Source organism: Malus domestica, chromosome 15, assembly GCF_042453785.1.
Source record: "Malus domestica chromosome 15, GDT2T_hap1".
NCBI classification, from domain to species: domain Eukaryota; kingdom Viridiplantae; phylum Streptophyta; class Magnoliopsida; order Rosales; family Rosaceae; genus Malus; species Malus domestica.
In genome coordinates, this window is record NC_091675.1 from 12,074,776 (window position 1) to 12,146,864 (window position 72,089).

Sequence of the window (72,089 nt, forward strand, 5' to 3'; positions counted from 1 at the left end):
CCTTTAAATTTCAAAGTTCTGATTTTGCAGGAGCGGCGGTCGACCGCCGAGGAAGGTCAAAGCTCCGGCGTTGACCTCGAGCTGCTAGCCTGCCCAGTATGCTACGAGCCGCTCATCCGGAAAGGCCCGCCGGGTCTCAACCTGTGAGTAAAAATACGACACAAAGCCTCAGTCTTTTGCTTGAAATCGGTGTCGTAAATGTTTCAATTTTGTTTTGTGGTTTGCAAATTGTGCAGGCGAGCAATTTACAGGTCGGGGTTCAAGTGCAGGAAATGCGATAAGTCGTATTCGAGCAAAGACATTTACTTGGACCTTACTGTTACTGCTGGGTTGAAGGAGTACGTTGAGGTAAAACCGGCCGGGACCGAGTTGTTCCGGAGCCCTATTGTTTCCTTCTTGTATGAAAGGGGTTGGCGCCAGAATTTTAACCGCAGGGGATTTCCAGGTCCCGATGAAGAGGTCAATCAGTAAATGTGGTTTCTTTTTCTGCGCGGTTTTTGGTGAATTGGGTTTGTTTTCTTGCTTAATTTTGAGTTTTGGATTGCTTAGCAAGTTTAGATTCTTATGTGGTTTGCAGTTTAAGATGGCTCAGGACTACTTTAAATCCGCCGAAGGCGGTGTTTTGGTGGATGTGAGCTGTGGGAGCGGCTTGTTTTCGAGGAAGTTTGCGAAATCCGGGACATATTCTGGAGTTGTTGCACTTGATTTTTCGGAGAACATGCTTCGGCAGAGTTATGAATTTTTTAAGAGAGATCCTACTCTTTTAGATACGTAAGTTTGTGTCTGTTCTTCTGAGTGATCAATGTTTATAAGTAAAATGAGATGTTTATCCTTACGGTTCACTGGAATAAGTGCAGTAATCTTGCCCTTGTGAGGGCGGATGTTGCTAGGCTTCCGTTCCCTTCGGGTTCAGTTGATGCTGTCCATGCTGGCGCAGCATTACATTGTTGGCCTTCTCCTTCCAATGCTGTGAGTTCTGTTTCCTGTGTTTTTCTTCTCCTTCAAGTTACCAAGCGCTTAGGATTGTATGTCTATTAAGAGTGGTTGGGTTTGGATGGTTTAAGACCAGCAAGATTAGGATTGTATCTCTTCCATTAATTTTGACTTTCCCTGCTGTTTCCAGATTCCCCAAAACAATTTTGTTTTGTGCGTCAAAACAAATGTGTTGGCTACGTACATTTTATGGTATTGGAGGTGCTAGTATGTGAAGTCAGAGGATGAACTGCGTAGTGTCTAACGCAAGTCGCCTGCTATTTTGGTAACTTGTGAGAATTTCACGGTGAAAGGCACCATATGGGGAATTAATCTTTGAACCATTGAAATCTGGATTGATTGGTAATTAGGAATATGAGATGAAATGTGAAATAGCGAGTAAAACTTAGAGGTGAGTAAAAACCATGGCTCCTTACAAGTGACCAAAAGAAGTAGGCATCTTATGGTGCCATGGTGTGTGAGAAATAGATGGATGATACCTTTTGAGAATTCCAGCTTGTTATAAAATAGACCCTGATAAGTTTCTTCTGTTCTTTCCGAAAATTGCTCACGTCAGACCCGAGGGTGTTGTCTTAGTAGCTCTTCAACTTGGGTTTGGACACCAATTTTGAATGCTAATGCAAAACCCTTTATTATTGCGTGGAGTGTTTTGGATGGGGGACTATGCTTGCTAGGAGATTAGCTGAGTAATCTAACAGGCTAGTGGCAGTACATACCTGGTCAGCAAGGAAGAGAGAGCAGGTAGTGATTAACGAACCTAACAATCTTAGTTATACTGTATGTGGGTCAATTGGAATCAGAAATCTAACCTTTAGGTAAAAGATTTCAGCTTTTGTGGAATTACAAACTTTCTATTAATGCACATGCCATAGTGTGTGCCCCATTGCAGAGTTAGTTCACATGGAACACACTGCAGTTTTCGATAGAAGAAAGATGGTACTCCACAAATTCTGGTGTTCTCGTCTTTGGCTCCCATATTAGATACATCTTTTCGGGTGTAATTAATGAAATTAGCTCTCGGGTGGTTTACTTATAGCACCTGTTCTCTGGTAGACCTCTATTTGTTGCATCTGAAAGTCATACACTGTCGAATCTTGTAAAATTTTCTTTGTTTTACTCCATGCAGATGTGTTTGGATGCAACAAAGCTTCTATTAATTTTGAACTCATATCTCATTTAATTTTCAGATTGCTGAAATAACTCGCATATTACGAAGTGGTGCTGTCTTTGTCGGAACCACTTTTCTGCGGTATACTCCATCTACTTCCTGGATACCCCGGCAACTCAGAGAGGTAATACTTAATCAATGATTACCAAATGTGATCAATGCTAGATTTGGGTCAGACCTGTCAATTTTCTCTGTATATGCTAGTCATAGAATGTGTGTTCAAAACAACAATTGAGTAATATCCACATTTCTTTTCTAGTTCCATATAAATTGTGTGAATGAAGGAAACCTAATCGTTACTGTGGTCCAAATAGTTGAATTTTCGTGAGAGACGACTCACTAGCAGTAGCCAGCTAGGATCTGTTTAAGGGTGATTATAAACTTAAACAAGTGTTAATATGAAGGTGTTAATATGGCAGAGGGCTCGTCAGAGCTATAACTATTTAACGGAGGAGGAGATTGCAGACTTGTGTACATCATGCGGTCTCACCAACTACACGAGCAACGTTCAACAATCCTTCATCATGTTTTCTGCTCAGAAACCTTAAGAGTTGAGACTAGGTTTGAGCCATTCGAATATCATTTCTCCGTGCATGTATTTACCATATTTCTTGATGATTTGTTGTATAGTGTATTTATATGTAAGTACATATAAACTTTTGAAAAGAAGAATACAAAAACCTGAAAAGGTGGATAATCTGGGGAAGATGTAAAGTATTCATTGTTAATGATAAGTATTTAATTAACTGTATAAAGAATGATAGCAGTGCCTAACATTATCAATAACTCTATTAATTAGTGGTTTCTGATTAGTAATGACAGATTAACGGCCATTTTAATCTTAATTAGGCTGTGTTGATTATGGCATAAAGGTGTCTCGCACAGTTAATAAACAACTCCCTCATAAGCAGACTGTACCAGTATATGGTTTTACTCGTACAGCTGCTATTACCTAGGCTACCACTATATCACTGTATCACATAACAAGAACAATAAAATATGCACGAAGAAGAAGAATATAAACATTACTCCATTTGATAATTACCAGAAGACTTGAACCCAATTTACTTGAGCATTTGTGTTTATGACAAGATTCGAGCTATAAATTTGAATTTTTCTAAAGCCGATGAAAATGTTACTTTTTACTTTCACAGAACTAGAACATGAAAATCTTCGATCAAGCTGCTGACAACGTGTCTTGTCCAACCAACCACACAAACAAATACAATCCCCTTCATTTTAGTTTCATCTGGCTCCACACTGATCATGTCCCTATGCGAGAGTTGCTCTATGCAAAAGCCCTACTCAAAATTTCTCCTCGAATAAAACTAGTAGTGTAGTACATCATGGTGTATTGTAGCTAGGGCTGGCCCTGAGGGTAGCCGAGGTAGGCGGTCGCCTAGGGCCCCCAAGTTCGGGGGAGGGGGGGCAAATTTTTTTATACATCCTGTATATAAAATATAAACAAAGAAAACGTAAGAACATCACAGTTATTTCATTGGTGCAGTGGAAACGGTTCCACTCCGTTTTCATTGGGGTGGGAAGTTCAAAACACCTTGTAAACAATAGTTTTTGCTTTTTTCAAATCTATGAAATTAAAGATAAATTGCTCTTTAAAATTTTTAAAATTACAAGAATAAAAAAGAGTTAAAATAATTCAACAATTAATTTTGAATGAATTTAAAATTTTCAACTTGAGAAAAAAAAATAACAAAACCTCTGGGTGGTTTTTGTTTAAATTCTTATTTATTTTAAAAAATATTTTAAATTTAAATTGTATAAATAGAAAAAACTTGAGTTTCTTAAATAAAAAATATACAAAGGCCAATGTCACATAGAGGCTAGTGAAATTAATGGCCTCAATCTGTCCAAATGCATTTTTTTTTTCTTTTGCTTTTGAAAATAACCTAAAAATTAACAAAAATCAAAATAATCATAACTTTGTAATCATTTTTCTTTCAACTTCCCAGTCTTTCTATCACTTGGTCCTGAAGATTGTAATTTGAGGTAACCATAACTTTGAATTAAATTTTTTTTTTCAATAATTTATTGTTAAACTAGGTTATTCTAAAATTTGATTCGCTAGTGTGTGTTGATTTTAGAAAGAACACAAGAGAACCACTTGGCATTGTCGAATTATTATATTTGTCAATCAAGTTTAATTGTTTTTTACTCTCTTGATCATCAAGTTGTATTGCTCTTCACTCTCAATCTGGTTTGGTATTGCTGTGCTTTGAAAAAAAAAAAACCGTTTTTGTTGTGCTATGAGAATAAGTTCATTTTTGCTGCTTCACGTTTTCAGCTTATTTTCACCAAAAACTATGAAAATAAGTTGTTTTAAGTGTTTACCAAACACTTTTTTGAACACAGTTTTTTTTTTCACTACAACAAAACATTATATTTACCACAACAATTTTATCACGAGTTTTAGGGGCTCATGGTAGAAAGGAATCGATTATCACGGTCAAAGTCGGCCCATGGTAGATATGATTAATTCACCACGGTCATATTAGCGCCCATTGTTGAAATTAAAAATCACCACGTGTAGTGCTTGTGGTCATTAACTAAAACCACTACACCGCCTTTCTAAATTTCCCCACGTCTCTTGACCGAGGTTGATATTTTTAATGATTTTTTATTTCTTTTTTTTTTTGTTAGCGCCTTGATAATATTTGGGGATATCTACAACCAACTGAAAATAGAAGACAAGAGTTAGCAAGGGTATTACTGTAAACAAATATAAAACAACGACTATCAAAATCAGAATAAAAATCGAACGTGAAGAACCCACTGTAGAGGAAAAGAAACTACTCGTACTCCACGTTCTGCTGTAAAACTACCAACCACCCTCATCTTATATAATTGAAAAATTAGTGCGTGGTTTTTCATTCCACACCATGGATACAAGTGAATCACAACAAAATCTAAAAGGATGGTGAAGACGAGGCAGAGTCTTGCATGGGTCTTTTGTCACCATTTTCAGAGGTATATTAGGGGTGGTTTGGGAGTGAGGTGCTTAAAAAAAAGCTGTGAGGGTTTTAGGTGTTTGGTAAACTAAAAAAAAAAGGCTTATTTTGGAAGCTGCTGTGAGAATAAGCTGAAATCAAAGGAAAAAACTGAAGCAGCTATTTGCAGCTTTGTAAAACTGGCTTTTTTTCAAAGCACACGGAGCTACAGTGCTCCTTTAATGAAAAGACCCACTATCAGACTGCTTTTTTTTCCAAAAGCACTTTTACAAAAAAGTTTACCAAACACTCTACTGATTTATTTCACAGCCACTTATTCTCACAGCAGCTTTTTTTCAAAGCACAGCAATACCAAACCAGCCTTTACTCTCTTTCTTTTCTCCTTCTCACACTTACACTTTCTGATATATTTTCCTCCTATTAAAATTAGTGCCTTTTTCACCTTTCATTGAATACTTTATGATGAAGTTACATTGGTCATTTCTTAATTGCTTCAATTAAACTGGTATTAGTTATTTTGTGCTCGTGGGGTTTGTGCTAGGGGAGGTTGGCCGAGGCAGAGCAAGTTGGGTTGTATCGTGTAACTGTGAGGGGATGGAGAGGTTGGCCATGAGACGAGGGTTTTATAGTGTGAAAAAGGCGCGAGAGAGAGAGAGAGAGAGAGAGAGAGAGAGAGAGAGAGTCAATGATTGTCAATGATTGTTTAGGAGAAATTAATCTATAAATTAAAGAGTTAATGACTGGAACATTTGAATGGACCTTGAATATCTATACTTTTGGCTCATCATTCTATTTTTTCCAATTTCTTTCTCGCCTAATGAGTAGCCTATTTGATTGTATTAACTCTTATGAGTAGCCTATTTGATTGTATTAGCTCTTACTTTGACATTTTTTATTTGTCATTGCTGATAATTTATATAACATGGTTTATCTTCCTAACATTGTCTCAAGGTCCTTTGTTTGAAGGTGTTCAAAGAAATGTGAAGTCTTCAAAGTGATAATGTCCTTGTTTGTTGGAGGTCTTTGGATAGTTTGGTATTTCTTTGTATATTTCATCGTTTTTTTGTTAGCTTTAGTTTAGTGTACAACTGTAATGTTTGAATCTATGATTTTTTTATTGTTATTTTGTAGTAAATGTGTAATTTTGTTTCTAAATATTATATAATACATTTATTAAACAATATTTTATTATTGTTTTATTTTTGGATTTTTTTTTATAATGGGCATTAGCCGTGACCAATTTGTAATCCACAACGGTTATAGTGCATGTGGTGTTAGATCATAATCTATAACGGGCACAATCTATGGTAATATTACAATTGACAACGGGCATGACCCGTGGTAGAATCTATGACTTTCTATCACATCCATATTACTAACGGGCACAGTGTCCGTGGTGGATTGCAATCTACCACAGACATCGACCGTGATAGATGAGCTTTTTTCTACTAGTGTTTATACCCACTTTTTATAAAAACACCTCAGTACCAAAACAGTACTTGGACTCTTGATTGCAAACACTTAGTGCATTTGTGTCTAAAGATATGTGACATGTAATATTAAGTAATGTTAGTATATCTTTTTTATTTTGATATTAATTTTTAATAATATTCGATGAAGAAATAGATTTTTTATGTAATTAATGAATTCTTTTTACTACATACCAATATGCAAAGAGTCAGAGGTACGAGAACATTAGGGCTTCACTTTGAAGACTTGTCTAGGGCCCTAAATTCTCAAAATCGGCCCTGATTGTAGCCTTGGACTCACAAGATCTTGACTCTTGAGGGTTTATTGTTTGGGAAAAAGGCTCCCCATGTGAGATGTATACCTTAAAAATAAGGGCATGAATATATAATAGGGTATGGTGAAGTGGCCGGGCTAATAAATAAAGAAAACCCTTTTCAAACAAAGCAAATGGAACTAACTCAGACCACACACAGGGCAGAGAGGCAGGAAGATCCCCTCGTGCGGCTCATCCGCTGACCCTGCAACTCTATTTGTTCTTCTAAATAGCCCGTTCACTTTGGATCTTTGACCCTTGACCACCATCAACTGAGATTTTTCGCATTCTTTATACAATCACTTGCTGTTATTATTTTTACTTAAATTATAATATTATTTTTTTTTTTTTTGGTTTTTTTGTTAATATACTTTAAAAATGAGACATATCAACTTAGTCGGTCACCTGTATTATAATACGTAACATAATACATCAACAGACAATTATTTTGGAAACATTTCTCGTTTAGGTTTTGAATGATAAAAGGAGGAATAATTGGTTGGTCAGTCTGAGTGAACAGTCCCAGTCACACTTAAGCTTTTGGACGCTGCAAATTTAAATTTGTTTAGGGTTTATATTTTGAAAGCCAGGCGTTTCCTTTGGATCCCTTGCACGTGACCTTCTTTGCTTACTATAATACCTTTCTGCTTTTCATGGCACGTGGGGTTGGCCATGGCCATCCTCTTCTGTCTTCTCTATTTCTTTGATTCTGTTTGTTCTGTGACTGTGATGAGCTTGCTTTTCTTCTTTTTGTTTTGGCAGTAACTGCTAGGGTTTTGCTAGTCGTGTCGTTTCATCAGGCATGCACGTGCATGGTAATATTCATTCATGGTAGACATTTGGGGTAAGCTGCATGAATGATTTTGTTTTCGGTTAAGAAAACATAATATGAACTTTGTGCTTGATTGGGTGGCTATTTTCATCGGAATTTATTTTCATTTGAGAATCATTTCGTTTTTATGTTTAGTTTTTAATTTTTGTGTTTGATGTATGAAAAAATGTATACTTTTGATGCGGTCTCTAATCTTTAACACTCTTTGATTAAAATCTTAATGATATTTAAAGTTTGATCAAAGTCCCTTGACTTTGTACACCTCATTATATTACTATTAATATTTATATTTTTATAGTTTTGACATTAATTGTTTGCTATTTTATGAGATTTCTAATCTTATAAATTTAAAATACCTCATTATAATACTATTAGAAACGGCTACAATAAAAAAATTCAAACATTTTAATTGAATATAATGGATAAAAACTATGTCACAATAAGAAATAATAAATGGCAAAAGAATGTATCCATAGTGTGGTACATTTCACATATAATAAAGTGGTACATTAATAAAGAAAAATGGGTACATTATAAATAAATTAGTGTACAAATAAAAGATTGAAAAATTATGAGTACAAATGGAATTTTAAAAAATATGGGCGCAAAAGAAATTAATACATGGGTACAAATTAAAACTAAAAATAAAATACTACAAATTAAAAAAAAAAGGTTGCAAATTAAAAGTGGGTACAAACTAAAAATATAAATATATGATACAAAGTTTAGCCATAAAACATAAATATACCATATGTAATTTTTCTATCATTGATTAATTAGACAATGTCACGTGATGGCAAACACATTGGCACAAATACAAATAAAACTTTAAAAAATATGGGCACAAAAAGAAATTAATATATGGGTACAAATTAAAACTGAAAAGAAAATTGGTACAAATTAAAAAAGGTTTGCAAATTAAAAATATAAATATACTAATTGTAACATTTTTAATACTAAATGAATCATTTTAGGTAAAAATATTTTATTATTGAAATAATTAATAATATTATTAATACCCAATGATCTTGATTAAAAATTGAAAAGAAATAAGATTTTAATCAATGGAATAGCAAAATGAGGGATGAGAACCTAATTTCTCAATGAAAAAAAGTGTACAAGAGAAAAGCAATAAAGAAGGGTGATGAGAGCTAAACCCTAACACCAAAGACATATTTAAGAGAAATTCTCATTTTTTTGTTAAACTAGCAAGTAATCATTGTCAAAAAATTATTTCATCTCAAACAACACTATTTATTCTAGCAAACTTTGAATATTTTATTATTAACAATTCAAACTCAACCCACTTATTTCTAAAATATTCTTCTCTCTCCTCCTTTTCTTCTTGCTCAAGGAATATTTTAATATTTAGCTAATGAACAGTTGTTCTATAAATTTAAAGAGTGACAGTCTGTTTTGTTATAGAAGAAACTTTTTTTTATAGTCTGTTGGATATGTGTTTTTTAAGATTTGGCTCCTTAAAACAGAGTTTTGGTTGTTTTACAGCATCTCCTGGAGATGCCCTGTGTAGTTTTTGTTTTCATACAAATTTTTTCTACATCTCACATCTATATCAATACCATTCCTTGATTCTCATATTCCGTATTTCTTTCATGTGTTTTCCTTGTATTCAAAATAAAAACTAGGAACTAAGATAAAATGGTTATTAAACAAACCTGTAAATTATTCTTTGAGATTAATCTTTAGAAAGTTTTCTCATCACATTAGTAGTGAATGGGAGCAGTAGATTAACACTTCATTTTACCATTCCGGAAGCTTCAAGCCTCCAAGATACCTTCAAATCCTTGCTTAAGAAAAGGGGAAAAGGAGAAAAGAGAAGGACAAACTGAACTGCCACAAAATAATTATTTTTCTTGTTTTAAAAAGGTAAAAGAATAAATAACATGCATTTGAGCCTAGGTGAAAATAGGGTAGGGCTTTGGACTAGACTCCAAAATTATAATATTGGAAAATCTTTTGACAACATGTTTAGGGGGCGTTTGTTTGACCGGATTAGAGGGGACCGGACTATACTAGATTGTAGTCCTGTGTTTGTTTCACGCCGGGACTACGTTTAATGGGACTCGCCTAGACTAAGTCGGACTAAAAGCTTCGTTGAAGGGTCTTCGCGAGGCCCCCCGAAATTGGCCGGACTGCTAAGCCAAATCTGATGGATTCACCCCTCCCTGTTTCGTTCATCCCACCTGCTTCTATCTCGTGTCCCACAACCCTTTTCAAATCCAGATTTCGCAAAATTCAAAAAAAAAAATACAAAAAATTTGCAGCGGGATGATCATGGTTGTTTCAATCACACATGCACCCAGAAAAATTCGAACCCAGATAACCCAAAAAATCCCAAAATTCGAACTTAGAAAACTCAGAAACCCAGGAAATCCAGAAAAAAAAAATGCAGTGGGATGATCATGGTTGTTTCAATCACACATGCACCCAGAAAAAACAAACCAGATCCAACCCTTATCCTCCACGTTTGAGCCAATCACACATGTAGCCCACCTCCTTCAATCTCTTTCTTGCTCTATTTTTTTATTTTAAGATTTGCAAGTGATTTTGTGAGAGGAAGTGAAGAGGCAGGAGGAAGAGGTGAAGTGCAGAGGATGCGAAGAAGATGAAGTGAAGAGGTAGAGGATTTGCAATAAAAAAAGGAGGAACAAAACTGGGAGAAAAGGGGAATGGGGAGGGAGAGGCGGAGAGAAAAAATGATGCACAGAGATGGTTCTAGAAAATAGGGAAGAAGATATAGTAATGAAAAAATATTAATTGATATATTAAATTAAAAATAAAATATTAATAAATATATATTAAATAATATAATATTATAATCCTGCTTCTTAGTCCGACACTGCACCAAACGCTTCACTAAGTCAGTCCAGCTTAGTCTAGTCTAAGCCAGTCCAGCTTAATCCTTGAAGCTAGTCCAGTCCGAGACAGTCCGGTGCAACAAACGCACCCTTATAGGTTTGGTTATGCCAGCTTTGGACTAGACTCCAAAATTATAATATTGGAAAATCTTTTGACAACATGTTTATAGGTTTGGTTATGCCAAATCCTCTTATGCTACACACACACACACACACGTCCCGCAGCTCCAGCGTCCAGCTCCAAGAGCAAAACTCTTCAGAGAAGATTAGTGGCAGATAAGAACTTTGCTCGAGATAATTGTCTGTGTATACATGAATGATTATCAACCGTTAATTTATATGATAAAAATCTATAATATGGTATGCTCTTATTAACAATCTTGGAACAACGTAAATCTGAACGTGAATCTGCAAGAAATGTAAATGACACAAGATGTATCGTGGTTCACCCCAAGGTTTGGGCTACATCCACACTGATTGTATTTCTCTGAGAGTATTTGTGAGGGAGAGAGTGTGAGAGCTTTGTTCTAGATAGGAGAGGCTTCGGGTTTGTGAGGGTAAGGAGACCCTTTTATAGAATAAGGGCTCCTCCCCTAATTACATATTTGCCTATTCTTTTATTACATAATTATATTTAAGTCTCCTGAGTATTTATACGAGGTCTAAATACGGAGGCCCTAAATATGGTATAAACAGTAGTCCTCCAAGTCTTTAGTCAAGAGAGTCTTGACTGGAGACTTAAAATTCAGTCCATGTGTGGGCCGAAGTAACTAGATGTTGTCTTGAACTGATGCTCGATATAAGGCAGTGCTCAATCTGAAATGATGCTCAACTAGAAGTAGCACACGCTGCGAGGCTACTCGGCTCGTGGCTTATGTTGCCTTGGTTGGCTTGGCTTTGTGGCGTTGAAGGTGAGGGAGTCACTTTTATAGAATAAGGGCTCGCTCCTCAATACATAAGTGATGGGTTAGGAGTGATGCTCACGGCGAAGCAGTTGCTCAGTTGGCGGCGATGCTCTCTAATGAAAGTGAGGGAGTCTCTTTTATAAAATAAGGGCTCGTTCCTCAATACATAAACGATGGGCTAGAGTTAATGCACTCTAATGAAAGTGAGGGAGTCCATTTTATATAATAAGGGCTCGCTACTCAATACATAAGTGATGGGTGCTTTATAATGAAAGTGAGGGAATCCCCTTTATAGAATAAGGGCTCGCTCCTCAGTACATAAATAATGGGCTAAGTCGCCCAAGTATTTTTCATGAGGCCCAGTTGAGGCGTAATATATGGTACATAATGTAGTCCCACAAGTTTTCGGTCAATAGAGTATGTTGGCTGGAAACTTCAAATTAAATCCATGTATGGACCGAAGTGACGGTTGTTCGGAGGCGATATTTGTATACCTTGCACTGAAGCTTTGTAGGTGAAGCTTTGCAAGTGAAGCTTTGAAGCTAGAACTCTGTAAATGAAGATTTTGAAGCTGGAGCTTTTGTAAATAAAGCTTTTGAAGCTAGAGCTCTATAAATGAAGATGTTGACCCTAAAAACTACCAAGCCTACGTGGCACAGGCCGAGTAATTAGTAAGCTAACTACGTCTTTCGATTGTGTGCGGGGCGTGCCAACTCGTCGGCCGAGCTCGGCCGATGAGTAAAATTTGTTGATGTTGCGTTGGGTGCGTTACTGAGTTCTGAATCTCGCGACTGCGGCCGAGGAAGGAACACTCTCGGCCTTCGGGTTCTAGAGCCTGAAGACAAGGCTGCTAATTCTTTGAAGTTCAATATCAAATTCAGCTTTCAATGTGCCGAATGTAATAACTTGTAACACCTCACTTCGCCGAGAAGGCTAATGAGATGACCTCGACCAATAAGGATTCAGAAATTCTTCTCGACCGAGACTTGGATAGATAACCAACCGTCCTCGCCGTAGTGCTGTTGATGCCAACGGAAGATGCTGCGAGATCGGCTGATTCTACGATGACAGAGCTATCTATGTCGACTGAAGATTTCACCGGTTGCTTTCACAATGATGTTGATGCCAACGGAAGATGTGTCAGCGAAAAGAGAAAATAAAAAATCTCAAAGTTGTTGGGAGAGTTTGCGCAGGGCAATTGTGTGTTGAATTGGAGGTCTCTTTTTAGTTGTCTGCCGCTTGGTATTTATAGAAATGTGAGTGCCTAAGTCGCAGAAACCAATCCTAATTACACCGTGAATCTGAGTCTTTATTTGTTGCTAACCCTACACCTTATCACATCAATCAAAACCCGCTGTAATCTTGAAAACCTGACCTTCCACCAAATTCGGCTTTCAAAGATTTATTTGACGCAATCTTGCTTTGGCTAGATTATTGGCAACATTCAATGCACATTGTTGTTTTGACCATGTAGGAAAACAAAAGAATATTATTTTATTCTTTACCATCTCTTATCTTTCACATGCCCCAAGAGACCATATCCATTTCAAATTATATCTCATTTCAGACGGCACTTATCACTTTTCGATGGTAATTATCACTAACTTTTTGCTTGGTCAAGTTCCAACTTGATCCATTCTCATCCATGCAGAACATGCTAATCCTTTTACATATCTTTGTGCTGATCACTCCACGCATACACAAATTGCATGGAAAATCCCTCACCCACACGCATATGCATCACGCATGGAAGAAAATCTGTAACACTCAACGGCTTTGATCACTCGAGCTGATTGTGTAATTTTAGGCCCAAACAGAAGCTTTTAAAGCTGATTAACATAAGTGATGCTCATGAATGTTTATGTTGATTGACATGAGTGATACTCATGGATGTTGTCATAATTGATGCTCATAAATGTTAACATGAGTGATGCTCATAAATGTTGACATGAATGATGGTCATGAATGTTTATGTATGATTGTCATGAGTGATGCTCATGAATGTTTATGTATGAATGACATGAGTAATGCTCATGTATAATTTGGAGTACTAGGCGTACTTTTGATCACCTGGTTAGTGGCATGAAGGAGAGTACGGGTTGTACCTTTCATCACCTGGTTGGTGGCATGAATGGCTAGTTGCCAAATGATATTAGAGTACCGGTTGTACATTTCATCACCTGGTTGGTGGTAATAGTAGTGGGTTGCCGAATAATTGTGGAGTACTGGGCATACTTTTGATCACCTGGTTGGTGGTAATAATGGCGGGTTGCCGAATAATTGTGGAGTACTGAGCGTACTTTTGATGACCTGGTTGGTGATATTTTGGGCTTATAAGCCTTCGCCCTCTATACAACATTCCAACCCATTTATTTTGGGCTTTGCCATTTTTTTTTTAATTACCCTCTGATGGGGTATACATATTACCCTCTGATGGGGTTTATACAGATGTCTTCGAAAGATAAAAATGAATTACATCATTCTGGTGGGGTGTTTATTCCTTGCTTTTGCTTTCTCTTTTGCTTTCTGCTTTTGCTTTCTCTTTTCCCTTTTGGCAGATGGCAGACAACGCTTCCGTATTGGTTGAGGAAGTGCGCAGACAATTATCAGCTATCACAGCTGGGTTTCTTGGGTCATCCTCGGGAATATTTCTTTCAACCTTGCCGACAAGATCTGCACTGACATAAGCACATTTGGTATATATGCCTCCTCCTTTTTTCTTTAGCAAGCTATTTGAACATAAGCTAGTGTACTCCAGCTGTAAAACCCTATCAAAGTGCTTTTCTTTCTTTCCATTTTACCTTTATTCCACTTTTGCTTTCTCTTAAAAAAAAAATGATTTCACATGGCCCTGTAAAGAAGATGCAGGGACCCGGCTTTGGCCTCTCTCACTCAATCTGGAAATCGAGAAGGTTGCGGCGGGTGAGCTTCTCCTCCTCCGGTGCCATACGCATCACCTGACTGCTCCAATGCCGGCGAGGATTAAACCACAGGGCGGAGGAAGGAGACGGCGATGGAGGAGGCCATGGATGCTCTTACAGTTGCTCCATATTCCATGAGTAAAGAGACGAAGTAGATCGATGTATACAACATATCCCGTTCCTTGAAGCTCGAACACATTGGAGACAGCTAAAAGGAGACGAGACTTTGAAGAAGATTACGAAGCCGCGTGGAAAACACCCTGGCAGTGGAAAGTGGGCCGAAGTCAGCCCACCAAAATCTGGGTTGTTTCTATGTTCTCAAAGAGGGTTTTCAATGGAGGTAGAGCAGAAGCAAGCCCAGGTGATCGAGCACTTCGTGAAGCAAGCCTCTAGTCTCCAGGGGTCCTCTCTCGTCAACCTTATAGTTCACCTCACCTCTCATTCTTTTCTCTTCGCTTTCTCTAAGATTTTGGCTGTCCCCAATGTGCTCGAGCTTCAAGGAACGAGATATGTTGTATAAATCGATCTACTTCGTCTCTTTACTCATGGAACATGGAACGACTGTAAGAGCATCCATGGCCTCCTCCATAATCGTCTCCTTCCTCCGCCATGTGGTTCGATCCTCGCCGGCATCGGAGGAGTCAGGTGATGCGTATGGCACCGGAGGAGGAGAAGCTCACCCGCCGCAACCCTCTCGATTTCCCGATTGAGTGGGAGAGGCCAAAACCGGGTCTCTGCATCTTCTTTACAGGGACATGTGAAATCTTTTTTTTTTTTGAAGAGAAAACAAAAGTGGAATAAAGGTAAAATGGAAAGAAAGAAAAACGCTTTGATGGGGTTTTACAGCTGGAGTACACTAGCTTATGTTCAAACATCTTGTTAAAGAAAAAATGAGGAGGCATATATACCAAATCTGCTTATGTCGGTGCAGATCTTGTCGGCAAGGTTGAAAGAAATATTCCCGATGATGACCCAAGAAACCCAGCTGTGATAGTTGATAATTGTCTGCGCACTTCCTCAACCAATACGAAAGCGTTGTCTGCCATCTGCCAAAAAGGAAAAGAGAAAGCAAAAGCAGAAAGCAAAAGAGAAAGCAAAAGCAAGGAATAAACACCCCACCAGAATGATGTAATTCATTTTTATCTTTCAAAGACATCTGTATAAACCTCATCAGAGGGTAATTAAAAAAAAACGGCAAAGCCCAAAATAAATGGGTTGGAATGTTGTATAGAGGGCGAAGGCCCATAAGCCCAAAATAGCACCAACCAGGTCATCAAAAGTACGCCCAGTACTCCACAATTATTCAGCAACCCGCCGTTATTACCACCAACCAGGTGATCAAAAGTACGCCCAGTACTCCAAATTATACATGAGCATACTCATGTCATTCATACATAAACATTCATGAGCATCACTCATGACAATCATACATAAACATTCATGACCATCATTCATTTCAACATTCATGAGCATCACTCATGTTAACATTCATGAGCATCACTCATGACAACATCCATGAACATCACTCATGTCAATCAACGTAAACATTCATAAGCATCACTCATGTCAATCAGCTTCAAAAGCTTCATTTACAGAGCTCTAGCTTCAAAAGCTTCATTTACAAAAGCTCCAGCTTTGAAAGCTTCATTTACAGAGCTTTAGCTTCAAAGCTTCACTTGCAAAGCTTCACCTGCAAAGCTTCAGTGCAAGGTATACAAATACCGCCTTCGAACAATCGCCACTTCGGCCCATACATGGATTCAATTTGAAGTCTCCAGCCAACAGACTCTATTGACCGAAGACTTAGGGGACTACATTATGTAGCATATATTGGGCCTCAACTGGGCCTCATGAAAAATACTTGGGCGACTTAGTCCATTATTTATGTACTGAGGAGCGAGCCTTTATTCTATAAAAGGGACTTCCTCACTTTCATTAGAAAACACCCATCACTTATGTATTGAGGAGCGATCCCTTATCATATAAAATGGACTCCCTCACCATCATTAGAGAGCATCAACTCTAACCCATCGTTTATGTATTGAGGAGCGAGCCCTTATTTTATAAAAGGGACTCCCTCACTTTCATTAGAGAGCATCGCCGCCAGCTGAGCAACCGCTTCACCGCGAGCATCACTCCTAACCCATCACTTATGTATTGAGGAGCAAACCCTTATTCTATAAAAGGGACTCCTTCACCTTCAACACTACAAAGCCGAGCCAACCAAGGCAACATAAGCCACGAGCCAAGCAGCCTCGCAGCGTGTGTTACTTCTAGTTGAGCATCATTTCAGATTGAGCACTGCCTTATATCGAGCATCAGTTCAAGACAACATCTAGTTACTTCGGCCCACACATTGACTGAATTACAAGTCTCCAGCCAAAAAACTCTCTTGACTGAAAACTTGGGGGATTACTGTTTATACCGTACTTAGGGCCTCCATATTTAGACCTCGTATAAATACTCGGGGGACTCAAATATAATTATGTAATAAAGGAAGGGGTAAATATGTAATTAAGGGAGGATCCCTTATTCTATAAAAGGGTCTCCTCACCCTCACAAACCCGAAGCCTCTCCTATCTAGAGCAAAGCTCTCACACTCTCTCCCTCACAAATACTCTCAGAGAAATACAATTAGTGTGGACGTAACCCAAACCTTGAGGTGAACCATGATACATCTTGTGTCATTTACATTTCTTACAGATTCACGGTCGGATTTATGTTGTTCCAAAACCTTCGATTTTGTGCATCAAAAAACAATATTACGACGTGGAATTTCGAAACTGAAAGGTAGGCATGAAGGGTATAAAGGGAAAAAATGATACAAGATTTGTACCAAACCCAAGATGACTCTTGGTTGGAGCTGAGAGGCACAAGAAGCAAGGTCTTCCTCAAAAATAGCACACCGGGGAGCCTCTAATTAATTAGGTCGGTAGTTTTCCTGACTAGTGCTCAATGAGTTGTGCTTGTCTGTCAGTTTGCAAAAAAAGAGCACACATTATTATTGAAGCAAGCTGCAGGACTTGCGATTAGTGGAGCTGTTGATTGATTGTTGACATGTTTCGTTCCCTAAAAACCGGGTTTTTTTCTCGTACATGTCTTGCTTGGACTCTGTTATCAGCATATTAGGCGTGCTGCCATACAATTGTATTGACCAGATGCAAAGGATATGCCACTAAAAGACAGTGTTCTAAACCACACTAAAATTTAATTTGGGAGATGCTATCAACTTTCTTAGTTAGATTGTTTTATTTATTTTGTTTGTTTTTTAGGGAATTGTTATTAGTATTTCAAAAATATCATTCTTCACTCCTTATAAATGTATTTTTCTTTCTAATTATAAAAAATTTGGAGTGCCAAAAAAGATTTTTGGAGTGCTGATAACAATTCTCTTTTTTCAATATTACATTGTGCATTATGATTTGAATCGTTTACTTTCTAGTTTACCTTTGCTGATTCCTTTAAATTGTTTCTTATTAAAATTCTTTTTTTTTTCTTCTTTTAAGTCACAAAATCAATCTTTTCTAAATTTTATTTTAAATAATTAATTAAAATTTGATTTTAACATAACTTGTTTGAAATAATTCCAATAAAAAGACATTATTAGAGTCAACTATACTACGATAATTTTGTTTCTCTTGCGAGATAAATGACTGATTCTCATGCAACATTATAAAGAAAGTCGAGAAGGTTGTTAACAATCCTCTAATTCCTTTACGAATTACCTTTTTCTGTTTGGAGGTGGATTGTCTGCCTTCCCATTTCCATACTATTCTCATCCCTTCCTGTTTGTGTGGTCACGGTTAAGCCACTTCAACATTTTATATTGATTTTTTTTTATAAAAATAATAAAACAAAAGATAATAAAAATATAAAATGTTGACGTGGCTTAACCGTGACTACATAAAATAGGAAGAGATGAGAAAACTATGGAAATGGAAAGGCATACAATCCACCTCCTTTCTGTTTAATTCCTCATAGGTTGTACCAAGTTACCGATTCAACCAATTGTACCACTTGAGTCACATGAGTCACAGTTGAGGTACCAAAAGCCAACGAGTAGACAGCTGCACGTACTTTGACATGCTATTATTTCCAAACCCAAATTCTAATCTTTCAAATTTTATTTATTTTTTCTCCTTTCTCCCTCAGCAATTTACTAGGGCCTTGGAAGATGAATAAGAAAAGCACCTCGACCTACATTATACACGTAGACACTTACGAGAGAGATAATAGTATGTTGGAAGTATACTAGCCAACACAAATACCACTTTTATATCATTATAACATATCAAGAAATTAAACGCATGATAATCAAATAATGCTCGATTAATTTTAAATATGAACACACTATCATTCTTATATATAGCTAAGTCCCTCCCCAACACAAATACTGAGACATGATATCTTAAATTGGTTGCATGGGTAGCAAAATGAAACATTCAGATGATTAGACTAAGTTACAACTGTAAAAATCATTCCTTTTGTAGGCCTAATTACTTATCTTTTCAAGTGATGTGAGTTACAGAAATGACATCAAAAAGCAACAGGCAAGAAAGGGATGCCTAATTTCTGCTCTGCTGCACTTCCTCCACTTGTTTTTTATTTTATAAAAAGAAGACAAACTTATTAGCCGACTTTTGGCATATGATGAATTTTCAATTTTGAAAATTCCAGAGCTAAAGTTTATTTTGAATGACAGCAACAAAGTGGAACGCAAAGAATGGACTGATGGAAATATATTATCAGGGGTGGCTGTTAACTATCTGTAATTTTTAGGTTTTGTTTTTACAAGAAGTAGCTAGTTTCTACTGATTCTATCTACTTCTATCTCGAGTAGTGTTATTTACACATTTATTTTTTATCTCTCACATACTTTTGTTAATTTTTTATCATTGATCTTTTTCAATTTATCCGATCAAACAATTTAGAAATTAAAAAAAATATATGAAAAATAAAAATAAGTGCGAATAGCACGTACTACTCTTTCACCAATTCTAAGTGATGGGAATCAATGAAGGAAACGGGTAAAAAAAATTGGCTGAGCAGCTCCTTCAAGAAGGTGGCTTGGTTAGTTTAGCATTAGAGCTCTTCAGCCAAGGAGATCAGCAAGCATTTGTTTATAGGGTTTTTAGAGAATGGGAGACACGGAAACAGCGCCCACGTTCTCCTCATACCTCTCTCTCTCTCTCTCTCTCTCTCTCTCTCTCTCTCTCTCTCTCCATTGTGAAATATTTCTTTAAAAAGCACTTATGTTCAAAAGTACTTCTAATAAAAATCAAAAGAAAATTAATAAAAATGGTTTAAAAACTTTAAATTTTAATTAAAATGACAAAAATGTGTTATAAGTGAATAATACCATGAATGACTTTTTAGAGTAAAAATGTCATTTTTGTTAAAAGTAAACAGTACCAGAAGTGTTTCGTTAAAACTCTCAAAAATCAATTGTTTCTATAAAAACATTTAAAGTGTTTTTCGTAAAAGCACATAACATGTGTTTCTTATAAAAAATACTTCAAATACTTTCTTTTACGTCAATATTATCATACACATTTTTAGTGATCTAAAAACACTTTCAAACATCTCTCTCATGTTATAGGTCTCCCTATTGACAAAATGTTGTGTACCTCCCCAAGGAATAAATATATTCCTCCTTCCTCTCTTGTGAAGCTCAATAAATACACTTATCTCCATCCCTTGCTCTCTCTCTCTCTCTCTCTCTCTCTCTCTCTCTCTCTCTCTCTCCCTCCTGTTTACACCACTGTCCTGGCAACAGCTCAAAGAAGGGCTCTCTCTTTCAAGTGTTTATGTGATCATGGTTTGTCTCTGCCCAACCTCTCTCTCTCTGTCTCTGTTGCATAGTTCTCATTGTATTTTGAGTATAATTGAGTTTAATTGTTTTGATAGGGAATTCAGAAGCCTGCATGGTTGGAAGCCCTCTACACTGAGAAGTTCTTCGCCGGCTGCTCATTCCACGAAACTGCGAAAAAGAACGAAAAAAACATCTGCTGTTTGGATTGTTGCATCAGCATATGCCCCCATTGTCTTCCCTCCCATCGATTCCACAGGCTCCTTCAAATTCGCCGCTATGTCTACCATGACGTTGTCCGATTGGAAGATCTTCAGAAGCTCATCGACTGCTCCAACGTTCAGGTTAGTGCCCAAAAAATGATCAGTCTAGCTTAATTGATTGACTTCTGCCATTTCAATTCAGTTGGTTTGACAATAGAAGTCTTTGTTTGTTGTTTTAGGCATATACAATCAATAGTGCCAAAGTAGTGTTCATCAAGAAAAGACCTCAAAATCGGCAATTCAAGGGTTCCGGAAACTACTGCACATCGTGTGACAGAAGTCTTCAAGAGCCTTATATCCATTGCTCTCTCGGGTGCAAGGTAACGAAAACTACGAATATATTTGGAAATTGGCTAAAATAATCATTTTTCCAATCCTAGTTACTGAAACAATCATTTTTCAATATGTCATCGTTATCTAATTTCTATGTCGTCGAACTTTGATCATATATTGTTGATATTTTAATTTTGATCGCCTTAACCATTGAGATTTTGATTTTTGATCTTTTTAACCAATTTCCCAACGTATTTACTTACTTTTTGGCCTTAATTTGTTCCGTGCATGCAGATAAATAACTAAAACCTTTGCATCTATATTTTATGCGACAACAAACAACTTATATAGTTGAATTTTACATGGTTTATGAAAATGACTTATATAGCTGAAAATTTTACCTGGTTTATGAATACTAAAACGCTTTAATTAATTAATGAACATGTTGATTCTAATGATTAATCAGGTGGATTACGTGCTTAAATTCAAGAAAGATCTCTCTCCTTACTTGAAAACATGCCAGTCCCTTCAACTGAGTCCTGACTTCTTAGTTCCACTTTCCGATATGGGAGACGAGGAGATAACCAGTGATCAGACCAACCCTCATTCCACAATTGTGGACCTCGATGACCCGATGAGCTCGTCATCATCATCTGGGTCTGAGACCATGAGCATGACCATGCACATGGCGTACATGCATCATGATGTCGTCAGGAAAAAGAGAAGCGGGCTTAATTACGCGTCGTTATGTGGAAGATCGGCTCATAAAGTTTCCGACGAGGACATGGCCACAAGCATGATTAGTAGAAGAAAACGCATTCCTCATAGATCTCCTTTGTGTTAGTATAATCAACAAACTTTTTAATAAAGCTCAATATTACAATTTTCAGTTTAATTGACTGAATTGAACTCTTCAAATGCTTTGATTAATTAAATAATTACATTAGCTCTTTCTTTCTTTCTCGAATTTGAAGTTTAATTCTTGTTAATTAATCACTTGGTCGGGGTGTTTTGTCTTAAGGTGATCACGTGGTTCCCAATTCCAAGTTATTGTTCTGTACATTTTTATCACTCTTTTTTAAGTCATATTTTATACTAGACCAAAACAAGGTCATATTTCATTCATGATTTTACTAATCTCATCATTGATTCAATTACTCATGAATTTTGATGAGGCTCTTCTAGTTCTTGTGATCATATATGCTTCATATTATATGGTACAACTGTGTATTACAATTAAAGTATATTCATAGTAGGAGTTATACTAGGTAGGCTAAATTTTTAGATTAAATTTGTAAATCATGCGACGTGTCATCAATAAAAAATAAACACGTTAATTAATATTTAATAATTCAATAATTAACAATCACGTCATATGATTTAAATAGTTAATCTAAATAGTTAATCTTTCTAGCATTAGATCTAAGAGCACATTTAATCTAAATAGTTAATCTTTCTAGTAGGAGCACAAGTAAAATCAGGAGAACAGTTAATTATATGATACTACATTTAGATTTTACTTGTGCTCGTGATTTTATACTTAAGTTTGAAATTCTTTTCAATAATTTAAATGAATTAAAATACGTCGTTTAAAAAAAAAGAATTAAAATATTGTTCGATAAAAAAAATTATAAATATGTATAATAATTTTTTATGTGCAGAAAGGTTATCATGACTGGTTGAATCACAAACCGGTTACCAGTACATTTGCCCTGTTCTTGCACGACTCAATATGCAATTCACAGATTTAATTTAAGGCCCAATGAGTGCCCGCCTAAATGGTATTCCTTGGACTTTGACTGTAATTATAAAACAATATCGTACGTGTGTGCATGATTTTGTGTGTGACAGACAAAAGAGACAGAATTTATTTAATTAATTTTGACCAGTCAAACCTTCCGGGATTAGCTGTGATAAGAATTACTAATCCTAGCTATTACTAGCTGTAACAAGCATAGTCACAACCTAGTTGTACATATCTTGTAGCACATATTGTACTATGTCAATTGTTTGATTAATCCTTCAATTTGAAAAGATACAAACACAGTACTTAATCACAAAATTAATTAAGTAATTCACCGAAGTTTGTTGAAGATTACTAACTAGTATTAGAGTCAAAGGTATTTTTCTTTATGGGTAAATCGTCAAAATGGTCTCTAAGATTTCATAACTCATTACTTTGGTTCTTAAAATTCCAAATCGATAAAAGTGGTTCCTGAGATTGTTCATCATCCATCATTTTGGTCATTCCGTTAAGTGTTCCAGAGCTCCTGGCCGGAAGTTTGGGCATTTTTCAAAGCTTCGTAACTTAATTGTTTATTAACAAAATTCGACCCATAATATATCAAAATGAAGATAGGAAAGTGTAGAATAAGATTATAACTATTTCGAAGCCCAATGGTTGCTGGAGATTTCCGTAAAATAGCCTCAAAGTTGACTGGTCCGAGTGAAAACTTGAAAACTCGCCAGAAACTGGGTAAACTTTAAACGTTCATAACTTCTTCAATACTCAATGAAATCAAGTGATTCAAATACAAAAATCATACTTCTTGATGAGACGAAGTGAATGGTACCTTTTAAATGGCTAACTCGTCGTGGTTTGACTGGAAAACGGCTCGAAAGTGGCTGTCTTAGTCTCGAGTTAGTCACTTTTGAGCAGTTTTTCGGCCAAACCACAGTGATTTAGCCATAAAAAAAAAGGTACCATTCTCTTCGTCTCGTCGAGAAGTATGATTTTAGTTTTTGAATCACTTAATTTCGTTGAGTATTGAAGAAGTTATGAACGTTTAAAATTTATCCAGTTTCCGGCGAGTTTTCGAGTTTTCACTCGGACCAGTCAAATTGGAGGCTATTTTACGGCAATCTCTGGCAATCATTGGGCTTCGAAATAGGTATAATCTTATTTTACACTTTCCTATCTTTATTTTGATATATTATGGGTCGAATTTGGTTAAAAAACGATTGAGTTACAAAGCTTTGAAAATTGCCCAAACTTCCGGCCAAGAGCTCTGGAACACTTAACAGAGTTTTTAACGAAATGACCAAAATGATGGATAGTGGACAATCTCAAGAACCACTTTTATCGATTTGGAATCTCAGGGACTTTCGAAATTGGCTGGAAGAAGGTACCATTGGGTTAACCACTTACATATCTCAGGGACCACTTTTATCGATTTGGAATCTCGAACCACTTTTATCGGTTTGGCCGTAAAATAGCCACTTTTATCGACTCACAAAACTAGTAAAGATATATAATGTCTGTATTAAAATTGATACCCAATTATGGTCAACTCATTGTACAAATTAGCCTAATCTCTCTACCAATTGCAAAACATTTCCACTTTTTATAGTATTGTAGTACAATTAAACATTATTCTCCTAATATATATATATATATATATATATATATATTAATACAACAATATATTTTCACTAAAGGATGATGATGAGGTGCTAATACTATTTTAATATAAATGTTTTATGAATAATTAGCCTTGCGTGTGCTAATTGGTTTTATTTATTTATTATTTATTATTAGTATTTTTTTGTCAAATATATTAGTATTTTTTTCATCAAAATAGATAAAACTGACTTAATATTTAGTTATTGAAAAAATTGTAAAAAGGTGATCAACCCACGTAGTGGTGCTTTGCTTGAAAATTTTCAAAATGATTTATTTTACCATTTTACCCCTATTTTTTTTTAAATAAAAAATTGTATCTCCAACCCCGTAGGTTAAAATCTAAAATTTTTCACCCATAACTATTGTTTTTCTCCAACCCTTATGGGTTAAAATTTTAGCCCGAGATTATTAAATAATGAATTTATATAATTTTTTTCTTAAAGTAACTTCTTTAAAAAAAAAATTATGCAGACTATCCTAATTTAATTTATGAACATTTTTACCTAAAAATATTTAGATTTCAATAAATATTGAAAAATCACTAAACCATCATCATGAAACTCGTAGAACACTATAAAAGAATATGAAACACATGAAATTTCTTTAAGTACTTTAGCCGTTAGATTTAAATTTAGATCTTTAGATTTTTTTTTTACTGTTGAATTTGATCCGTTGGATTCAATGAATTTATAAATATAAAACTAAAAAATATACATATATATATAGTGGGCCAGCCCCACTTATCCAGAGGGGAATCCTGGCCTAAATTTGCCCCCAGAAAAGAGGTTTTGGTTAAAACTCATAACTGCCCCAAGGGTTGGAGCAAGTTTGGGTAGGTTTAGAACCTAAAGTTTGAGTTTTACTTTGAATGTTGGAGTAGGTCTAAGGTGTGAGGGAGTGGGCTAAGCCTCACACCGGACTAACCATAATGATGTGGTTCAAATTCGCATTTGGCGAGAATCGATCCCAAGACCTCTCACTTACAAGTGAAGAAGAATATTACTAGACCATAGTTTTAAGCGGCTTACCCCTGTTAATTTTTTTTTTTTTAACAAACGATATCATCTACACTAACGGGAGGGGGTAGGTTTATCCTCACAATGGGCTAGCAATAATGTGGTTCAAATTCGCCTTTGACAAGATTCAAACCTAAGACCTCTCACTTACAAGTGAAGAGGAATACCACTAGACCGTAGTACTAAGTGACTACCCCTGTTAATTAAATTATTTTATTTTGATATTCTTAATTAGGGAGGGGAATTTCTTTGGATTTTGAAAGCTTTACCTTGTTTGCCTTCTCACTTTGTATAGAGAGATGCAAATATTTATTTGTTTTTGGTGAATTCTTATAGAATGAAACTTCATGCATCTTCTGTACAAAGTTCTTATTTAGGCCCCATAAAGATTGGGCCCATTTAGGGTTTGCATTAATGCTGCAACTAGAACTTCTGTGATAACTTTTTCAGCAAAAACAGAAACAAATTTTCTAGGGTTTTCCTTGAGCTATCAACAAGAAAGGTCCAGAATGTTTAATTAGGGTTTGATCATATTGCCATTCAGAATATGAAACTCTAAACGTTCAAAAACCCTGGAAAAATAAAACATAAAAACTATGAAAAGATGGAAATATATAAACCGAGTGGATATGCCTAAAAAATGAAACATCATCGTCGTATTCATCATCATTATATTCATGTTTATGACTCCCTAAATTAGACGTTAAAATTTTATAGGTAGCTCATAAAATATATTTTTAGTCCCTTTAGCTAAAATTTGATTTGAAAATAGAGAGCATGACTAGAGATGTTCTTAGTGTAATTCATGTTTTGAGCTAAATAATAGTGTTTTGTCAGTAAAATCACCTTACTGAGATTAGTAATTCCCCTTAATTTTCAATAAATTCATCTTATACTGAAGATTGTAATTTCCCCTTAATTTTCAATAAATTCGTTACTGTTTTGTAAAAAATGTAATCTTATTTTTTACTTCAAAATCTTGTTCATTATCCTTTTGAAAAGTTTACGTGTGCAAAACTCGTATTAGACACGAAGACAAGTTTAAGTTTAACGGATTTGATCACTTTTCCATACTGGGGTATAGATACGTGAACCGTTGGATTTGTTTGTATTTCATACGAATTTGTTCTTTTTTCTTTTTTGTATTTTAGAAAACAAATACTTCAGCTGAAAAATAATAGTAAATAGTTAATCTCTCGCACAGTCTATATATTCTGTGTTTTTCATTCCATAGAATTTATGTGCAGTTAGTTATGTGTGTAAACCGCGTCATACAAATAGCTCCCTCTGCACAAAATGTACGCTGGTCCTTGTCTCTCTCCCGCTCCCCAGCTCCACCTCAAAAACCACAGTGGGTCGAGGAAATCATCATCCGACGTCGTTCGGCACTCACGTCAACAACAAAAAAATCATAGAAAAAACCGAAAATCGAAAACATAATGTCATGCCTCAGATCAAACACATGGAAAATATCCATTCTTTGTTTTTCCATTTTCCTCTTCGTTCCTTTAATTTCCGGTACTCCTGACCTTTTCGACATCATACGAAGAACAGGTACCCATGCATGACATTTGACATTCATGCCCAGCTTTTTTACTTTCGTCGAAATGGTTGTGATTTCGTGTTTTTTATTTTCTTGTAAAAATTGTAGGGATTACGTGTTCTTTAATGTTTAATTTGTTTTTGGGTTTAATTTGGTTTGGTTTGCAGCGGTAGAGGTAGGCGGCGAGAGAGGGAGCGTAGGGTTTCACGGGGTGGTGGGATGGGACACAGCAGCAAGGAGGTTTCTTGAAGGAAAAGATGGAGAAAACAGGACTGTCATGTTATTGGCTGAGCAGAGGACACGGCGGAGAGACCCTCTCGACGCGTTCAAGAAATACAATGGTGGCTGGAATATCAGCAATAAGCATTACTGGGCTGTGAGTTCTTGCTTTTGAAACATTTTTTCTCTTTTTGTTGTTTGGGTTAATTTCTATCAATTTATGAATAAAAAACATGGTATGAGGGTTGTTTTGCTATTTTAATAAATTTCTGGAATTGTTTTGTTCTTTTGCTTATCTCATGTTGTCGTTGTTTCAAAATTAATTGGGGTATCTTGTTTATTTTTAAATAGGTTTTAGTATTTATAACCTGCAGAGATTGCTTCTAGAAATGTTAAAAGTCTTTTATGACAACTAAAAGTGTTTTTGATTGCGTTTAGCAGAAAAAATTGAAATGATAAAAATGATTTCATGCTTCTTTAGGAATCACAATGTTTAATAAACTGTACAATGTGTTTCTAATAAAAACATTTCTAATAGAAGCGCTTATGAGCGAAAAAAAATTTTACATGAGCAATTCCAAACTAGTGCTAAATGTAAGTCGCGATATCGTATATGCAAATTTTTAATTTCGTTAATGATATATATAGAGAGAGAGAGAGCTCTGTCAAGAATGTTCATGAATTAATAACTTTTGTCAGTTTTTGCGATATAATGTGGTTTCCTATTCTTTCTTTATGCTTTTCATAGTGTTGTTTAATTTTAAACGTATGGATTATTGGTTACACTGCTGCTCAATTTTTTACATTGATTATTGTTTTGTTTTTTGACGCAGTCTGTTGGTTTCACAGCGGCGCCCTTCTTCGTCACCGCCGTTGTGTGGTTCGTGCTGTTCGGGATAAGCCTGTTGCTCATCTACTTCTGCTACTGCTGCTGTCGGAAAGAGCCGTATGGCTATTCTAGAGTAGCATATGTTCTCTCACTCTCCATCCTCATTTTCTTCACACTCATGGCAATTTTGGGATGTGCTGTGCTCTACACTGGCCAGGACAGGTTCCATGGCAGCACGTGCAGCACGCTTGGATACGTCGTGGGGCAGGCAGATAGGACTGCCGAAAACCTCAGGAATGTGTCAGACTATCTCAATGCAGCTAAGAAGATTGGTATCGACGCCATTGTTCTTCCGGCAGACATTCAGCAGAGCATTGATGGTGTTATGGGAACCATAAAAAATGCTGCCAATATACTCTCTGATACAACCGAAAAGAATTCGAAACGTATAGAAGATGGCTTGGATATCATGTAGCCATATAACTCTACTGCAACTTCTTCCAAGTTTTGCTCACAATGCTTAATAATTTGGATAACATTAATTTTTCTGTTGCTATGTTTTGCAGGAGACTAGCTCTCATTGTTCTTGCTGCTGTTATGCTTTGTTTGGTCTTCGTTGGATTTTGTAAGTCCTTTTTTTCTTTTCGTTTTGAGGTAGAAATTTCCAAAAAAATTGACTTTTAAAATTATCCCTTATTAATCTCTCTGTTCTTCTTTTGGACTAAAATTGTTGCAGTGGTTTCCATTTTTGGGATGGAATGTCTTGTATACATGTAAGTGACGTATACACCTAGAACTGTTTCGTGTTCATTTTTCAGATGTCCAAATTTTGGTAGAATTTGTATGTCTTTGTCCTTTAACAAACACTTGCACATTGATGCAGTTTGGTGATTCTTGGGTGGATTCTCGTCACAGGAACATTCATTTTGTGTGGTGTATTTCTCCTTGTCCATAAGTAAGTGTTGTTTAATCGTTGCAAGAAAACATCATCCATAATCACTGACATTAGTGGCACTGAATAAGGTGGCTTAAAGCAGTACCAGTCCCTATAATTAACGGACATGTTATCAGGCTAAAAGCTTTTGTCACCTCATCTGCCACCGATGTCAGTAAGATTACTTGCTAATTTTATTTTTCGTTCTTCTGGTTTTCTGACTTCATTTCCTATGTGCATAATTGTTAGTGTGTTTGCAGATGCATGTGTTTCAATGAATGAGTGGGTGCAGAAGGGCCCCACAGCTCATACTGCCTTAGATGATATACTTCCATGTGTGAACAAAAACATGGCCCAGGAGGCCTTGTCGCGGACTAGGGATGCAACCTTCTATGCTGTTTTTGTGCTCAACCGTGTTGTCACCGATATTGCAAATACTAATTCCCCGGCTAATGGTCCCTTGCACTTCAACCAGACCGGCCCACCATTGCCGCTTCTTTGCAACCCCTTTGATGAAAATCGCAACGAGCGAAAGTGTGTCGATGGTGAAATTCAAATGCAAGATGCTCAAGAGGTACAAATAAAAAATAGGAGTAATGAATGGAAGAAGCCTAATAGCTAGCATCCATTTCTAAGCTAAAGCATATATGGATTTCTTTGCTTGTGTCACAAGTTATTCAAAAGTTTTGAATGCAAGAGCTCCTAGCTGCAACCAGACATCTGATACCATGTTACACAATCACTAGACACAAAGTATAAGCTTTATAGCTTTTCGTAGTGTCTAAATCTGACATACCTTCTGTAATAATTGCCTCAAACAGGTGTGGAAGAAGTATGTGTGTCAATCTTCGCCAGCGAATGTTTGTATAACTCCTGGTCGGTTAACTCCAAACTACTATGACCAATTGTCCGCCTTCGTCAATGTTAGCTACGCTCTCTATCGTTACAGTCCCTTCTTTCTTGATCTTATAGACTGCACATTTGTTAGGGATGCTTTCTCGGACATAAGTAGAGATCATTGCCCCGCTTTGCGAATACATAGTGCCTGGATGTACATTGGCTTGTTTTTGGTATCTGCAGCTGTAATGTTGTCCTTGATCTTCTGGGTAATCTATGCCCGGGAACGAAGACACCGTGTCTATACCAAAAAGGTTTTGTCTTCTACGGTTTGGCTAGAACAATCTGCAGAGGTGGGGCTGTCTCAGACTTATTCCAGGTCCTCCTCCACGAGAACTCCCATGCATTCCGGACTCCATGATAGGGCGCATAACATTTAAATTTGCATATAGAACAAGCAAGCAAAGCTTCCTTTTTTTTTTTTGGTTCTTTTTCCTTGGATCTACATTTGAGTAATGTACCCTCAATTTTTTGTATATTATACCTACTTATTGCTAGAATCTCCATTAGTCACTTAGTATTATGGTCTAGTGGTATTCCATTTCGCTTGTAAGTGAGAGGTGTTAGGTTCGATTCTCACCAAAAGCGAATTTGAACCACATTATTGCCAGCCCATTGTGATGCTAAGCTCATCCCCTTCCCCTTAGTGTAAATAATATCATTTGTTTAAAAAAAACAAAAAAAAAGCATAAATATAATCAGTTACAAACTCTAATAAAAATAGGTCGGGATAAACACAAAATAAACAATAAATGAGGATAAATCTCAATTTACATACAACTTCTTGTTCCGAACTTCTACTTTTATAAGAAGTAATCAATTTTATTTATGCATATTTCTTAGAATAAAAATTATATAATGTGGGACTGGCCAATCTTAATTGTCAATGAATAACTTATACCTTATATGTTATCCAAAACCAGCCGTTTAGGTTGAATATATGAAAGACTTCTAGTGCAACCGTTGAATATATGAAAGAAAAAATTACAGATAGTGCTGATAGCTAGGTTTTAGTGTCAATCAACATCATTGAAGTTGTTTGAGTGATAAGAAAAGAAAGTGGAGTTCATTGGCCACAATCCAAGTTACAGGATAATCATATAAGGATATAGTTTGATTCAAATGGGAACAGTTTGTTCTCTTGCTGCCTGTTTATCTTATTTTGTAATCCCATCTCAAAACAATATTATTTTATTTTATTTTTTTGGAAACATGTATACTTAATTTAATTGAAAACCTAGGATTCGTTATTCTTGATGTTCTTAAGAGAGTATCATGTTTATCTTATCCAATTAGAGCAGCTGGCTAGCGTATTATAGGATTTTAATTTAGCAGCATGGTTGAACAATCGCCTAGTATAGCGTGCATTATTGTCATTGTCGTTGGCCAATAAACCAATAAAAAAAAAAATTTAACGAAAAGCTTTCGATACTGTTCACTTTAACGAAAAACCATATTTTTACACTAAAAAGTCAATCCTGATACTATTCACTTTACCCTTTCTTTTGTCAGTATCGTTAACTTAAAACTCAAAGTTTTCAAGTCATTTTCATTAGTTTTCCTTAAAAAAAATCTCATATCCTCAGTGTGATCAGAACACGGGATTATACAAATTGTGTGAAATGTGAGTTAAAAAGTTAATAAATAAAATTTTTCTACCACTTATATAAAAATATGTAATGTACTACCCGTTTTCCTATCAAAATGAAAAATTTCTCCTTAACGTGAGCTGTAAGCTAAGAGTGAGTATCTTCTAATACAAAGTGAACATAAGAGTGTTAAGAGATTTCGTGTCCGTACTCCGTACTCTTTGTATATATTTGGTAAGAGAATATTACTTGTGTATTCCTCATGTAACCGGCGACTGATCCAGCAAAGTATTTGAACTAATAGCCATAAATATTCTTCAAAAAACACCACTCAATTCAAAATTCCGGGAACAACCACGAAATGGTTTCATTATGAATAACATAAGGAAACCAATTAGCTTGCCCTAACAGATTTCTTGACATGTAAACAACAAATTAACTAATTATCTACGTTAACATGCACAGGCAGGCGTTTAGAAAGGTACAGTATAATCCTATGTATAATCTTAATTAGGATGCTTTTTTACGTTTTACCATAACCGTTTTAAAAGTATTTGTGTACCAAAGATTAAAATGAGAGAAACAAAATTGCCTATATTCAAGCATTTACAGAGGTTTGTAGTTTGCAAGTTCCAACTTACAAGTAACTTCATACAAATTCGATATATCCATTTTCTTTACTTGTTTTTTTGTTGGATATCCATTTTATAATTACTTGAAATATCATCAGTTGATTAAAGAAAATTATAGGCTAATATAACAATTAGACAAGGTTACTAAGGTAATTGTAAACCCTAGTAAGCTCTATAAAAGACCCGAACTCCAAACCTGTCATTAGTTTTGATATAAAAAAAAATTTAATCACAAAAAAAGATAGTCATTAGTGGTTGAGCTATTCCATGGCCTCAAAAAAAGCAACCGCCAATCCAAAATCACACACCTCAATCCGTACATGTTCATGTTCACCGACCACACACCCAGGATCTTTCCGGTGCAGTTTGCACAGAAATTCACATAAACAGGTCATAATTTGTAATGATCCTGCAATCGTTGAAAAATCTGGTGCCATAAAGGGATGCCTCCTCCTTCAAATGAATCCCTCAGAACATGATCCTCGGAGAAGGAGAAAGTTCCAGGCGAGGCCTACCAGGTTCTTCCTAGCCAATGAATAACAACAGAAATGAGGTTGCAGTTTCTTGATGATCAATCGGTCCTAGTTTTTGGATTTATTTTTCGGTTCTTATTTTAATTTGGGCCCTTTACGTATAGGTTGGATTTGATAGAAACTTGATCTTCTAGTAGCATGCACTATGTATGGATGTTCATGTGATTAAGTACTTTAATCGTATTGGGAATGAATATATGACAAATTAGTGATTTTCTTTTTCACCATACGGGATTTCTTTGATTTCGTATGGCCACATTGTGAAACTTGCTTCTTCTTCTGTTCTTCTTTTCATATTTTTCGTAATTTTTTTCTTTAAAAGTACATAACTAGTAATACAATAGCATATTTGAACCATGACGATACCCCAAAAAATCGTCAGAACAGACAGTATGTTTTATTTAAATAACATGATAATGATATAAATAAATCAAAACTTAAGGTATGAGTACATGCCGACCTTAGCTCAGTTGGTAGAGCGGAGGACTGTAGTTGGTAATATCCATCAGATATCCTTAGGTCACTGGTTCGAATCCGGTAGGTCGGAAATTTTTTTTTTTTTAATTTGTACTTTTACTTATTCCTAGGTCACTCGTTCGAATCGGTAGGTCGGAAATGTTTTTAGTTTTAAATTTGTACTTTTACATAGATTCAACTTCTGAATGCTATCCAATGTCATTTAGCACCCAAATCAGAATAGGTGGGTTAGGTTAGTTTGTCTTGTCGGTCTCTTTACATTTGAATCAAATGATAAATCTGTTTTTTTATTATTGAACACTTAATAAATCAATAGATTATAATAATTAGATGTTTCGCTCGAGCATTCTTTACATAAGTTAAAGTAGTTTAGAATATAACCCCGTGTCAAAAGAAAATTAGAATCGGATGTTATTTGACTTGATTGGTTGCAAGAGTTTTAGGACATGAACCTTCGGTCCCTTCAACAAAGGCACCTCCTGCGGCCTATGGGACATGATGCCTGGTTCTCCTCTTCTTCCCCAAGACATTAATTAGACATGTCGCAGGTCAAAAAAGACTTACAAAAAAAAAAAAACTCTGACAATTCAAATGCAAGGTACCACAAACTACGCAGACTTTCCAATGCCTTGTGCTTGAGACTTGCAGTTGGCAGTTTGACCCTTAATCCCTTTGCAGTTCACATACTAAAAGAGAAAGAGTAGGGTTCCAGAACTTGTTGCGCCCCCCCCCCCCCCCCCGCGCCGCCCCAAAAACCCACCATGTGGGAGGACTTTTCAGTTCATCCAATTGTATAGGGTAACATTTGACTTTTCAGTTCATCCAATCATATAGGGTAACATTTCTTCTTTTGCAAGATTAATATAATGACAAAGAAAAATAACTCTCTTAACGAAACGGCCAGTGTAACTCATATATATGATGAATTGGAGTATCTTTCTAAACACAATACGTATACTATATAAGGGTCAAGAACCAAACCCAATTATTTCAGTTACTTATGTTGTATAAAAGAAACAAAAGAGGAGTCACAAAGAAAAGTTTAAATAAAAAGTTACTAAATGTTAATTTTTAGGGTTATTGTATTTCTGGTGAGTGAAGTAATTAAATTAGGGAACTTTAAAGAAAAGCTCATAGTACTGTTCATTTTAACGAAAAACCATATTTTTACACTAAAAAGTTAATCATGGTACTATTCACTTTACCTTTTATTTTGTCATTATCGTTAAAACTCAAAGTTTTCAAGTCATTTTCATTAGTTTTCTTATTAATTATTTGAAAGCAAAATAGATGGAGAGAGGTCATTCATTTTCTGGCCAGTGGGGACAGAGGCCGAAGTGACTTCCACGAGACGAAACTATGTACCACTGATTTTCATTGCATTACCATAAACTTTTACTAATTATTGGCTTCTTTCACATCTCTACTTATTAATAGTTTGTGGTTAATCACAAAAAGATAAATCTAATAGTTTTGTAATATTTCTTAACGTAAATGTAAATTAGATTGGTTAATTAAAATATTGTATGGTTCTCTTTCACTCAAATTTTAATCTTTCTTTGTTCTCCAGTGAGAGAGTCATCTAAAGTTCGAAGTTTGGATCTCTCTGTTCATATATATATTTTTTTCTTTTCATATATTAAATATAGTCTTCTAACACAAATATTCCTACATAGTCTTTCTAAAAAAGTTAGTACTTCTCATAATTAGAAAAGTATTTTATACGCGTTTGGCTGGAGATTCTAGAGTGTACTACTAGCTATAATATAATTTTTGTCAATGAGATTGATTTGGGCGGCAAGGGAATTATATTGAAGAAGGAGATATACAAGACTTGTAGAGCTTGAAATGGTTGACCCAAGAACTTGGACCTTTTCTTCTCCATGCATCAGTGGTCCTCTTGCTCGTCTAGTCAGGTTTTCACAATGAATTAATTACAAAAATAACAAAAATTTCGATGTAGGTTATTATTGGCTCCATTTTATAGCCCAGGATTCCTCGAACATTCTTCATGATTTAGACGTTTTTAGTGTATTATGATTACCGTCATATGATATTATTATTTTACTCAAATTATAATATATATATATATATATATTAATATACCTATAAGTATGACACGTTTGTAAAATCATTTTGTGAATGACAATGAATTATGCCGAGAATAAATGAGGGAATAATTAACTTGGACAATCAAGTTAATGAAATTCTCTAGGACTCTCGGTGCCTTAAGGAAATAAACATATTGGAGTCCTAATTAAATGCGATCAATTATGGACCTTTATTAAGTAAATACAAGGAGTAAGAGTCATGATGGGACTTTGATTAATTAGATATGGTTTGGGTTGATATCTTTTCCGATAATAGGGAGGAATTGGTTGAAACCCTAGCTATATAACGTAAGAATAGTCCCTGCTTCCATACCAACTGAAACTCACGAAAACTACATGCCTATTTTGATAGTAGAGTTCATTGAGAGTGTAGACATCGAAATTTCGTAAATAAATGTTGACCGGTAAATCAAAGTGTCAACGCTCATGTATTACATAAATTTTACACGTAGCGTGTGACTCAACGAAAATTGAAATGAGTTGGAAAAGTCATCAAATAGGACACGTGTCAACACCTGGCAGAAACGACTTATTTCATCTGGAATATTATATTCAAAATTAGGCCTTGGAAATTTCTATAAATACAAGCCTATTTCATTCATTTAAAGGAGGACCAATTCATATTACACCTTGAAGCTCTAAAGCTCTGAAACTCCGAAGCTCTCAAGCATCCAGGTTCCCGAAGAATCAAGAAAGTGTTCTTCGTTCTTCGTTCATCGTTCTTCCAAGATCAAGCCTCGACGGCCCTTGGATCAACAATCATCCACTTTCAAGATCAAGCCCCGACGGCCCCTTGAAGAAAGCGTTCTTCGTTCTTCGTTCATCGTTCTTCCAAGATCAAGCCCCAACGGCCCTTTGGATCAACAATCATCCACCAATTCAAGATCAAGCCCCGACGGCCCTTGAAGAAAGCATCATCGTTCATCATCCGTTCATCCAAGATCAAGCCCCAACGGCCCTTTGGATCAACAACGTCGACAAATCCACACATCCAACCGTTCTTCAAGATCAAGCCTAAAAGCCCTTGAAGATCTGTTCATCACTGTTCTTCAAGATCAAGCCCAAAAGCCCTTGGAGATCCGTTCATCACTGTTCTTCAAAGATCAAGCCCAAAAGCCCCTTTGAAGATCCGTTCAAATCCACCTCAAAGATCAAGCCCACGGCCCTTTGAAGAAACTTCCAACTGTTCATCCAAGATCAAGCCTCGACGGCCCTTGGATCAACGAAACACCCACCAATCAACACCTCACGGAGATCGAATCAGAGGATCAAATAGAGAGAGATTGTAACCCAAAATCATCAAATACTTAATATTTGTTTGTGCACGTCGTTCTTGTCTCTTTCGTTTCAGGAATTTTCCGTGTTCACAAATTGGCACGCCCGGTGGGACCATCTCTACCTCTCATCTCTTTCTCCGTTCAAGAAATTCGAGCACACTTCCAAAATTAATGGCTTCAAGGAAGGCTCAAGCTGTTCCCATAACCGGCGCAAAGAACAAAGGCGCCCTCGTCGCAAGTGGTGTCACGTTGGGTATCACGACTCGAAGCAAAGCAAAAGCTACTTCTGCCACCTCTTTCACCTCTGCATCAACTCTGCCAGGGGAACGAGAGTACCCCAGGCACGAGCCTATGATCACCTTAGCCTCACTAAGGGCACCAAGGGGGGAAAGACCAAGGGAATACTCCGAATCCATGCTCTCCGATGACGATTCAATCGGCAGTTCAGCCATGCAAGTCATGACCGCTGGAGCAACTTCAGTCGAGGAACAGCTTGCTCAAATGAATGAAGCAATCGCAAGACTAACTCGAACTGTGGAAGAAAAAGACTTGCAAATCGCGGCATTAGTCAACCGACTGGAGGCGCAGGACAGCGAGAAACCCGACCCAGAGAATGATCCACTAAAGGGAGGAGCTGGCGGAGACGAAGAACCCCCGGTGAAGAAAATCGATGGGAAGCCGAAACCAGACCAAGCAACGGCACTCATGGGATCTCTTTCTATCCAGCAGCTGCAAGAGATGATCACCAACACCATCAAGGCACAGTACGAAGGGAGCTCATATACCTCCGGGTTGTACTCAAAGCCGTATTCAAAGAAGATCGACGCCTTAAGGATGCCGAGGGGTTATCAACCACCAAAGTTCATGCAATTTGATGGAAAGGGAAACCCGAAACAGCACGTTGCCCACTTCGTTGAAACCTGCAACAACGCAGGAACCGAATGGGACTACCTCGCCAAGCAGTTTGTGCGCTCGCTGAAAGGAAATGCCTTTGAGTGGTACACGGACCTAGAGCCTGAGTCCATCAACAGCTGGGAGCAATTAGAGCGGGAATTCCTCAACCGCTTCTACAGCACCCGCCGCACTGTGAGCATGCTAGAGCTAACGAGCACAAAGCAGTGGAAGGACGAGCCAGTCATTGACTACATCAACAGATGGCGCACTCTAAGCCTCGACTGTAAAGACAGGCTCTCGGAAACCTCTTCAATCGAGATGTGCATCCAAGGCATGCAATGGGGTTTGCAATACATCCTTCAAGGCATTAAACCACAGACTTTCGAGGAATTGGCCACTCGCGCCCATGACATGGAGTTGAGCATCGCCCATCATGGGAAGAAGGAACCGATCGCCGACTACAAGAACGACAAAGTTCTTGGGCCAAAGGTGGAGAAGGCTACGTGGAAATCCACCAAAGAAGCAATGACAGTCAACACAGCTCCCGTCAAAATCCCTACACGAGGCAAGGCGATTCAAAACGAAGCTTTTCATGATCAAGAGATGCGTAGACACACTTTGAAGGAGCTTGAGGAGAAGACTTATCCATTCCCCGACTCTGATGTGGTTGCCATGCTGGATGACCTGTTAGACAAGAAGGTGATCAGTTTGCCTGAGTGCAGACGGCCGGAAGAGATAAATCGTACCGACAGTCCAAGATACTGTAAATTCCACCGCTTCATCAGTCATCCGACAGAAAAATGTTTCGTGCTGAAAGATCTCATCATGAAGCTGGCTCAGAAAGGAATCATCGAGCTAGATCTTGACGATGTGGTGAAGTCAAACTATACCACCTTCACTTCTGGCTCTTCCGACTCAAAGTTTTCACCTCAACCGCTGGGGGCATCGTCCAAGACAAGAAAAGTTGAAGGATGGACTCAAGTCACTCCTAAGAAATTGCACAAGAAGCATACGTTTCCTCCACATGTCCGCCAATCGGAAAGGGGGCAAAGCAGCTCTTGTCAACCTTCAAAGCAACATGAACGTGTTGAAGATGATGAAATTTCGACACATAGATCGTCCATCCCCATCACGATGCGTGATTTCTTTCCTGAAGACTTCTTCAATCACTCGGTCAAGGCCCCTTGCTATGAAGATTGTGAGGAACGCCTCTCCAAAATTACTTGACAAATTCACCATGCTCCTTGTTCGCACGAGCCTAAAACTGCACGAACCAAAGCTCTTTGTCTGCAAGAGCCTAAACTGCAAGACACAACACTCTTCGCCTGCACGAGCCTAAACTGCATGGCACAACGCTCCTAGTCTGCACGAGCATAAAAGGCAACACCAACGCTCCTTGCCTGCACGAGCTGAAACTGCAACACGGCACCAAACGCTCCTGGTCTGCACGAGCATAAAAGGCAACACCAACGCTCCTTGCCTGCACGAGCTGAAACTGCAACACGGCACCAAACGCTCCTTGCCTGCACGAACTGAAACTGCAACACGGCACCAAAAGAAAATACCAAAAAAAAAAAAAAAAAAAAAAAAAAAAAAAATGTATTTGAACTACGTTACGACTTGATCCCTTCTTTGGAGGGGTACGTAGGCAGCTTAAATGTTCAATTTTTCGAGTTCAGTCACATCAAAAAAAAAAAGAATAAATGTTTTATTAAAGAAGGTCAATTTTATTACAAATTTATTTTGTTAAGAAAATTTGCAATTTTCTTTGTACAAAATTAAATTGCAGTTTCTTTGAAAAAAAAATAATGAATACATATGTTATTATGTATTTAAAAAAAAAAAAAAAAAAAAAAAGGAAATATATACGTATGTGTGTGTGCATATACAAATATAGGCCCATCCACAATTTCTAAAAAAAAAGGGGCGGCCCATCTTTCTAAATCCCAATAAGCCCAGCTCTCAAAACCCACTTCGGGTTTTCTCCTCCAACCAAGCCCTTCTCCATTCCAGTCACCCATCCAAGCTCCATGCGCCTCCTCCTGCAAATCTCCCGTCTAATCCGCCATCAAATCCTTCTCAGAGCCCGAGCTTATCATCTGCAAACTACAGGCCAAACACGGGCCCATCATCTCCCTCCGCTTTGGCCCCCGCTCCGCCGTCTTCATCGGCGACCGCTCCCTCGCTCACCAAGCCTTAATCCAGACACCGGCCGATGGGGTCCACATCACGTACCCGCTTAAGGAGCAGATGATGCTCTCCGTCACATCTGTCGTCGTCTCTCTCGATGATAACATGGTGCCAATCTCCGCCGTCGAATCGCTGGTGGAGTTGCTTTTAACGGTGATCAACCGACCCAATCATGGCATCGACCGTCAGGCGCGTGCCCTGGCGTGTGAGTGCCTTCGAGAGATGGAGAAAGCTCGGCCCTCTTTGCTCTCTGAAATCGGCGAACATCTCTAGGAGCTTGTTGCAGAAGAGAAAACCCACCGCCAATCCTCGAGGTCAAGGCCTTCTTCTCCTTCTTCTCAAGGGAGGAGGAGAAGGAGGACACCCAGCAGAGAAAGAAATCAGCAGCAACGGTCGAGCAGTAGGGAGAGACGAACTAGTATTTCACCGGGCAAACGCTCATCTTCTAATGCTAATTCTGCTGCAACTGCCACTTCAACTGCCAATGCGAATCCGAGACCAGGAAAGATGGTTTCCGTCCCGGCAAACTACAGCAGCCGGACAAGCTCCTCGCCGAAACTGCCCTTGGCTTCTCGACCAACTTCACCTGCAACGGCGGCGTCATAGTGCAGGTGGTGGTGCTACAGTGCATTATCTGGGAGAGGTGGGTGTCTTGAGAAATTCTCCTTGATCTCATCCTTGCTGTCTCTGCTGCAACGGATGCGCTTGAAAGATAGGACGGTGATGGCTGTCATTGGGATGATGGAGCAGATCAAAAGGGTGATCTCCGTTATGACTTCGCCATGGATCTGGTCTGCAGCAACGAGCTCTTTGCCAAATTCGTCAAGGGCCGGCTCAGGAAGGACGTTGCCAGATATTCCGGCAGCTCATCTCCGCCATAGATTCCTGCCACAGCCGCGACGTTACCACCAGGATCTGAAGCCGAAGAACTTCCTCCTAGACCAGGACGACAACTTGAAAGTCACCTCATACCCGAGAGCTGTGTGGCCTGCGTGTTCATGTACCTGACTTTTCCTCAATCGAAGCCATGGCCTGTTCCAGCTTCGCGAAGCTTAATGCGTCATCATCTCAATGGTGCTGCCAGCAACATGAAAGGCGGTAAGTTATCCTCGCAGGCTCTTATGCATGATCAGTTTGCTGCAGCACAATCCTCCGGGCCACACCAGCTTGTACCTGCAGGCTTCCCTTATGTACATGCTGCTGTTCCTAGTACGGTCCAGGTAAAACCGGAAGAACAGAAGAAACAACCCGCCGGTGGCAGGGATTGTGTACGAAAAGCTTGATTCTTGCCCAAGGAAACGAGAATTTGCATTCTCCCTCTGGCAGCCTAAGAAGAAGTGGAAGAAGAAGCAAGAACAAGACACCGGGTCAAAAGGTCCGACCAAGGACCAGCTGCTCTCGCTCCTCCTGTAGCAGCACCGTCAGCAGCAGTACCCCACCCACGTTTTGGTTCGATAAGCTACCCTCCTCCAATATAGCAAAGTCCAAAGTCATCGAGAACTTCAAGGTTCTGGGAGTCAATTTCGTCCTGGGTGATCTGTACGATCACGAGAGCTCGGTGAATGTGATCAAGCAAGTCGACGTGGTGATCTCGACGGTGAAACATGGTCAGTCGGCTGATCAGGGAAAGATCATTACTTACGCATGCAGCTCGTTTTGAAAGTCCATGCGGAGCAGATGTTTGTTGGACATGGAGATCGGTTATCCAATGTCATCCAAACAGAAACTCAAAGCCGGAGATCATGAGAGCAGCCGAAGAAAGAGATATGTTCTCCGCTCCCTGCTGCTGTCGACTCCCCCAAGGTTCAGACGGCTGCTCCTTGTTCCTCTCTGCCCAGCGAGAGTCCCATCCGTGAGCCCTGATACCGCAACGTGCACCCTCGTCTCGGCCGATAGCAACGGAAAGGCAGCAGCAAAGTGGTGACATTCGGAGACCGTAAGCCCACCGTAATTCTCTCTCCGTCTCTCTTAGACGAACAACAATGGTGTCGCTCACTCTAGGACCAGCTGCTCTCGCACCTCCCGTGGTAGCACCGTCGGCAGCAAGCAAGTCATCTTCCTCCGTGCTCCTCATGTCTTCCGCCAACGATCAGCGCTCCTAGGCGGAGCTCCTCTTCAACCTCTGCAAGCTTGCCGTACTCTCCCCCATCCCCGGCACTCAGATCCTTCAAGCCATCTCTGTGGTTGGGCTGAAGCTACATACGGGCTTGAGGTGGCTCATCAATACGGTGTTCACGGGCAAGCTGGTGTTGTTTCAGACGACATGAATGGGCCCATCAACAATGAGCGGCAATCCCCTTCTGCCCATCAGTTCCAAGCAGCAACGGGGACATCAAAGTCTCCGACATCAAGGCTGCACCGCTCTTCTCTTGCACCCTCCTCCGTCTCTTGCCTCGCAGCTGCCACCAACTTCAAAGACCGCTGTCAAACGACTGGCCGGCCGAGAAGCTCTTCCTCAAACTCGAGCTCCGCTCCCTGCAAGTTCCTCTACCCATCACCCAAATTTATACACACAAAAAAAAAAAAAAAAAAAAAAAAAAAAAAGAGGGTGGTGGTGCATCTGGCACCACGTGAAAAAAAGGGAATGGTGCATGGGCACCAACTAAAGAAACAGAAAATAATACAAAAAAAAAAAAAAAAAAAAAAAAAAAAAAAGGGTTTCATGGTGCGTCTGGCACCATGTGCAGAAAAAGAAAGAAAAAAAAAATATATATATATATTTATATAAAAAAAAAAAAAAAAGAAGGAGAAAAGAAAAGAAAAGAAAATGAAGTTATGATAATATGGTGTGTATGTACATAATATATGTATGTATATAGCAACAAAAAAAAAATGCATCGAGAGAAATAAAGTCCATTTTATTTATTTTTTTCTGGAAATTTTACACAAATTTGCATTATGCATACCTTAAAAAAAAAAAAAAAAAAAAAAAAAAAAAATCAAATCAAATTTACAACAGGGGATATTCAAGGACGATCAGGTGGCGCCTCACAACTCGGCAGAGCTCCAGGAAGAGAAGGCGTCGGAGGTTGGCTGTTTGAAGCCTCAGCAGTCGGTACAGCCCCAGAAGACGAAGGTAAATGCTGCTGGAACAAACCCACAAACCTCCGATGATCAAGTAAAATCTGACCATCAGATTCCTGCATCTGGTCAATTTTCCTCTTCATGTTTGTGGCATAGTTATGTGCAAGCTTGTGCAACTGTTTATTCTCATGCTTGAGCCCTCTGATCTCTTGTTTGAGACTCATCACTTCAGCCGCCAACGATTCAACTTGACGGGTTCGAGCAAATAGGCGTTGGGCCATGTTGGACACAGAACCCGCACACTGCACACTAAGAGCCAGGGACTCCTTAACAGCCAACTCATCTGACCGCCTGGAAAGTAGTCTGTTATCTTTGGGAGTGACAAGGTTCCGGGCCACCACCGCAGCGGTCATATCATTCTTCATCACCGAATCCCCAACAGTAAGAGGACCAGTAGGGGATATGAAGGATGGGCGCCATATGTTGTCTGGAGAAGGCGGGACTGCCTCTTCACCAAGATTCAAGTCAAAACGACGGTCGGAGGGTCCAGACATTTTCAAAGTATTGAAGAAAGAAGAGATCGGACAAATCAAGATCTTAGAAGTGCAAGAAGGGAGTTTTCACAAGCGAAAATTCAAGTGTGCTTTGAAACGAACAGCGTGCCTCTATATAAAAAATCAGCACTCGACGGGATTTCAGAGATCGAAGAGGCGAGCTCAGAATTCGAAGAGGCCATTCAAAAATCGAAGAGGCAAGCTTAGAAATCGGAGAAGCATCTTGCTTTTCCAGACGCGTCGGCACCCGTCACACGCAAACTCAGCTTTGCGGAAATCACGGGTAATTTGTCGAAGCGCCGATCCCAGATATCGAAGAGGCGCCATTCTTTTTCAGCCGCGTCATCACTTGTCATATGCACACTCAACTTTGCGCAAATCACGGGCAATTTGTCGAAGATTTTCGGTGAAGGAGAAAGCACGTGAAAGTTTACTGTTCAATCACGCGTTAGTTGCTGACATAAGTGAAAGAATATTACCTCTACAGGTATTAAGGGACCTCCTATAACTGTCCACCTTCACCTTCCATAGCAAGGCAGACATACAGAACCTTTCTTCATCTCTGAGAATGCCTTCCCAACGAAGCCTCTTGAGTTACCCAGTGTTCCTTATTCCTTGGGGTACCTCTGCAAGCCAATAACTCCAAAGCAAAAGTATCTCATATCACCAGGGTAGAAAGCAAGAGTATCTCATATCATGCGTTCTCCCTGTCCTTTCCTTTGTCCTTGTTCTTACCTACAAAGACAAGGATAAAGAAAACAATATGCCGGAACTTCCACTCAAACTCGGGTAAGGAACCGACTGCTTGGAACCCTTCCCTGATTGCCTACCTAGCACTGCTCTCGAATACTCGCCTTCCACTGCTGCTGTACTTTCAAAGAAGTTGCCACATCTGCCTGAAGAAACAAGCAGAGAAGAATGCAGCATGCACAGTCAACTCAGCAGAAAGAGTTTGAGACGAAGAACTCGAGAAGATGTCGCATCTGCCTGAGGACGGTGAACTTGTTTTGACCCTCAAATTCTTGGGTCGACTTACTAGGCGTTGTGGGCTGCACGTGTCGATTCACCACCCTTGAATCGAATCCTTAAAGATCAAGTCACCAACTGGAAGAAGAGTTCATCAATCTTGAAGATCATACCATTGACCAAACTGCTCAGGTGTGAATTAGAAAGATTGAACAAAGAAACAGGTTGTCACATTTACCTCGTGCCTGCTTGCCATGTGTTCGAGTCAACCTTCAAGAATCAAGCCTCAACGGCCCTTGAAGAAGTTTCCAGCCAACTTCAAGATCAAGCCTCGACGGCCCTTGATGAAATCACAAGTCCGATTCAAGATCAAGAGTCTACCACTCTTAGTTCAAGAATAAGCTGTGGAAAATCAACAATTGGAGGAATCCAGAAAATCCTTCAACCCAGTTCAAGATCAAAGCTGTGGAAAGTCAACAAGCGCAACAAAACACGTGCCGATTCACCCACTACCAAAGCCGAAGATCATCTACCACATGAAGCTCCTTGTGGTCCAATTTCAACCTTCAAGATCAAGCCTCGACGGCCCTTGAAGAAATTTCAAACAAAAAGTTCAAGAACAAGCCTCAACGGGTCTTGAAGAAATCTCAAGCCCAATTCAAGATCAAGCCTCAACGGCCCTTGAAACAATCTCCAGCCCAATTCAAAATCGAGCCTCGATGGCCCGTGGATCGACATCTACAGTAAGGGACTTCAAAACGCATCTCCTACACGTGACAAGCACATGTATACGACGTGCCTTGAAGTGGGGGCATTTGTAGACATCGAAATTTCGTAAATAAATGTTGACCGGTAAATCAAAGTGTCAACGCTCATGTATTACATAAATTTTACACGTAGCGTGTGACTCAACGAAAATTGAAATGAGTTGGAAAAGTCATCAAATAGGACACGTGTCAACACCTGGCAGAAACGACTTATTTCATCTGGAATATTATATTCAAAATTAGGCCTTGGAAATTTCTATAAATACAAGCCTATTTCATTCATTTAAAGGAGGACCAATTCATATTACACCTTGAAGCTCTAAAGCTCTGAAACTCCGAAGCTCTCAAGCATCCAGGTTCCCGAAGAATCAAGAAAGTGTTCTTCGTTCTTCGTTCATCGTTCTTCCAAGATCAAGCCTCGACGGCCCTTGGATCAACAATCATCCACTTTCAAGATCAAGCCCCGACGGCCCCTTGAAGAAAGCGTTCTTCGTTCTTCGTTCATCGTTCTTCCAAGATCAAGCCCCAACGGCCCTTTGGATCAACAATCATCCACCAATTCAAGATCAAGCCCCGACGGCCCTTGAAGAAAGCATCATCGTTCATCATCCGTTCATCCAAGATCAAGCCCCAACGGCCCTTTGGATCAACAACGTCGACAAATCCACACATCCAACCGTTCTTCAAGATCAAGCCTAAAAGCCCTTGAAGATCCGTTCATCACTGTTCTTCAAGATCAAGCCCAAAAGCCCTTGGAGATCCGTTCATCACTGTTCTTCAAAGATCAAGCCCAAAAGCCCCTTTGAAGATCCGTTCAAATCCACCTCAAAGATCAAGCCCACGGCCCTTTGAAGAAACTTCCAACTGTTCATCCAAGATCAAGCCTCGACGGCCCTTGGATCAACGAAACACCCACCAATCAACACCTCACGGAGATCGAATCAGAGGATCAAATAGAGAGAGATTGTAACCCAAAATCATCAAATACTTAATATTTGTTTGTGCACGTCGTTCTTGTCTCTTTCGTTTCAGGAATTTTCCGTGTTCACAGAGAGGTACTGGAAGTAGAAAACTACTTCTACTTTATTCACTTTGTTCGCAAGGATCAATAGCTTCATCTTCATAACCATGTCTTCCGTATTCCACACATAAGTTTAATATAATTAGTCGATCTCTATTTTATATTGATTTGATTTATTCGTGATCATAATGTCTTATTGTTATGATTTCAGAATATGGCTGACATGTGGTATCAGAGCCACACAACAAGCTTAGGGTTCGGATGAAAGAGAGTCGTGATATAATTCCATTTGGTATGATTCCTATTGACTATAATATATGGACTAGTCTGGGTGGTGACTATGGATACTGCTACCACTAAGTAGGAACGGAGCCAAAAATTTCTTCTAGTGGGGCAACCGAAAACAACTAAGAAAACCGTATTATATATGGTTATACGCAATATGATATTAAGGATGGTTTTAAATGATGATGTATCACAATTCCAATGTTACAAAAATTTCAATATAGTAGTGGACAGTGGCAAAGTGATGAGAAAAATATAAGTACATGATAGGCGGGAGAGGGTTTTTTTTTGTTTGAATGACAGAACAAGAGCACTATTGCTCATATATAATATTTGATATGGAGTATAAGTATAATGAATGAATGTTGGATATTAGATACATATATTTTCTTCAAAGATAACCCATGTATATTATATAATTGTAGTCTGCAACTAAACAAATGAATTACTTGAGTGAAGGCGTCTGCCCCCAGTGAACCTTCATTGGCTCCGTCCATGTTGCTAAATAGTATTCATGAAATTTTATTTTTCCCTTTTGGCTCTCGCTTAATTATTAGGAATGGGTTTGTTTTGCTTTCATGGATAAGGCATAAAGAAGTGAGTATTTTCAGGTTTCTTTGTCTCCTATAAACCCTAAAATTAAGATAAATAAATATATATATATATATATATATTGGTTCGACTGCTCTAGTGATATGATTCTGGTTTTTTTTTTTTTCTTGCTCCGCTTATTGCCTTTAAATTTTTAAATTTGGTAAGTTTGCTTGTATTCATATTATTTTGAGTTGATGGATCAAATTGACCTTATGGATACCGACTTCCTGGGTGAGCCATTGTATAGGATTTCATGATTTAAAATTCTGAATTTGGATGCCATGACACTAACATGTTTTAGGCAGGCACACATGTTCATTCATATCTTGGATGAATGTGTGAACTCATTCTGCATAAATTAGAAAGGTTTGAGAACCCTTTTCAATTCCCAAATCTTGCGATCCTAAGGAGATTGAGCTATATGTACATATAATATCTTGTTCACATGTTAAGTTTTTATGCCCATAATTGGGGTTGTGAGGATTTTCTTCAATCACTTTTAATTGTCGTTTGTTCTAATCTGCTGCATAATTTTGAGTAATGGATTAATAAATCAAATTTTTCCTTCATTTGATATATGTAATTAGATTTCAGTTCATGTCTACTACATTTGTCCTTTGTGTTTACTGATCTTCGTCTTCAAACATAAAATTAGATAACTTGAGACCCAATTGATTTTGAGAAATTCCTCAAATACACACATTAATGCCGTGGCCATTTTGGTTTCACTTTTGAAGTGTTTTCTTATCTTAGAAGTGATTTTGATATATCACAATGGACATGCTAAAGGTTGTTTTAAAAACAAGACTATGATGTTCTATTTTTGTTTCTGATCTTGATAGACTTCCATAACTCCAAATATTATGAAATTTTGTCATGTTGTAATATCGAATGAATTATAGACGCTGGTATTTTTTTCTCATTTTTTTTTGACAAGAAATGAATTTATGGTAAATTTTAAGTGTTACACTATGTTGCTGGAATTCTGCACCACAGTCTATTTGTGACAGTATTTTGATATATTATATATATATATATATGTAACTCGTAAATTCAGGAACTTTTAGTATGATATACATTGAGATGTTTATTTCAGGTCTGGAAATTTTCATGCACATTGGTTTGAAAATGACTTAGTGGTGAATTTTTAACCTCGGGACTATACTGCAGAATTTACGCAGCTTCTGCAGCACATTCCATTTCGATTTTATTTTTAGCCCACTTTTAAGATTGCAAAAATTATGGAACTTTGGGTGACAGTAAATTTATATGTCTACTTCATTTCTGGAAATTTTCATAAACATTGGAGAAAAAATTGAATTTTTGGTGAATTATTTAGTCTCGGGTACGTACTGCAGAAGTTTTGCCGTTTCTGCAGCACATCCCATTTCTAATTTTCTTTTAGTACACTTATAAAATCTCAAAAATTATGAAATTTTGGGAAATAACATCTTTGTATGTTTCCTTATTTCTGAAAATTTTCATGCATATTGTCACAACCCGTCCCAAAATATTTTATCAATGGTGTGAATTGACCATTCTACCCTTGAGCGTTTCATGGTGTTGTGTAGATTCAAGGAAATAGGGGCCAATTAGCTTTATTCCTAATTAATTGGACCCAATTAAAACTTAAGGACTTAAGGTTTGTTTTGATTGGTGACCCAGCTGGACCACACACACTCACACAAACCCTTTCCCGTTGACCTTCTCTCTCTCTCCTTCCCTTGTATTTTCTACCATTTCCGTACACTTGTATGGACAACACCCAAACCAGACCCTATCTTCGCAGATCGATGTCAAAGAGGTTGTTTTTGTGTTCCTCGTGAGTCCAGGTGGTCATCCATGCCCTTAGTTTGACGTGAAGACCTTGTTTTCCCGAGAACCAGAAATCCCAGTTTTGATACAATGTTCATACACTTGTGATTTCAAAGATTTTAGGAGATTTTAAGCCGCTAGTGAGCTTTAGGACATCTTCACGAAGCTCGGAGAAGAAAAACGAAGTGTTTTGGACGTCGGGAAGTTGAGTTTGGCAAGTTTCAAGTTTGGCCGGATTATCGATCGTTCTCCGGCGAAATCCCGTGGATTTTAGGGCTTTAAATTGGTAAGGTTTTGTTCTTCTCGTTGTAAGCTTCATTTTGGTACAAATTTCGTGGATTTTGGTATAAAAATGAAAAAGATATGAAGGTTCTTATATTTTCCAGTTTCCGGCAATCGCAACGGCGCCGGCGAAATTCTCCGACAAACCAAGGAAGATGAAGGAGAATATTCCATCAAGTCTAACAGAATATTCTAACGGCGTCAGGTAACACCGTTAACTTCTGTTAAGATTTAACGGAATGTTCCTAATGGCAGTTAAATTTCAGTTAGGGTTTGGCCGCGCATCTGGCTGTGCCTTGGCCGGCGTGTGGGAGGTTGAAATTTTTTTCTAAAAATATGGGGATGTTCCTGAGGATGAGTAGATCATGGTGGTATATTCAAATACCCCATTTGAGCAATGTATGAAAAGTTATTTTCTAGTTTTGTGTATGTGATTTAAATAACATTTATTCAGTTATTTCGCATATAGGTGAGAACTATCCTGAGGACGAGCGCCATCAATCGAGGCTTGGGGGCTACGACCCTTCGACATACCAGTGAGTGGGCTTTTGGTTTTTCATATATACCTATATACTTGAGATTTTTCCTAGAAAATGAATTTGAATGATTATACGTTTTGAAATGCCATGCAAAGTATCTGCCTATTTTATTTATGCATTAGTAGTTGCATGTAATTATGATTAGTAGTTGCATGTAATTATGTGAGATATGATGTGATGTTTTGAGAGCTCATAAACTTGCACCTCGGTGTTAGTGTTCCCGCCCAGAGTTAAGGCACAGTCCTTCATGTGATGTTCACCTCCCGCACCATATGCTCACCTTGAATCCAAGTTAGGTGCACATGCTTGTCGTACATACCACTTTAGGTGGTTCCAACTCGTAGGTGACCCGCGATCATTCACACAGTCTTCATGTGATTGTAGCACTAGAGCATATTTACTTTACACCTAGTCTTGTCGTACAAACCACTTTAGGTGGTTCCGACTCGTGTGCATGATTTGATTGATATGATTGAGATTGGTTATGAGCTATATCCTCAGCCGTGCAGATTGATTTAGAGGGATTTGGCTGATGCGATATTTGACATTGATATGTTTTGCCTGGATTACTTATAGCATTGCATTGAGATACTTTGGCATGGTATACTTCTATGGATTTTCATCTTGAATATAATTTCTGATACAGCCTATTATTATTATTATTATTATTTTTCTGGGAAGTTATACATGTTTTACAGCGAGGGGTTAGAACTTTTGAGAAATGAAATGATTTTGAAAAGTTTTGTTTTTGCCCACTCACACTTTCTGTTTTGAGCCCCTCCAGGTTTTAGGTAGAAGTGCTTTGATGGATCACGAAGATTTCGACGGGGGTTCTGACAGAACATCATAAATGTAGGATCACCCTTGAATGTTTTATAATTAGTACTTATCCTGCTTGATTGCACTTAGACTATTTATGCTCTGGTTGTGTATTTCACACTTAATCTCGCACTAGCACTCTATCTTAGCTAGTACTGCTAGTAGTTGGTTTTTATTCAGTCGTATTTCCCTTGTATCTCTTTTGCTTCCGCACTATGCACATGGTTACGTCACTTTCACGTGATGACCAGCATGCCTTGATTTAGGTCGAGGTGTGTCACATATCGGTTGAACAAAGAATATTTAGTGATTTTTTAATCTCAGGTAGCTATTGGAGATTTTGTATAGTTTATATAGCACATCTTTTCTTCGAATTTGTTTTTTTTACTCTCTTGTACAATTTAAAAATCATGAAATTTTTCGAAAAAAGTAGTCATATATGTCTAGTGCATACCTAAAATTTTTCACGACAATCTAAAGAGAATTGAGTTTTTAGTGAATTTGCAAGCTAAAGTAGTACTAATGAATTTTGGCACTTCAAAACTAGTTTTGTTATGTGATATTGTTTCACTGATTTGTGCACATCTATTAATACCGATTATTGTACAAATTTATGGGTCCAATATGTTCTTATTTTATGCAAATTCTCAATACTAATGGCTTTTATTAGATAACATTGATTAAATTTTGATTTAAAGATGTATTGGTTTATTTTGCTTAAACCAATGTTTTTTGTTTGGTCATCAATTTTGATTATGATGATAATTGTCTTTTGAGATAAAATTGGAAAGTGGCATCAGTTTACTAATTGATCATTTTGGTCCCTATCGAATAACTAAATAACCATATTTCCTCTTTTGAGAACTCTATTGTCCAATGTCAATAACGACATACTTTTGTGTTTGATTTAATCTTTTGAGAATTATTGAATATCCAACAAAACGGTTATTTAATATTGTTCTAAAGGATTATTTTGAAAAATCAGAATTCTAATTTATATGGTGAATACTTTTGCCCAATGGAAATTTTAGGAAATCACTCACCAATTATAAATTAGTACTATAACAAATCATAAAGTACTTCCAACATATTTTCATATGGCCAAAACTATTGAAACTATATGTATTTTGTGTATTTTATGTTTTGGCAAGCAATGCAGGTATTTTTCACATGATTTGTTTATGCCCAAATGTGTAACAATCATGCAATTTGCAGTTGGTTCGACGATTCTCCAAAACTCGATTACATCCATTGTGTATTTTGCAGAATCAAGAACGAAATAGGTAAATGTGTCAATCTTTTGCCTTAATTTTCTCTGGCTTCTAAATTAATTAATATATGGGTACAAATTAAAACTAAAAAGAAAATTGGTACAAATTAAAAAAGGTTTGCAAATTAAAAATGGGTACAAACTAAAAATAAAAATATATGATAAAAAATTTAGCCATAAATATAAATATACTAATTGTAACATTTTTAACACTAAATGAATATTTTTAGGTAAAAATATTTTATTATTGAAATAATTAATGATGTTATTAATACCTAAGGACCTTGATAAAAAATTGAAAATGAATAAGGTTTTAATCAATGAAATAGCAAAATGAGGGATGAGAACCTAATTTCTCCTTATATATACTTCATCTGCTCAAAAGTGTTGAAACTATATTGTAAAATCTCACATTGCCCAGGGGAGTGGATCATCTATGCCTTATATGTATATTCTCATCTCTACCTAGCACGAGACATTTTGGGAGCTCACTGGCTTCGGGTTCTATCGGAACTTCGAAGTTAAGCGAGATCGCAGCGAGAGCAATCCCAAGATGGGTGGCCCATTCGGAAGTTCTCTTGTGAGTTCCCAGAAACAAAACCGTGAGGGAGTGGTTGGGGCCCAAAGCGGACAATATCGTGCTACAGCAGAGTCGAGCCCGGGATGTGGTAGGTGCCCGGGCCGGGATGTGACATATATACGTTTGCCCTTGTATTTTATGTTTTAATATAATTAGTTGATCTCTATTTTATATTGATTTGATTTATTCGTGATCCTAATGTCTTGTTGTTGTGATTTCAAAATATGTCTTACATCGTTCTCCATAATTTGTACTGTAATGAGTTTGCATCTTCGAGAGGACCACCAAAAACAAAACTTAATCTGGTGAAAATATAGGTAATCCATAAGGCAACTACATTTTTAATTAATTCTTTCTGATTTTTTTTTACATTTAATAAATACATGTATAGCTTCAAACTAAACTAATTAACAACCAGTAGCCAAAAAAGATTTGATTGCACCAAACAAAAATGATGTTTCCTGAATTAAAAAGAGTAGTAAAGATTAAACAAAAACAAATATTTTGTTCAAATCTCATATAGATTGAAGCCTGCTACCCGAAATTTGTGGAGGTTCAAATCGAGTAACCGGCACAGATGAGTTAGATGAGCATTAGTGCAGCATACAGAGAAACGTAAGTTCGATGATTTGACTCACTACCAACCTAACATGCATGATGCAAAAGCTTTGACACAATTTGTCCTTCTGATTCGTCCACAATATCTTCATTTGTGAACTAATTAAAAACTTAAACGAGCTAATAGCTAGGTATGTAAACAAGGCATGATTTATTTTCGTAGGGAGATTCGAGAAGCTGGATTTGCCACCCAACTAATTCTTAATTACTAATTCCTAAATAATTAAGAGACTATTATTGTGTGACAACTGACAAGTTGTTGAAGAGTAGTGCATGTAAAGTTTCTAACCTAAATCCTTACGTAAAATCAACAAACCAAAGTAATTATATTACTAATTTTGGTGCTAGATCGATGTAGGTGTATCTAATTAACTAACACTTGTTGAAGTTTTTTTTTTTGTGAAAATTTACTTATTACTCATTTGTCCCACATTGGTCAAGTTGAAACCTTTCTCACACTTCGTAATACTTTGTCATTCTTACCAAGTGATTGGTAAATGGACTTTGGAGAGGAAATTTGGGCTTAAACCTTCGGTTTGTGTTTTGGAGTGTGATAATTAATATATATAACACAAAAAATGCATCTCTCCTACTAAAATCCCACAACCTGAGTAAGGACGAAATTCTCTTTCAAAAACATTGCGGTACGCAAGCCTCGATCATTATATTGTTTGTTTAATATTAATTTCGTTCATATATATTCAGTCAATATACTTAGTGGTAATTTATTGTTTATTAGCATATAATACTTGTATATTATATATATATATATACATTTGTAATTGATTATTGATAAATAATCAAAAATTTTGTGTTAGCTTAAGCTCATTCTTTTACTGCCTGTGAGAATAATATGACCAACTACACGAGGACTACATAGTATCAACAAATGTATGGTTAAATTGATAAAATAAAATACAATATATAATAAACTGTTGTAGAATGTATTGCATAATGTATCGAATAACTGCTCGAAAAATGCAATTCAGTTGTAAAGTCCAAGCATTGCAGATTTGGACTCTAGTGTTCTATCTGAAGGCATGACCCATCATATTGCCACACTTTGCCATGTTGTCGGACATCATTAGAGATGTTATGATATTCCACAACTTGATTAATTAAAATTGTGATCGGATAACTTTATTGTAATATGATTTGTCTAGGAAAGACTCAAGTTTTGAAGTTAGCCATCTACTTTCATTATCTTTAACGAATGGATAATATATTATAAAGATGTAATTTCTTTAATTAAGCAAGTAGGTTTGTGTGGGTTGTCTTGAAAGCAACTTAATTGTTCATGAAGAACGATTAGGAGCATAAACTACCGTGCCTACTGTAAAGGATGGAACTAGAAATTTCGTTTAGTGGGGGAAGATAAAAAATAAGATTACGAAACTTATTATCTTATGGCTCATACCCAAATTGATGATGCGGATGATATCATATGCTATGATGTATCACAATTTTAAAGGGACCTGGATTGTCTGCTCTCCTCATCCCATACAATTCCCGTCTTCTTGTATTTCTGTGGTTACGGTTAAACCACGTCAACATTTTATATTGATTTTTTTATAGAAATAATAAGCAAAAAGCAATGAGAATATAAAATGTTGACGTGGTTTAACCGTGATCACAAAAATATGAAGGAATGAGAAGAGTATGAGATGGGGGAGTGCTAGACAATCCAAGTCGATTTTAAAGTTACAAAAAGTTTCATTCTAGTAGTGAAAAAGTGAAAAGTGAGAGAAATAATACATGAGAGGCAAAAGAACAACTTTCTCTCTCTACTTCATTATATTCTTCTTCATCTTTACAATATATTTGTTCAAATATATACAACTGCAGGCTGCAGCTTAAGATCGAAATTACTTGATTGGAAGCAGTTGCTCCGAGTGGACCTTCATTGGCTTCATCCAGCGGCCCTACTGGTCACTACATGGGTAGTACTGCAGCCTCCTTATCCCTGCAAATGTACGTGCACATGTATGAAATAAGTTAATTGTACTTATTTTTTGTGTTACTAGTGGTTTTTTATCTATCAAAATAGCAAATTTGGACTACAACAATACATTAAAAACATTTACAAGACAACAAAAGAAACAACTTAACAAAATAAATTAGCTATGTAGGGTTTGCGTGTATGTGTATTATTGATTAACATCAATGTCATTTTCATTATTCAATTACAAGGAATTTTTCTTCTGAATTTTTTTTTCTTCATTTAACAAGCGATAGTGAAAATGAAAAATGATTGAACCTCGCTAGGACTTCCAATGTGGCGACCACTTGAGCTACAAATTTATTTTCTTTTCTTCATTAATATTATGTTTCACAAAAGTATACAATAATATAGAGACTGGTGGTTCTCATTCAAGGTATGGCCATCCATTTCACCTTCCTTTTGTGTTACATAATACTAATTGTCATAAACATTAGACGGTCTGAATTTATAAAATCAAATAATTTGAAAATTCATATCATTCCATACTCGTAACATTTAATGTTATATATAAACGAAGAAAGTGAAAAGTATGAAATGATATATGAATGGCCAATGAACAGTGCTTTACTTGGGTCGTCTTTCCATCTTTGGGACCAAGAAAGCAACTTCTAGTTGATTAGATGGAAAAAGAAAAGACATCTAAAGAACACGTATTATATTTAAATAGTACTCTTAATAAATATTTCTTTTTTGTGATGTCGACTAGTAAATTAAGCAAAAAGAAAGAAAAAGAATATTTGATTTCCTTTTTCTTTTTATCAAAGTGAAAAAGAAGACAATTATAAGTCACTACTCACTAGCAAACTTATTATGAAAGTGAAAAGGCATGAATGTATTATGCTCCAGAAGTCATGCGTGCCTAAAACATTACCCCACTTCCATTATTTGATTTTCTTTTTCTTTTCATCAAATTGTATTCTATTTTATTTGCCAAAGTCTGGGGTGTTTCCCACTTCGAAAAATAGGGCTAATCTTCAGTAAATTCCAAAGGAGAAAGATTCTTTTATCTTCTTTTGTTTCTTCCCTTCCCTTTCTTTTTATTTGAACGGTTATAGTTAAGTCACGTCAACATCTTATATTAATTTTTTATAAAAAGAGAAAGACAAAATAGAGAGCGTGAGAGTAGGGGATGAAAGGAGATGGAAAGAGGAGGGAAGAGAATCTTAGTTCAATTCTAAAACAGATAAAAACATTTCAGTCCACCCTTTACAAATTGCACTATTTGATTTCAACTTTGTCATATTTGTTGTAATTTTTTTAGTCCAATATCGATATTATCTATACTAAGGAGGTAGGGAATGGTTAAATCTCCAATGAACTAACAATAACGTGATTCAAATTCGTTTTTGACAAGAATCAAACTTAAAACCTTTCACTTACAAATGAAGATGAATATTTTCAAACCGTATTATTAAATGACCATATTTATTGCAATTAGACCGCTTGGTTATGTCGACATCTTTGCACGATTTGTCAAACAACCCATTTGGTGTATTGGGCATATGTCTACACTATGGGGTAAAAAAGGGAGTTAATCCTTACGATGATTAGATAAAATGTATTTCAATTCATTTTGACGAAAATCAAACATAAAAACTCACAGTCACATGTGAAGAGGAATATCACTAGATCGTAATATTAAGTGACAATTTTTTAGAATACTTAAACACAGTCACACGTATCTATCTTGTATCATTTAAATAATAATTTAAAAGTGAAATTATCAATTTTGTCATTTATCTTTATTATGAAACATGAAATAATATACTGTGTAGTCTGTGTTTCTGTAATCATAAAAATTTATGCATCATGGGGTACGTATAGTTGGTGTGTGCAAATATTAAAACAGAGTTGAGAATCTTCATAAATAAATAATAGGGGTTTAAGTGCTTTTGCTGTAAGCACTAACATGATTTTTGCACCGCTTAAATTTGGACAATTGTGAGGACAAGGAGCATCGTATGCAACTACAAGAATGGTGAGAGCTCCATGTGTCCCCCCAGCACAATGCAAGTGTGCCACATACACCTTCCCTCCCATTTGCAGGGTCCCCAGATCGATTCCATTCTCGGAATAATCAAAAGACATCACATGATCTTCTCTAAACACTTTGTAGATCTCAACTAAATTAAAATATTTTAATAAACCCCCCTTTTTCATTTGTTACATGAAATTTACTTTACAGTTTGGTATTTTCATATAATTGGGGGACACATAGGGACACGTAATAGCTTGTGATTCAACAACACTTTGTGTTTATAATTTTAATTATTTAGATACGTGTCTATTTATGATTGAGTAAAAATAAGAGTTGTTAAATTTATAGCAACCAAGTAGTGTTCCACATAATTTCTTGAATGAATAACAATACATCCTATTATTTTTTTTGTTTACAAACCAATGACATGAATCAGTTGTTCATACTTATACATGCTTAACTATTTCAAAAGTGAGACATTTCATGAACTCTTTGTCACCTTATGTTTTAATACAATATTTTATAATGTTGGCACGGTAACGTTAAATTGCGAGGTGACATATAATTCATATAAAGTCTCACTTTCATCTATGCTACACAAGACATGCTAAGGGAATTCTGTCCAAAGTGGAACTTTTCATAAACTCTCTACCACTTCACAGTTTAACGTCTACTCTCCTACCAACATTATAAAGTATTGTGTCTGTTGATGCACAAAATCAGTGGAGACTTTGGTACAACAAAAAGTGTTAAATTTGTGACATTCGCTAGATTGATCCGATCACTAGTGTGGATAAGTATGTAAATGGATAGAGACAGGGAAGCAACACACAAGATGTACGTGGTTCACCCAGATTGGCTACGTCTACGGAGTAGAGGAGTTCTCATTAATTGTGAGGGGTTTACACAAGTACATAGGTTCAAGCTCTCTTTTAGTGAGTACTAGTTAATGATTTAGTACAAATGACATTAGGAAATATTGTGAGAGAATGATCTATATTTATAGAAGAGAGTTTCTAGTTTCATTCTGACATTGACACGTGTCGTGTTGTGATTGGCTTCTGATGTTGACACGTGTCGCGCTATAATTGGCTTCTAATGTCGACAGTGTCGCGCTGTGATTGGCCTCCTGGTTTGAGGGAAACTCTTCTGGGTCTTTGACAGTATAACGTTGACCGATGCTCAGTAGTTTCGGGATTGGTCAAGTATGGTACAAACAGTGCTCCCATAAATTCCCGAGTGAAGGAAGCTCCTCGGTTGGGGACTTGCAAGATCCAAGCCATTGAGTAATCACAAAACTTCTAAGTAACGAAGTGCGGTATCATTTTCACTTGCCTTATGTGTCTCATACGTAGATGTGACATCTTCTCTGAAAATACTTTTCCTCCATCCAGGGGTGGTATCTTTAACCGATGAAGATGCACAAGGTAATGTATCAATTTCACTTGAAGCTTACTTGTAGTTTCGGGCTTGGTCAAGTGCGATACAAAACCCTACAGTAGGAGTCCCCCAAGTCGCCGAGCTAGGAGATTTGCCGAAAGAGGTAACAAACAAGGTAAGCAATCAAACTTCCAACCAAGCAACCTGGATCAGAGGTTCGACTTCGGCTTCCGGTTGATTGTTCTTCTTCTCCTTGTGTCGTAAACAGCAACAAGGATAAGGAGAAGCAAATGGAGAAGAGATGATATGAGATACTTTTGCTTTTGAAGAAGTAACTTTCCACAGGCTTATTCTTAAACTGGGCTTGAGGGTTTTCTGGTTTCCTCCAGAGTATAAGGCCGACTCAAGAATTTGAGGGTCAAAACAAATATATCAAATCAATAGTGCGTTCGACCTTGATGATATGGGATACTTTTGCTGTTGACGAAGTAATAGATGAATCGACATGTGTTCTGTTGCGTTTGTCTCCACATGCTTCCTTCTATCCTTCTCACTTGCCCTATCTGTTCCTCAGGCAGATGTGGTATCTTTTCTGGAAGCATAAGATGTTGAAGATAAGCACTTGAGAGCAATGCCAGGTAAGTAGTCAGGCAAGAGGTTCCAAGCAGTCAGTTCCTGACTGGAAGTTTGATTCCAAGTGCTGACTGATTGTTCTCTTTCTCTTTGTCTTGCAGGTAAGAACAAGGGTAAAGGAAAAAAAATAGGGAAAAAACATGATATGGGATACTCTTGCTTTTGACCTTGATGATATGAGATACTCTTGCTATAGTGTGGCTAGTTTGCATAGGTATTATTGGGGGGAAGAAAGCTGAGTATTTCGAAAGGCTTCGTTGGGAGTGCCCTCTAAGATATGAGGAAGGGTTGAGCATTTTTGTAGGTCTGCCTGTTCGTGGAGGATAGAGGTCGACATATATAGGAGTCTCCCTAACAACAAGTAGTAATGTTATTCCTTTACCCTTTTTGGTTGTAGCAATGTAGTGGGAGATGCAAGCTTCACGTGTTTTAACTTTGTAAGAGCACTTTGAAAAAGTGGTATGTGGTATATGGAAAACTGGTGTTGCGTGTGAAGATTGCATACAAGCTTTATCCAAGGAAATCTAATTCTCGAAGTTCGGAGAGCGATGCCTCTTCGGTTTTCGAACAAGCAATCCTGTCGGGGATCTGGCTCTCGAGATTCGGATAACGGTGTCTCTTCGATTTTTGAGAAAGCAATCATGTTGGGAGTTTGGCTCTTGAGATTCGAAGAGCGGTGCCTCTTCGATTTTTGAGAAAGTAATCCTGTTGGGAGTCTGGCTCTTGAGATTCGGAGGGCGGTGCCTCTTCAATTTTTGAGCAAGTAATAATGATATTCCTTTACCCTTCTTGGTCATAGCAATGTAGTGGGAGCTGCAAGCTTCACATGTTTTAACTTTGTCATAGCGCTTTGAAAAAGTGGCATGCGGTATCTGGAAAGCTGATGTTGCGTGTGAAGATTGCAGACAAACTTTATCCAAAGAAATCTGATTCTTGAAGTTCGGAAAGCGATGCCTCTTCGGTTTTCGAACAAGCAATCCTGTCGGGGATCTGGCTCTCGAGATTCGAAGAACGATGCCTCTTCAATTTTTGAGCTTCTAGCTCATCGACTTTAGCTTGAAGAGAAACCCTCTTTCCTTCATTCTTTCGTTGTTTCGCACTAGGTGCAAGAGGGGTGTCATTCTGTGTGTTGTGGCTTCCTTCGCTCCCCATGTTGGAGAGGGATGCCTGGTCAAAAGAGAGCGTACGAATGGTGGAAACCAGCTTGACAAAGCTGAAGAGAGTGGGAATAAATGTCGTTCCCACAGACGGCGCCAAATCTTGATGCACAAAATCAGTGGGGACTTTGGTACAACAGAAAAATGTTAAGTTTGTGACCTTCGCTAGATTGCTCTGGTCACTAGTGTGGATAAGTATGTAAATGGATAGAGATAGAGAAACAAACACAAGATGTACGTGGTTTACCCAGATTGGCTACGTTCACGGAGTAGAGGAGTTCTTATTAATTGTGAAGGGTTTACACAAGTACATAGGTTCAAGCTTTCCTTTAGTGAGTACTAGTGAATGATTTAGTATAAATGACATTAGGAAATATTGTGAGAGAATGATCTCTATTTATAGAAGAGAGTTTCTAGTTTCATTCTGACATTGACACGTGTCGTGTTGTGATTGGCTTCTGATGTTGACACGTGTCGCGCTATGATTGGCTTTTGATGTCGACACGTGTCGCGCTGTGATTGGCCTCCTGGTTGGAGGAAACCTCTTTTGCGTCCTTGACGGTATAACGTTGACCGGTGGTCAGTAGTTTCGGGATTGGTCAAGTACGGTACAAACAATGTCAAAAACATAAAATGATAAAAAGAGCTATCGAAAGCTCCATTTTAAGAGAATCCCCTTAGCATTACTCATGTTAAAATCTTGTGTAGCAAAGTGATACCATGTTCTATGCAACTTCAAAGATTGCGAATTTGTTCACTATCCCTTTTAGGTGGAGACTGTTATTATTTCTTTTAAATCATGCCACGTTTGTTATTTATGTGGGTATGCTCTTAATTCGCACTTCAACTTCAAATGTCACAATCCAATGCATTTCAACGTACCTTGTAAAGATGTGTCATAAAATTCTTCAAACCGAATGGGTTACGGAATTATTCACACTAATTACCAGCTAATCTACGTATTAGAGAAATTAATTAATTTATCATTATCTCAGAAAATATCTCTGCAAGATTAAACAGAAAAAAAATTAAAAAAAAAACAGAAATTTAGGAAAACAAGGGGCTGATACATAGTATTTAGTAAATTGGAAAAGATTTACAGCGGGACGTGGAACATGGAAGTGCGTGCGCGTGTCAAAGCGGAAGTACGTGGGAGACTGAGACCACTTGACTACGATCTAAGAAGTTGTCAGATAAAACGGTCCCCTTTTTCGTCGTTTTATATTTTAATTATTTTATTTGTTGTCGCGTGACTGAGTCTCTGCGGGCTGCACTGCCCATAGCTTCGCGTCGAAACCGTTACTTTCTTAACCTGCGCCCCCTGTTTATTCTAACCAAACCCCCAACTGTTCACTTTGGTTAGGTTAATCTTTTTGCTGAATACTCCCCAAACTGTCTGGTATTTAACCCTTTTGCAATTGTATCCTTTCTTCCTTAAGGAATCTTTTGATTATGTGGCTAATTACAATTTTCAATTAGGCAGGTGCTTTGTATTTGATCAAAAGCTTTTAAGGAATAATTGCATTTATTTTAATAAAAATCCAATCCAAATTCATTCTGCCCAGAAATATTCACATGCGTGAATGAATAATCTTTTAATTTTCTTGCTTGCACTTTATGTTACTACACAAAAATCAATGATTAATTCCCCAAAATAAATTATTATGATTTATGCAATGACAATGTGATTAAGATTATTGTCTAAATCACATACAACCATATAAGAAACTTATAACAAATATACGTTTAAAATGAAATCGAAATACTAATAAAATGCTATCTCAATTTTTTGAAAAAGAACTATCGTGACATTTAGATCTTATGATCAGGTATTGTAAAAATCATGTTGCATACAATGAATGCAGACAAAAAATTATGTCCAATTGGCTTACTCCTGTTCAATTAGTAAGTAGTTAAAAATACGATGAAAATGATAAAAATTACATACTAAATATATTGTTTAATCTAAAAATTGAACATGAGTTGAAGAACTAAAAAAAAAAAGTTTAAATATCATGTTGATTTACCTCTTAAAACAAAGAGTAGCGTTTGTCGACCTACCGTATCGTTTATATGCATGGACCAACTCATTGGGATGGAATCAATAGCATATCTAGTTAACGATCAATTACAATATAATCAATAAATAACACGCGTTGCAGTCGTGTAGCCCACAACACAAATAACCAAAAATGTAGGGGCACGAATGAAAATATCGAAATAAAGAAGGGAAGTATCGCGGGAGCTGGAGCATCTTCTCCTCCCCATTCACTATAAATAGATAACTCGAGTGAAGCTAGGTTTGCCGAATTGGGAAGCGAAACGCAGCTTACAAGAAAAAAAAAACAAAACCCTCTCTCTTCTCTTTCTCTCTCCTCTGGTCTCCAAATCTTCTCACTTTCTCTCTCTAAAACCTCAGCCTGATCAACACCATGGCAGCAACTTCAAGAAGATCCTCAAGCGGCTGCGGCCCAGTCCTCCGCTCCGCTCCACCACCCGCCGGAAGGTTCCAAAGCACTCGGTATTCCTCTTCCTCCGCCTTTGCTTCCTCCACTTCCAGCTTCACCTCCCGCTCCTCCACCTTCTTCAACCGCACCGTCTCCCCCCCGCGCCTCAACGTCGCCACCGCCTCTCCCTCCGCCCAGTCCGTACGTTTCTCCTTCGACCGCCCAACCTCCCCCAGCCGATCCATCTCCGTCTCACCACGCGGCACCGGCGGCCACCACCACCACCACACCGCCGTCCCCAGCGGCCGGAATATCAGTCAGCCGAAGCGAACCTGCATGTGTTCCCCTACCACGCACCCCGGCTCCTTCCGCTGCAGCCTCCACAAGAACAACTCCCACGTCACCGCCTCCGCACCGTACTCGCAGAACCGACTCAACGCGCGCAGATCCGCCATGACGAACTCGCTCGTGAGAATCGGCGGCGTCGAAGGCGATCTGGTGAGGCGCGCCTTGGCCGCTCTGATCCGCCCCTCCTCCCACAGCCAGAGGCGAAGAGCCGATTTCTGTCCCCGGCCCAGCCGGCTCTCCGCCATGTCCAAGTCCGACTAGTAATCTGAAAACCCAATTTTGAAATTAAAAAAAAAAGGAGTCGGATTTGGTGCTTCTGAGCTTTCCTCTGCAAATTGTTTAGTTTTCCGGCAGCGAGGTAAGGGCGCTCATTGGGTGCTGACGTGTCTGGATCCGGCGAAGCCCGAGTGATCTGACCGATTTGTTGACCGAAGTGCTACTACAGCCAGGGGGATTTATATTTGAAACCTTAGCTGCTATGATTTCCGCTCTGTATATATAAATACACAAGTTTGTATCGATTGGCGCGCCATTTTGTTGGCGACTCCAAGCTTTCTGGGACCTTATTAACTTCCTTATAAGCATCCATTTTTATTGCAGCCCCAAATTAAATTCGAAATTAACAGATCGCATTAGTTAAAATTTGGATTCACATCACATTCCAGTCCAATTCTTCATCGTCTCCGTTTCACAGTTACCCGTTCTTTGACTGTATCCGTTAGTTTTGACCTCTCCGCTATCCCTCGCCGTACGTTCGTTCCGTTCACTCCGTTTCATACCGGGTTCTGGATTCATTGGTTTATACAGGTTAGTTGTTTCGTTGTCGATTAATTTATTAATTGTTTCGTTTGTTCGTATTATTTATTGATTATTATTTCCATTTGTGCAGGTGTATATATTTTCCTGCGGTATTTGCACCAAAATTTGAGAAATTAATTTTTTGTTTTTGGAGGGATTAAGAAGTTGGGAGGCTAGAAATGCCTAATAAGAACCCTAATTTGGAGAGAAGGATTGGACTGAAAAGGAATATAATAAATTATGATTAATTGATGGAAAATTTCCTAAAATGTATGAATAAAACAAGGAATTTTAACGAAAAATTTGTACTATTTACTTTAACGAAAAACTAAATTTTTACATTAAAAAGTTAATCTTATAATTATTTATTTTATCTTTTATTTTATCTTTTTTGTTAAAATTTAAAAGTTTTAAATTATTTTCATTAGTTTTTCAATAAAACAATTAACGAAAATTGAGAGTGGCTTAGATTCTATAAATGGATTTCATTGAGGAGGCAGATTGTTTGCTCTCTTGTTATGGTGCTTTTTCCATCCTCTCATATTTGTACGGTTACGGTTAAGTCACTCTCTCATATTTATGCGGTCATGGTTAAGTCACGTCAACATTTTATATTAATTTTTTAATAGAGATAATAAAACAGAAAACAATAAAAATATAAAATATTGACATGATTTAACCGTGATCGTACAAATAAAGAGGGAATGAGAAGGGCATCATAACAGGAGGGCAAACAATCAACATTTTATATTAATTTTTAATAGAAATAATAAGACAGAAAGCAATAAGAATATAAAATGTTGACGTGATTTAACCATGACCGCACAAATTAGAGGGGATGGGAAGGGTATCATAACTAGGGATGGGCAACGGTTATGGCGGGCGGATAATCGCGATTATTTATCCATAACTGTTTAAGCTTTTACCCACATAACCGTTTACCTGTTGGGTATTTACATAAATGGGTATATCCATACGCATAATCGTTTATAAACGGTTAATCATACCCAAACCGCATACTCATTTACCCATAATCGCGTACCAGTTTACCCTTTTTTAACCTGTTTACTCTTCTTCTTTTTTACCCCGTCTACCTATTTTTTTAACAACTTGAAAATTAAAAAGAAATTTGTTATAATTTTCTTTTTCTAACAATTAAATACCGTTATAAATACATTTAACATGAATTTTTGTATTAACGGCAATATTATTTATGAATATTGCGATCTCTCCCAATTATTTGACGGTCAATCTATTACAAGAATCATGCATGATTGTAGGTTAATTAATATTTTTGTGTGTATATATATATATATATACATATATGTATGTATGTATGTACATATATGTATGTATGTATGTATGTATGTACGCATCAGTTTGCTAATAAGCTAATTTGATAAATATTTGGATTTTTATTTAGAAACATATGTTGATCGATCCAAACCATTTAATTGATTTCTAATTTTTGGGTCAAATACTTATTGAAAACTCGAGGCCAATTAAATATATATATATATATATATATATATATATATAGGTACGCATTATCTGACAATAACATGTTTCTAAAAGCTTAAGGTAATCATTCTCTTGAATTGGTCAAAGCTTCAAAAGACTCCAAAACAAAATTGTCGAACACTCTAATGCTTTAGCACATTCAATCGCATATATTAAACATTGGCCCGTTCTATCAACTATATTTTTCTCTCAAGTAAGGCGCATATATATATATATATATATATATATATATATATATATATATATAATGGCCCTTTATAACCAAATATGTCTCGGGATACTAAACTAAGCCATAAACTTTTTTTTTTAGTTTTACATATATTAAAATAAATGGTTAAATGGGTGCCTGTTTATAACCGCAGGTAATACCCATAACCACCCATTTAAATTTCACGGGTAAACGGTTATACCTAACCTATAACTGTTTATTTATCTAAACGGTTACCCATAATCGTAGCCGCCAATTTTAAATGAGCGGATAACTACAGTTACCTATAACAATTGAGTATTTGCCCATCCCTAATCATAACAGAAGGGCAGACAATCTGCCTCCCTTCATTGAATTAATGATTTGAACCGATAAAACTCTGTAATGATTAATCAACTTATGATTGAGAGAGAGGTAAATGTCATTAATTAATTATCTTATAATAAAGGTGAATGTTCTTAATTAATTAAATTACAAAAAAAATAGATGAATTTTCTTAATCAATTAAATTATGGGAGGAATAATCAAACATGACTTTTTTTAATCAATTAAATTATGGGAGGAATAATCGAACACGAAACACTGTTGTGCTTGCCTGCGATTGCGCTACAAGTACCTTGTAATATCAGCTGATGACTTTAGTTTAGTTCTTAATCATCAGGTGATGACTCACACGTCCTTTTTTATCAAGAGATACCAAAAATGATTATTGTATAAAACACGTATTATGTTTTTCATAGCTGTACATGATTTATAAAATTAAACGGAATCAGGTCGGTTAAACTTTTAAAATTTTGCTTCCTCTTCTTTCTGATTTTGGAATATCAAAGAAAGTCATTGGTGACGAAGCTAGCTGTTGGGGGTGGGGGAGTCCATGTCTGACGCGGCTACACGCAACAAACAAGTTCCTTTTGAACAACAATCGAAAGACAGAAGGGCAGTGGTCCTTGGAGAATTTTTATCCTATATTTTCCGTCATTTTGACATTTCGTGTCACTAATACAATGTTAATGGTGATTATTTTCCGTCTTTTTGGCGACTCTTGGAGAACTTTTTTAACGGTATAAAATGTCACAATAACAACATTGTAGCAGTGGCACGTAAGTTGTTCTCGAGAAGATGTCCTGCGAATCCGAGGAGGCCCCAAAGCCATTAGGCATTCATGCATACAGCTCTTTTAAAATTCCAACCGCTGTATCGTATTCATCCATAATGCTAGCAACCAACTCGAGTTTGGCTTTGGCCCCTCGGGGAGGATAAGGCTCTGAAAAGGAAAGTACGGGTGCATGGATCATGGATGAATGGATAATGTACCTGCTTTTTAGGTTTTTGTTCCCCCAAGTCCTTTAATACCGGGACAACCCCTGCCTGGTTTTCCATTTCAGCACTGGATTGAGTGTATTTCTTAATTTTTTTTCATCTAAATTAACCTTTGAATCATATGGTTTGTTACAACAAAATGATGAAAAGGGTAGCCATCTGTCACATTTACAATCGGATAACTTACATGATATGAGCATATTATCACGTAGTCTCACGTGCTAATAAAAAAAACAAGAACGTGTAAGAAAAAACTTACACATTATATTTTATGACACAAAAACTCGTGCCATATAACTGCTTTTTTTTTTTTCATCAAAAGAGCCACAAAAACATGGAAGCTATAATACATAGTAGTTGATTTGATCTATTGAGTTCGAAGCACGTGGTCTAACATCCTAGCAGATAGGATGTTGGTTTCCGTCTGTGTGTCCAAGGTTTGAAACTTCCTTGTTCTTTAAATAATTGTGATAATTTCGTATCCTTACCCCTTCCCTTATTAATAATAATTTTTTTTTAAATGTATTGAGTTGGTAAGTCTATTGTATGGATGAGAGCCTTTTGTATTAGTGAGGGATGTTACCTAAGTTCGATTTATCTTGTCGGACAACTACATATATGATCATATTGTGCATCTGAACCTCGTAATGAGACAACGAAGTAAATAGTCAACTTGATAAATAATTTAAATCCATTGTTTCACAAGAAGAACATTTCATTTCAATTCCTACCAGATGACTCGTGACATATTATAATCATAATGAAAATGATATGATTTTTGACTTCTTCATTTGATCCAATTCCGCTTACTTCTGACCACCCTCTGATTCATGACTTCATCCATTCTAGGCTTATTCACTTCAATACCCCTAAAAACTCATTTTTTTTTCTCACGGTGCCCCCCAAGAATGTAATACGGTTGGGCTGGAAAAAATACCTGAAAAAATCCGAACCGAATTTCACCAATCTCGAAAAACCAAAAATCAAACAATACCCAAAGTTTCAGTATGGTATTCGGTTTCCTTTGATCATTGTTCGATAACACTTAACCAAAAATGTTTAAATGTAATCTTATATTTAAATCAATTAATAGTAATCGTTGAATTTGGTTGAGATTGAATCTCAACCGTTGAAATCTCAACCATTCATTTCAACTTTCACTATCTCTCTATCTTGACCTCACCCACATACCTCACAAACTCTCTCTCGACTTAGACTCCATCTCTCTCTCGACCTCACCTCTGCAACTTCTCCGTAAAAAAAAACGACTACTACACGAGCCCACAACCGACCATTGACCACCACACCTTAGTCCCAATTGCATCACTAAAATTGTCCACAGTTCCACGGTTCACCACACTGAATCGTCAGTCCCACCATAATCTTCCACCTCAAACGATCATTCTTACCGTCGACTTCCAGCTCCAACGACCATTCTCGCCGTACAAGGTTAGAAGGTAAGAATTTTCACCATATCGTTTATTTGGCAGAATGAATGAAGAAAAGGGCACCATGAGAGAGGTAATGTAATTTTAGGAGGTTAAGTGAGAAAAAAAGAGTTTCAAGATACAAAATGAGAACAAGAATGAATTTCGGGGGCGCTGTCATAAATAAGCCTTCATTAGCTCATTATAAGTTAGTAAACAAAAAATCATTAGGAAGGTATGTTGCTATTAGCTCGAACCATTGTTTGTATATTATTGGCAATTTAGTATGTGTTAGGCGCGCACACGTTAGACATTAGGCCATCTCTAATCGAGGGCTGGCCAGAGGGCACGTTTTAACCCTCTAGCCCTCCAAGATATTAATATTTGAATGAACAGTACAAGACCATATTTGCCTCCGTCTCCAATCGATGGCCAAATGGCTCATTTTAGCCATGTCACAAAAAACCGTCTCCAACCGAGGGCCATAGGGTCAAACATAATTTATTATTTAAAAACTACAACTTAAATGTTGTTTAAGTTTTATGTTGTTAAATGTTTATTTTTATGTTGTATAATTTTTATGTTGGTTAATGTTATTTAATGTTGTTTCATGTTACTTAATTTAATTTAATGTTGTATAATGACTTAGGAAGTTATAGGGAAAATATAGTATTAAAAAAATATGAAACAAATTTTGTGAAATAGAAGTTATAGGAAAAAATGGAATTTAAAAAATATATATATGAAACAAATTTTGTAAAATAAAAGTTATAGGAAAAAAAATAGAATTAAATAAATATATATATGAAAAATAGAAGTTATAGGAAAAATTTTGTAAATAAAAAATAATAATAAAACTGTTAAAAAAAATTCAAAGAATTCGTGTGTGTTCTAACTGACAGGATTTCCATTTTTTTCTGGCCAGCCTCTTCCGATTCCGTGGGGCCCTCTCAAATTCCACAACCTTCTGGCCTAGCCATCTATTGGAGACGATTTTCGGGTTATTTTTTACCCTCTAACCTTCTGAACCTTTTAGTTGGAGATGACCTTAGGCGTCATATTCCAACCCTACTCTTAAACAAAACCCGAATTAATTAAAATAGTGAAAAATAATGGAGAGATTATCTAGTAAAATTGCCACGAACTAATTTCCCATAAAAGGTCGGCAAAGGAACAGAGTTTGGAGTACTGAAATCTGAAAATTCAGATTTGCTGAACGCGTGCTGACTCGGCAAAAATGGCGCATAGGGGTTTAAGCTAAAAAAAATTTGGAAAATTCACCCCCAACCCTACCTCCAAAAAAGAATTGATGTTGAAATAATCCCCAAAAAACAATTGATGTTGAAATAATTTGACATATGCATGTGCATGCAGCTGGAAGTCAGTCGTGTAGGCCCAAATGGTGGAACAAAGTGCAGTGGGGCCCAAGGGTGTAGTAGAGCAAGGCGACCTTTACAAAAATGTGTCAGCACTCAGTCTATTTAATCTATTCAGTGAACAGTAATATATCTCAATCAATAGTAATAGGTCAAATGCATCTTCATTCTTAAAAAAATAGCCTAGTTAATGTTATTAAAATATTATTATTTTTATTATAAAATAAAAAATTATTATTATTTTATTTTTAAGTTTTGACTTTATAAAAAAATATTATTAATTTCTAACATTTTCTTTTATTTTTTTAATTTTTTTGGCTAAAAAATCTAGATAGTTGATCTGAAAATCGAACAGTCTTCATTATGCCACGTTAGTAGCCATTAATTTTAAATTTAAATTTTTTTTTACCGTTAGAAATTTAAGGGCCCAGAAAACTAGCCGTTGGAAATCCAACGAACAGAGAGGAGCCAAGTGTCCCCATGCTGAATCCCCATAGTGCGCCTGCATGGTGGGCCCCACCTTTGCAACGCTGTCAGCCACTTGCGTGTGTTTTCCACGTGCCCAGTGCAAAAAAAAATTTTTAAAACAGCTTGTGACGTCACGCTACCATCATCATGACGTCACATAGGCGCCGACCTATGGGATGGCTTGGGTTGTCAGCTAGCCAATTGGACTGGGCTGGATGGAATTCGCTGGGTGCTAGGCTATCCACTCCTGGTGGACTTGTTCTTAGGGTTTGGGTGAATGCATGAGCCAATTGTCTTGTTGTGACACTAAAACATGCACATAAATGAGTAATGCTACTTGTGGATGTGAGTATGAAACGCGAAAACTTATCCAATATTATATATAGTAATTGCACGAGAGAGTTCTTTAGCTATGAGACTAAGACACACGTAATAATGCGACTTTTGATACCTTTGTTCAGTTGAATATCAGAGTGCGCAACGAATAAAACTACAAAATAATAAGAATATTATTAAACAAACTGAGAATGCCGAAACGGCTACAAAACCCTAAGAGGCCACATTGTGACTAACTTATTTCTCAAACTAAATTACAAGCTCTATTTATAGAGTAATAAACCTAAGAAACCCTAATGCGTAAATGCCAAAAATACCCTACTACAAAATCAAATCAAATCTCTAATTAATTTCCTAAATAAACCTAATAAATTCCAACACCCCCTGTCTAACTGATGGTGGAACACGACATGGGTTTGCCAAAGTAGATATGGATGCAAGACTTCAAATTCTAGTGTCAATACCAATGCCAATGCCAATACCGATGCCGATGCCGATGCCAATGTCAATGCTAATGCCGATGCCAATTACGAACTTCCAAACAAACCTGAGCAAACAAACAAAAAAAAAAAACATATTTTTTCTTTGCTCGTGTGAGGGCCTAAAAAACTCCAAACAATTTGTTTTTCTTTTTCCTTCTTTTTCTCTCTTCTTATGGGCAAACAAGTGCAACATCACACCTTCTTAAACAACTAAATAGTAGTGGTGTGGTGGATCGGTCAGATCTACTTTTTCCTTGCAAACAATCAATACCAATTAACAAATCTAAAACGAACGACGCCAATTAACCCTAAGAGGCCACATTGTGACTAACTTATTTCTCAAACTAAATTACAAGCTCTATTTATAGAGTAATAAACCTAAGAAACCCTAATGTGTAAATGCCAAAAATACCCTACTACAAAATCAAATCAAATCTCTAATTAATTTCCTAAATAAACCTAATAAATTCCAACACCCCCCGTCTAACTGATGGCGGAACACGACATGGGTTTGCCAAAGTAGATGTGGATGCAAGACTTCAAATTCCAGTGTCAATACCAATGCCAATGCCAATACCGATGCCGATGCCGATGCCAATGCCAATACCAATGTCAATGCTAATGCCGATGCCAATTATGAACTTCCAAACAAACCTGAGCAAACAAACAAAAAAAAACATATTTTTTCTTTGCCCGTGTGAGGGCCTAAAAAACTCCAAACAATTTTTTTTTCTTTTTCCTTCTTTTTTCTCTCTTCTTATGGGCAAACAAGTGCAACATCACACCTTCTTAAACAACTAAATAGCAGTGGTGTGGTGGATCGGTCAGATCGACTTTTTCCTTGCAAACAATCAATACCAATTAACAAATCTAAAACGAACGACGACAAAGGCAAACAAATTGATACCAACAAGAACGGATTGAACCCTAAGGATCGAACCCACTCTGATACCAAGTTGAATATCAGAGTGCGCAACGAACAAAACTACAAAATAATAAGAATATTATTAAACAAACTGAGAATGCCGAAACGGTTACAAAACCCTTAGAGACTACATTGTGACTAACTTATTTCTCAAACTAAATTACAAGCTCTATTTATAGAGCAATAGACCTAAGAAACCCTAATGCGTAAATGCCAACAAATACCCTACTACAAAATCAAATCAATCTTTAATTAATTTTCTAAATAAACCTAATAAATTCCAACATGTTCTGGTTATGAGAATTTCCAGTTGACCAAAAAAAAAACTTATCCATCATTATGGGACTAAAAAGTGGATAGATCATTTGTGTTTTGTCCCTTTTCAGATATGCCGATTTATGGCTTTCGATTTCATCTTTTGGTTGTTTTGTGTTGTGTATTCATTGAAATTACAATATTATGGGCACAGCTGTAATGCAATTTTGTTCAGTTTATATTTCAAGTCGGCTTAGTCACAAATATCTTTGCCTTTGGTAAAGATATTTGCAAAGCGTAACGTTGTTGTCTGGATAGGTAAGCTTGAATTAACAAGATATTATTTTGGATAAGATTTGATGACACTATGTTCTGGCTGGCCTAGGGATATTTACACTGCCAAAAGACTATCTCAGAGGTGACTTGGATTGACATGACCCAAATGCGATGGACACCATGTACCTGATTGGATTAGCCATTCAAACGTTTCGATTGTCTTAGCTCACTTTCACACTCATTAACGTAAACATGATTGTTTGTTAAAAAAAAATTAGCTAC

The 72,089-nt window shown here is 37.2% G+C and overlaps 4 protein-coding genes and 1 non-coding gene across 7 annotated transcripts in view; all 5 read left to right on the forward strand.

Moving 5' to 3' along the window:
* Window positions 1-2,916, forward strand: part of LOC103400044 (uncharacterized methyltransferase At2g41040, chloroplastic-like) — a 3,235-nt gene extending 319 nt beyond the window's left edge. Inside the window, exons 2-7 of one of the 2 annotated variants that reach the window (XM_017323339.3) lie at window positions 31-143; window positions 237-459; window positions 578-771; window positions 858-969; window positions 2,181-2,285; window positions 2,566-2,916. In XM_017323339.3, coding sequence (XP_017178828.3) covers window positions 31-143; window positions 237-459; window positions 578-771; window positions 858-969; window positions 2,181-2,285; window positions 2,566-2,709 — 891 coding nt within the window. In that variant the 3' untranslated portion in view covers window positions 2,710-2,916. The remainder of the gene's footprint in view (window positions 1-30; window positions 144-236; window positions 460-577; window positions 772-857; window positions 970-2,180; window positions 2,286-2,565) is intronic. The other variant, XM_008338729.4, reaches the window with a different exon arrangement.
* A 17,210-nt stretch (window positions 2,917-20,126) lies between these two features.
* Window positions 20,127-21,742, forward strand: LOC103400048 (protein RGF1 INDUCIBLE TRANSCRIPTION FACTOR 1). 2 transcript variants are annotated; one of them, XM_008338732.4, is made up of 4 exons: window positions 20,127-20,265; window positions 20,355-20,600; window positions 20,699-20,839; window positions 21,259-21,742. In XM_008338732.4, exons 1-4 carry the CDS (start codon window positions 20,263-20,265, stop codon window positions 21,634-21,636), a joined length of 768 nt encoding a protein of 255 aa, XP_008336954.3. In that variant the 5' UTR covers window positions 20,127-20,262; the 3' UTR covers window positions 21,637-21,742. The 2 variants fall into 2 exon arrangements, with proteins under 2 accessions (XP_008336954.3, XP_070670068.1); XM_070813967.1 differs by having other exon boundaries at window positions 20,159-20,265; window positions 20,364-20,600.
* Window positions 21,743-26,467: 4,725 nt separating this feature from the next.
* On the forward strand, window positions 26,468-30,133 carry LOC103400047 (uncharacterized). The gene is made up of 8 exons (XM_008338731.4): window positions 26,468-26,765; window positions 26,922-27,130; window positions 27,807-28,273; window positions 28,369-28,427; window positions 28,539-28,575; window positions 28,686-28,757; window positions 28,986-29,310; window positions 29,558-30,133. The coding sequence occupies exons 1-8, from the start codon at window positions 26,651-26,653 to the stop codon at window positions 30,011-30,013; spliced, it is 1,740 nt and encodes a 579-aa protein (XP_008336953.3). The 5' UTR covers window positions 26,468-26,650; the 3' UTR covers window positions 30,014-30,133.
* Window positions 30,134-32,842: 2,709 nt separating this feature from the next.
* On the forward strand, window positions 32,843-32,934 carry TRNAY-GUA (transfer RNA tyrosine (anticodon GUA)). The gene is given in 2 exon segments: window positions 32,843-32,879; window positions 32,899-32,934. It is a non-coding gene; the product is annotated as a tRNA-Tyr (tRNA).
* A 28,900-nt stretch (window positions 32,935-61,834) lies between these two features.
* Window positions 61,835-63,057, forward strand: LOC103400049 (uncharacterized). Its single transcript, XM_029094152.2, has one exon. The coding sequence runs from the start codon at window positions 62,053-62,055 to the stop codon at window positions 62,674-62,676; it is 624 nt and encodes a 207-aa protein (XP_028949985.2). The 5' UTR covers window positions 61,835-62,052; the 3' UTR covers window positions 62,677-63,057.
* The last annotated feature ends 9,032 nt before the right edge of the window (window positions 63,058-72,089 follow it).

Coding starts and splice junctions, on each gene's coding strand:
- LOC103400048 (XM_008338732.4), top strand. Junction 20,601..20,698: donor TCGACTGCTCCAACGTTCAG/GTTAGTGCCCAA, acceptor TTGTTGTTTTAG/GCATATACAATCAATAGTGC. Junction 20,840..21,258: donor ATTGCTCTCTCGGGTGCAAG/GTAACGAAAACT, acceptor ATGATTAATCAG/GTGGATTACGTGCTTAAATT.
- LOC103400049 (XM_029094152.2), top strand. CDS start 62,053: ATGGCAGCAACTTCAAGAAGATCCTCAAGCGGCTGCGGCCCAGTCCTC.
- LOC103400047 (XM_008338731.4), top strand. CDS start 26,651: ATGTCATGCCTCAGATCAAACACATGGAAAATATCCATTCTTTGTTTT. Junction 28,576..28,685: donor ATGGAATGTCTTGTATACAT/GTAAGTGACGTA, acceptor ACATTGATGCAG/TTTGGTGATTCTTGGGTGGA. Junction 29,311..29,557: donor AAATGCAAGATGCTCAAGAG/GTACAAATAAAA, acceptor TGCCTCAAACAG/GTGTGGAAGAAGTATGTGTG.